At 36.7% G+C, this 72,089-nt stretch overlaps 1 pseudogene; it reads right to left on the reverse strand.

The window, feature by feature from the left end:
* Positions 1–33,665: 33,665 nt before the first annotated feature.
* Positions 33,666–52,315, reverse strand: LOC128868918 (signal recognition particle receptor subunit alpha homolog; annotated as a pseudogene).
* Positions 52,316–72,089: the final 19,774 nt, after the last annotated feature.

Genomic DNA, 72,089 nt, shown 5'->3' on the forward strand with positions numbered 1-72,089 from the left:
TCATTCCGCAAACAAAATTTGATGGCACTTCTTTGCTCAATCCAATCAGACTTTGTAAAAATCGAAAAATGCACTCTTGGTCGTTTGGTAAACACAAGCGTTAGTATATTACTGATAATGACATTCTCATGAAATTTGGCCCAGATGTTATTAACAGTGCTGCCAACTCATGAAAAAAATAACTAGAGCGAAATTTTAATCCCGCAAAGTTTGACAAATAAATTCACCTTATTTATAATATATTTAATACTTCGTGGCGGCAGCCGTAGCCGAATGGGTTGGGGCGTGACTACCATTCGAAATTCAGAGAGAACTGAGGTACGAATCTCGGTGAAACACCAAAATTAAGAAAAATTATATATTATATATAATTTATTTTTAATGGTGAAACACTACTCATCAGTTAAAATAATTAGTCTATTAGACTTCTTCTTTTAATCGAAACGCCGCGGCGTTCCAATGCCAGACTGGTAATTCCAACACTTCACCTACTGCACTCATCGACAGGCAAAGCGATTCGCCTTATTGAAAGCCACATGGGGCTCATTTCCAATGTGTTTTACAATTTATTAGTCATCGAATGATCACGCAAATAGACAAAGCATTTGAGACATATTATTTCCTTGCTTTTATTACACAAAAATCTTGTACAAAAACATCAGCTAGTAACAGCTGAGCCTACATAATCACAATGATATGGGTGGTATCCTTATTAAGGAACTGTTTCGCTTTTTCAGACGCATAGCTTTCCGTAAATGATTCTTTCGACCCAATTTGTTTCTTATTAGCTACAAACCGAAGGCATTTTTGTAATTATACTCGTAACGCAATTCAGTTGGTTTCTCTGGATAATGTCATAAAGCTATTGAAGTTATTATATAACAAAATGTTTCACCAGATGGCGAGTGGCATTCAAAGTAAAATACAGTTGCTGAATGCTATGAGTGAGTAATACACTAAGTAAGACAGTAAGGTTTCAATTTCAAAGGAGTAAGCCGTAGGTTAACTACAAAATACTATCTAAATCCCATTGAATTCGGAAATTTCCTTTCTCATGCAATTCCAAGATGACACAGAATAATAAAAATACAGGGTTGGGGAATAAGTTCGCAGCGTTTTTAGCGAAGCCAAAATACAATACTTGTGGAAGAAATTATAATCGGTCGGTGTAAAGTCCGGAGACGGATGCTGAAGGACCTCCTATTCGAGCTCCTAGAGTGTAACTTTGGCGGCATGTGCAACATGGGGCCAGGCGCTGTCGTGAAGGAGTGTAGTCGGACTATGTCGATCAGGTATTTTCAGTCGAATAGTCTCATTCACGCGGTGGGGCTGGTCAATGTAGAGCTTTTCCCAGTGCACCATGCCCTCTTATATTTCCATGTTTGGAGTCCTCTTCAATAAGTTCTACTTTTTGCTTTGCTTTGATTCTCTTCTTTGTTCTTAAGATTTCCCTCGTCTGTCTTCTCTCTTCTTGGTACTCACATTAATTTTTCCTGCTAGGTCTTCTGAGCCAAACGAGCCAGTGTTTCGTTTTTCTTTTTGCGGCGGTATATCGTTAATAACAGCTCGCTATCCTATCTAAGTTTCGTTAAGCTTTTTTTGTTACTAACTTTGTGCCGATAGCACCACATCACAAACGTCTCTAATTTATTCATAATCGTAATCCTCAGTGTCCATGCCTCCGCACCGTACAGCAAAACATTCTGAACGTAACATTTAAGGTACCGAAGACGTATTCAAGACTTTATTGGAAAGAACTTTCCTGTAATTGATGAAAACCTCCATCGCTGCTTCAATCCTATAGTGAATTGTTCTGTAATTTGTCCACATTTCACCAAGCCAACATCTTAGGTAATAGGACTATCAATAAGTTCGTGCGGTTTTACAACAGATGGCGTAACTTGATTATTATTCCATCGATCCACATTTCCAAACATTCATTGGAGAGCTACTGTCGTAAGGCACAAACGTCAGTATAAGTTTTTTATTTGAAGCGTAAACAACAATATTTTTACCACACTAGAAAATGTCGAATTTCGTGCCAAATAATGTGTTTTTGCGGGGAATTCTTCTTCATTATTTTAATATGAAGAAAAAAGCAGCCGAAAGTCATCGTATCTTGGTGGAAGTTTATGGTGAGCATGCTCTATCTGAGCGAACGTGCCAGAAGTCGTTTGCACGCTTTAAAAGTGGTGATTTTGGCTTGGAAGACGAAGAACGCGAGGGTGCGCCGCCAAAGTTCATGGATACCGAATTGGAGGAATTGCTCGATCAAGATCCGGCTCAAACTCAAGAAGAGGTTGCAAAAACTTTGGGAGTTGATCAATCAACCATTTCCAAACGTTTAAAAGCCATGGGAATGATCCGAAAGGTAGGCCATTGGGTGCCGTATGAATTGAAGCCAAGAGACGTTGAACGCCGTTTTATGGCATGCGAACAACTGCTTCAACGGCACAAAAGAAAGGGTTTTTTGCATCGAATTGTGACTGGCGATGAAAAGTGGGTCCATTACGACAATCCAAAACGTCGGGCAACGTATGGATACCCTGGCCATGCTTCAACATCGACGTCGGCGCAGAATATTCATGGCCTGAAGGTTATGCTGTGTATCTGGTGGGACCAGCTGGGTGTTGTGTATTATGAGCTACTGAAACCGAATGAAACGATTACGGGGGATGTCTACCGACGACAATTGATGCGTTTGAGCCGAGCACTGCGAGAAAAACGGCCGCAATACGCCGATAGACACGACAAAGTTATTTTGCAACATGACAATGCTCGGCCACATGTTGCACAAGTGGTCAAAACATACTTAGAAACGCTCAAATGGGATGTCCTACCCCACCCGCCGTATAGTCCAGACCTTGCGCCATCCGATTACTATCTCTTCCGATCGATGCAACATGGCCTGGCTGACCAGCACTTCCGTAATTACGATGAAGTCAAAAAATGGATCGATTCGTGGATTGCGGCAAAACCGACCGAATTTTTCACAAAGGGAATCCGTGAATTGCCAGAAAGATGGGAAAAAGTAGTAGTAAGCGATGGACAATATTTTGAATATTAAATTTGTAACCATTTTACGTCAATAAAGTTTCAAATTTCGAAAAAAAACCGCACGAACTTATTGATAGTCCTATTACTTAAATCGAGATACTTTTGGATCTCCTTAAATTTTTTGTAAAAGCGGTTCAATAACTCGTTCTTCCTTTTTCTAAAAATCCATCACGATGACACCGCATCCCAAAAAATCGTAGCCATGACCCTTCCGGCCCTGGCAGAAATCTATTGTTTTGATTGTTGCTTAGTTGTTAGTTGTCTGGTGTGTAATGATGAATCCAGGTTTCATCAATGGTGACAACTCGACGCAAAAATTCTTTCGGATCTGGCTTAAATTGCTCCAGACACTGCTTCGAACTTAACAGTCGCATCCGCTTGTTGTCGCTTTTGAGCAATCGCGTCACCCATCGAGCCGACAATTTTTTCATCGTCCACTTATCATGTAAAATATTAATAGCCGTTCCGGTCGACACCCCTATGACCTTTGTTACTTCGCGCACTTTCGGTCGCCGATCAGCGAGAATCATATCATGGACTTTTTGAATAATTTCCTCTGTAACCACGTCTGCTGGACGTCCTGGTGAAGAGCACCTCCCCAAAAACGCAAGTTCGCACACTTTTAAATTCGTTGAACCAATATCGAACTGAGGGCATAGATGGAGAAGCGTCACCATAGACAGTATCCAACTTTGCATTTATCTCCTCGTATTTTTTTCCATCCAAAAACAAAAAGCGAATTACCGAACGATGCACACTGTGACTTTTTATCGTTTTAGGATGCCAAAATTAAAAAAAAAAGTTCTGCGAAAATGATTTTCTTTCGGTATATTGTGTAAAAATTACCTTTTACGACAGTGTACTCAAGATTTATCAAAACAATAGTTTTAAGAAAGATAACCGTTTACAAACACAAGCCGGTGCGTCAATTGAATAATTTTTATTTATTATCCGAACATCGCTGTGAAGTTTGTCAAAAGATATAATACAAATAAGTATCAATTTCATAAAATTGAGTATTTGCTGATTAAATTTCAACAATTTTGTACTTCAGGGGTAAGTAAGAGGATTATAAAGTTCTTACTATCGATACAAATCCGCTCAGTAAAATATCACTAAAACAGCCATAGCTTAATATTATTTTTGATATTTTACTGAGAAAAACTTATATTGGCCCATCGAGTTCCGTCCATTCTTTAACAGCGAAACAACCTTTAGGATTCTGTGTTTCAGATACTGGAATAAAATTTTGCTACAATTTGCTACCACAGCTTTAAAAGAAGTTTGCATGGCGATTCCTCGGAAAGAACTTTTTGAAATTTGGCTGACGAGCTCAAAAGAAACGCGTCGTGATGGGGAGTTAGAGAAAGGGTTTGCGGTGATCGGAAGAGACGTGGATACTAAAAAGCTAGGAGAGCGTATAAAAAAACTGTGTTACCAATTTTCTTCAAAGTGGGAGGGGTCTTGCCGAGTTAAGGCCCGTGTTCTAGCCCGTAATTATAGTTGGTTTTCCAAGAGTGAAGTCTTTGGAAAATACCGTCTTGATGTTGGGCCATCAACTTCATCCTCTATTAGATGCAATGTAGGTAGACCACATGTGGCGTTTTCCGATTCTTCTCTTCGCACAAAGAAAAGAAAAACAAAGAGTCTTTTAGCAGTATCAAATAGCGAACAAGTGTTAATGGCGGCAGAAATGGGACTTAGATCAAACGGTAAGAGAAATTCCGCAATATTATTTAAAGAGCTGTGTTTGTCTTCACCGTCAAGAGGTACTGTGTTGAAAAAATCTCGACTTTCGAAAGAGCGCAACACAAGGTTATCGCCAGACCAAGCACTTGCGCAGATAATAGATGCAAATGATTCAACACATGACTATAATATGCATAGACAGCATACAACAGAAATAAATCCCAAATTATATCCGTCGTATAACTGCATAAAAAAGTCCAAAGCTTTATGTTACCCAGAAAAAAATAACAGTAGCCGAAACGTATGCCGAAATTGAGTTGCAAGCGCTTATTGATCATAGTATAAAAAGGTTGTGTAACGCACAAAAAGAAGTACTGCTGTCGATTCCCAGTATTCAAGAAGTTTTCGTGACTTTCAAATGGGGTTGCTATGGCTCGGAGCAAAAACGGTATAAGCAAAACTTCAGCGAAGAAAATCAATCTGATAGCAGCATGTTTTTTGTTTCACTCGTACTTCTCCAAATGTATACTCTAGTTAATGAACGTAGAGTTGGTATATGGAGGAACCCTGTTCCATCATCAACCAGATATTGCCGTCCCATTAAATTTTTGTTTGAAAAAGAAACGCGAGATGCTATTGTGAGAGAAGTAAAGAGTGTGGAAGACCAAATTTCTAATCTTCTGCCTACAATAATTAAGATGGAAAATTTAAACTTTAAAGTTACTAGTACACTAATTTTGTGTATGATTGACGGTAAAGTATGTAATGCACTTTCAGCATATACCTCATCTCAAGTGTGTTATATATGTGGTGCTTCAGCGAAGGATATCAATAATTTTAGCGCTTTGTCGGAACGGAAAGTTGACGCAAACATGCTAAGATTCGGCATTTCACCACTTCACTCATGGATACGGTGCATGGAGTGTATGTTGCACATTGAATATCGGTTGGAACTAAGGACATGGTGTGTAAGAGGCGCCGAAAATAAGGAAAAACTGAAACAGAGGAAGGAAAACATTCAAAGCAGATTTAGAAACGAAACTGGGCTTTTAATTGATATGCCAAAAGAGAAATCTGGCAATACAAATGACGGAAACACAGCACGACGTTTTTTTAGTAATGCAGAAGTTACTGCAGACATTACAGGCATTAACTTATGTCTCTTAAAAAGGCTTTTCACCATATTGTCTTGCTTAGGGTGTGAATTTCAGATAAATGCTGAGGCCTTTGAGGTATACGTGAGAGACACACCCGATCTTTATTTGAGGGAATATGAGTGGTACAATATGCCAGTCAGTCTGCATAAAATACTGTTCCATTCAAGACATACATACCTATAATATCGTCATGCATGGTTCCTATTGGTCAGCTTTCCGAAGAAGCGCAAGAATCGAGAAATAAAGATGTCAGAAATTACCGCGAATGGTATACAATGAAAAGTTCACGAACTCAAACCAATGAGGGTTTATTGCACAGGCTTCTAATATCATCCGATCCCTACATTTGCAGCTTACGTAAGCCATCGAAAACCAAGCGCGGGACTTTGCCTCAAGATGTAATTGCATTGCTGGCCCAGGAAGAAGTATTATGAATAATTGCTTTCGAATAAGTGTTTATGTTTTGTTATGTTTAATCTTTCAAAACTGTTTATTGGCTTACTATTAATAAAATAAAGATTAGTGACATATTTATCATTGAAACAATTTGTGATTATCTCCTTCATTGAGCAGTATAATGTAGTATAAAAAGGTACCCAGAGGCTGAATGAAATCTTTTAAATATTAATCATAAGCCTCTCAGCTAAAGTTAAGAAATCTAAACAATTTGTATTTAAATTGGCACTGGAAAATGCTTTTAAAGTAGAAAATATAATTATGTGAAATTTTACCTTATATTATATGTGGGCAAGGAGAAAAAGTGGGCGTATCACGCCCATTTTTATTCTCAAATCAGATTTAGGTATTTGCAACCACACTGCAAAATTTGAAAATAATTGCTCTATTGGTTTGGCTGTTATTAATTTTGGCATCCTAAAAGTGAAAAAAGACACACTGTGCGATGCTGGCTTTTTCCATCTTAGCGAAAATCACGAAACACGTCTTCCTCGAATACCTGCCAAACCCAAACTAACCAATCAATCAGTCTAAAATTTGTTTTGTCATCGTTTGATAGATGTCAGCACACGATGCCAACACCAACTTCCCTCAGGAACGCTCTCTATCATCAAACGCGGGTACTTATTTTACTGCCCTCGTAAATGTTTAAATTGCTGATTTGTTGAGAGTTTTTTGAAACAATCATGAGTATAGTTTTTCGGGTGTTTTTTTTTTAGGGCCGTATTGCAAACTTTTTCCGCTGACTTCTTTAACGAGATACTGCAGGCCCAATCGTATATTACACAGGCCGACAAAATTTAACCAACATTCAGACCCAGAAACCAGACAATATATTTCCGAAGGTTTATGATGCGCTGAATCCAAATCTGGCCTCAGAATTGCTCTATTATTTGAGTTTTCGAGATATCCTAAACTAAAAGTGCAAAAACCCCCATTTTTGCCCATATTTGAGGTTATGTAGCCTTGCAGATGTTTTCTTTCACCAAAATTAAAGGATGGCATCTTTAAATACAATCCTTCTTTTTTCAAATGGCGTTTTGTTTGCTCAAATATCATTTTTTTTTCGCAGAGATATCGCATTTTGAAATTTTCATGTTTCGAAATTTTCCTACACCTGAAGATCGGTTAAGATAACATAGACATGATATATTCGATTACTAATTTTCTTGAATTGAGTCTTATTTTTCTTAAAATTTTGTCTCTCACCATAAGTGTGCTGACTCACCACATCCCTACACTATCTAACCTTTGGGTACCGAGTCACACACAGCCCTAACCCCTAGAAACCACCCCTATCATACCGCGAGCAGGCTAACCCACATAACCGCAAGCAGGCTTTCCCACAAACTCCAAATTTACATACTATTAATCCATATATTTCAGGCCCTCAAACCCAAGAAAATTAGTAAGCGACTATATCATGTCTATGTTATCTTAATCGATTTTCAGGTGTAGGAAAATTTCGAAACATGAAAATTTCAAAATGCGATATCTCTGCGAAAAAAAATGATATTTGAGCAAACAAAACGCCATTTGAAAAAAGAAGGATTGTATTTAAAGATGCCATCCTTTAATTTTGGTGAAAGAAAACATCTGCAAGGCTACATAACCTCAAATATGGGCAAAAATGGGGTTTTTTGCACTTTTAGGTTAGGATATCTCGAAAACTCAAACTAATAAATTAATTTTAGTTATCAATCCGAATTTTGCATGGACAGAGAAGCAGATATTAGTTTAAATTATTTCGGATACTTTTCCTTGTAGACTAGTGTTATTTATTATTTCATAGTGAAATTGTATTCCTAAGCTGACTGATGCCAATGCTTCTCCTAAGGAGACATGGGCCGAAAAGTCCCGGGCCTAGCAAAGAAAACTCTTTCTTTTGTTTGTTTCAAAATTAGCTTCATCCATCAACGTAGATTCCATCAAGAACAATGCAATCATTCCAACGCCACTCTAACAGTTAAATACCACTTTTGTTGAACGATTTACCGTTTTTTTTTTGTTTTTTTTTGGTGGGTAAGGTAGGGTTCAAAATGCCTTCGCACTTACAGCGACCGCCTATCTATTGTGTCGTGTGGGGTGGCCACTGAGACGATCCCTCCTCTCCTTCTGGGGAGACACCCTTCCTGGAACTGCTTTCTATATTACTTCGAGAGTGCCCAGAATGGCATCACAAAGAACCAATTCTAATCACCCACGTCTGATTCAACTCATATTTGTAACCAGCTTTCATGCTACAGGCTCTTCTTCTTGTGTCTGTGCGGCTTCGCTTTGTTGCACTGTGTCGAGGTCAATCTTTTTTTTTGCGCAGTACGTTCTCGATGTATTTCTTTACCGCGTTCCAGCTCTGCTCGCGTTCGAGCATTTTGCTGATTATATTGCTCGGCGCCATGTCGCCAATTTGCTCCTTCAGAGCATTTCTTTCCGTGAGCCATCTGCCGGAACTAAAAAACGTGTGTTCAGCGTCATCGCTCAACGCTTCGCAGTATATGCACTTGGTATCGGTTACCTTGCCCATACGGTATAGGTATCTCCGGAAGCATGCGTGGCCCGAGGGGAACTGAGTTAAGTTCCTTTGGACCCATTTGTCAATTGATGGAATAAGTTTCGTCATCCATTTGCCACTTGGTTCAGTGTCCCATCGGCTTTGCCACCGCAGCATGGTTTGGCACCTGCGTTCTGAGAAGCTAATGATGACGTGTTTCTTCTTGGAGTCCCACGCATCCATTCGTTCCCAGAACATGAGGCCGACGGGAATCTTCCTGCTGATCACAAAAATTGCTGCGCCTGAGACAGTGCAGTAAGCTGAAGCAACTCTGAGTGCCGCTGTTCGTTACACAGCCTGCAGTGCTTTGCGCTGGTCTTGGCAGTTTTGCACGATTCCCCATACTTTGCTGCTGTACAGGAGAATTGAGTTTGTGGCTGTCATAATTAGCTTTCTGTTTTTGCTCTGTGTTGGCCCACCCGTGACCTTTGGTGCTTTGGTAGCCGCATGCCGTATCTGGGCCCAGAAAGAAGAACGATTTATCGTTTGCCTCAAAATAGACCTCAGTTCTGGTGATAAGTCTTCAATCGAGCTGAATTTCTTACCGGCGAGCATTTTTTAGGTCTGCTTACAGTCAATAGGCGCTGAGAGCCGAACCTGGGGAATACGGTGGATATGGGAGCAATTCGAAGAATATCGTTGCTTACGCTTATTCTCCGCTACGAACTTGTTCCCCAACTCAATATTTTCCTAGACTTCTTTACAGTTTTATACCAGAACTTGAAGGCCGAACAACGCTTTGCGCGTTTCTATAGCTTTTTTGCATCCAAATTAGAATAAAAAACATTTCTGGCTGCCAAATTTTCAGTGGTGATGTTAGTAAGAAGTGCTTCACAATTTGTTTGCTTTTCGCACAGCTACTTTCCGAATTCAAACTGTGAATTTATCTCTGCGGAATTTCGATTATTTCTTTCATTCAACATTTATCTTTCTTAATGTACTAATTTTTAATTGAAATTATTTTCTTTTTGTGCCTGGGCGTTCTTGCCATTCAATTGAAATATATGTAATAATACGAAAAAGCGCGTGTGTGCAAATAAATAGTAGATATGGCTGTGTGCGTGCGAGGAAGCCTGCATATATATGTACATATCTTGATTTCCCTAGCAATTGCGTGGCAATAAGCAAAAACCGAAACAAAAACAAATCCAATGCCACATAACTCAGTCAACACATTGGCTGTTTGGGTTTGAATGCCCAAATACATTCACATCCTATTCATACACACGCTAACTAGTCGCACAAAGTAATCAACTCATTAAAACACATGAGGCGCATTCACACTCATACATTCACACATTCATACATACATACATACATACAGTCATAACAGGCTGTTAGTAGTTGCTTTGGAAAGCCGCACAAATTTCTATTTCTGTTTTGTTGCTGCTTTTGCCTATTTGCTATTTGGTCGCCCTTTTACTTATGTACCCATGTATGTGTAAACTTGTATATTTATGTATGTATATATACAGTTTTTGTTTTTTTTGCTTGAATATTCTATTCTTCTTTACTTCCTTTGCGTGTATGCTCAGCTGTTAATGTTTTGATTGTTTCATTTAACAGATGTTTTTCTGTGTTTTCACTAACAACAAAGTGGCACGTGCAATAACTGTGCCGGGATCATGGCGCATGCGTTGCACTGGAAATTCCAGTGGTTCGCACACAAATTAGGTGGCAACGCTGGTGTGTCCGAAAAGTTCGGTAAGAACTAAACAAAAATGTGTGCCTATGTGCGTGTGGATGAGCATTTGTAGCAGAGGAGTGCCGTTGTAAACAGTAGCTTTAAGATATGCAACGCAAGTGCCAGTGGAAACAGTTAGCAAATTCAATTCGCTAAGAGCAGAACGCGAACAACTCGAAACTTTTGAAACAAGCGAGAGGCGTAAAATTTAAGAACGTAAACTTAAGTTTATGAGTTGTAAAAAAAAATTTGGAAAAAAAAAAAAATTTTAATAATTTTATATTAAAAAAATAAATTAAAAATAGTTCAGTTACAACGAAAAGCAGTGAGAAAATTTAGTGCATTCACTTCTAAATATAGTCGGGTGTAAGTGCAATAAAAAAGCCAACGAAAGTTCGCCGCACAAAAATGTTATTTGAAAATTAAAGTTCCACAAACCGCAAAAAATGCAAATATAACTCCTACTTTTTTCGTTTTCTTACCAATGTGACCGTGAATTTCCGGTGCTCCAGACCAAACGCATCAGTTCAAACGATTTCTGTTTGCCTACGCCGTGTGTGTGCACTACTTTTTTTCGTTTTTGGTTAAACCGCATTCCAAAATTCTCCGCTTGTGTCTGCCAAAATACATACATACATACATACAAATATATGAATCCTACCCCTTCTCTTTGGAATCATTAGGAAGAACAGTGTTTTAATAAAAATTTTCCGTTTTCTGTGTGTGAACTCGCTCAGCGTATTTTTTTCTTTTTGTGAGTTTCCGGGCGCGGAAAGTGCGGGGCTCAAAGGAATTTCATAAATTTTGGATTTTATTAAAAATTCTTATTTCCATTCCCCGCATCGTTTGGCGTACACAGCCACTCGTACATATGAAAATAAATAAGTTCGCCGCGAGTGCCGGAAAATCTAAAGCTGTATTCTACGTTGTTGTTAGCTTGTTGCTGTGCAAAATTCATATGTAAATGTGTGCAGGGGTGAGTGCAAACATATTTCTTAGTTGTTAGTGTTTACAATTAAGTGTGAAATACCAAATGAATGTGTGGGCAACACAATTAAATGGGCTGCTCATTGTACAGTGAGTCTTAGCGAAAATCGAGGAACAAACCAAAGAGAAAACAAAAAAAAAAAGAAACAACAAAAAAAAAACTCAATAAAATAAATGAAAAATAAAGAATTAAATAAAGAAAAAAAATTATTGTAAGAAAAAATTAAAAAAACTAATTAAATAAATGCAATAAATTACACAAATTTTAAATAAAACAAAAAGAAAAAGGAAAATATAAAAAACAAAACTAAATTTTTCAGTAAAAAATTAAATATAGAATACAAAAAATAAAAAATATCCAAATTAAAAAATTAATAAATAAATGAAATAAATTAAAAAAAAAAATTAAAAAAAAACAAAAAAAAAACACAAAAATAAAAATGAAAATGAAAACGTAACAAAATTATCAGCAAAAAATTATACTATATTAAATAAATAAAAAATAAAGAATTAAATAAAGAAAAAATTAAAAAAAAACCGTTGAAATAAATAAACACAAAAAATTAAAAAAAATTTAAAAATAAAACAAAAAAAGGGATAAAATGCAACTAAACTAAATTTCTCAGTAAAAAACTATACTAAACAAATAAAAAACAAAAAGTTAAGTATAGAATATAAAAAACTAAAAAAAAAGTAAAATAATAAAATAAAAAAAAAGTCATAAGAAAATAAAATAAATTAAAAAAAAATTAAAAAAAACAAAACAAAAAGCAAAAGAAAAACTAAAAATGAAAATTTAAGTAAAATTATCAGTAAAAACTTATCCTAAGCAAATAAAAATTTTAATATAGAATATAAAAAAAAGGAAAAATTAAAAAATAAAACATAAAATTATACTAAATAAAAAAAAATTAAATATTGAATATAAAAAACAAATAAAGAAAAAATAATAAAATAAATTTAAAAACATTCAAAAAATAAAACTAAAAATAAAAAATTTAACTTAACTAAAATGATAACTAAACAAATAAAACAATAATAAAATAAATAAATAAAATAAATTAAAAAAAAAAAATTAAAAAATAAACAACATAATTTAAGTAAAATGGTCAGTAAAAATTATACTTAATAAATAAAAATAAGAAAATAAATATAGAATGTAAAACAAAATAAAGAAATATTAGAAAAATAATAAAGTAAATAAATAAAAAAATTAAAAAATAATAAAAAATGAAATCAAAAAGAAAAAATTTAAATAAAATTAACGGTGAAAATTAAATATAGGATATAAAAAACTAAAAAATAACAAAAAAATAGCAAATAAAAATAAAAAAAATTAAGAAACTTTTAGAAATAAAATATAAAGAAAAAATAATAAAAGAAATACATAAAAAAATTATAAAACTAAAACAAAAAGAAAAAAATAAAACACAAACTCAACTAAAGTTCTAGGTAAAAGATTATACTAAATAAAAAAAAATTAAATATAGAACATAAAAAAATTAAGAAAAACTGAAAAAACAATAAAATAACTATATAAAATAAATTATAAAAATAAAAACAAAAAACTCAACTAAAACTATCAGTAAAAATTATACTATAGAATAAAAAAAAAAGTAGAGGAAAACAAAAATAAAAAATAATAAAATAAATAAATTAAATAAATTTAAAAAAATATATTATAAAAATATGACAAAAAGAAAAAAATAAAACATAAAACTTAAGTAAAATTATCAATAATAAATTATACTAAGCAATTGAAAAATAAAAAGTTAAACAAAAAAATAATAAAATAAATACATAATAAATAAATAAAATAAATTAAGAAAATAAAACAAAAACAAAAATAATATTGAAAACTTAACTAAAATTCTCAGTAAAAAATTATACTAAATAAATACGAAATAAAAAGTTAAATATTATAAATATAAAAACATTAAAGAATACAAAAAAAAAATAAAACAATAATAAATAAATAAAATAAATTAAATCAAAAAAACAAAAAGGAAAAAATAAATAAATAAATAATAATAAATAAATAATAATAACTAAAATTATCAGTAAAAACTTTTAATAAACAAATGAAAAATAAAAATATAGAATATAAAAAATTAAATAAAATAAAAAAAATTGTAAATGTAAAACAAAAAAAAATAAAAAATTGAACATAAAAACTAACTAAAATTAAAAGTAAAAAATTATACTAGATTGCTTTAAGCAAATATAACTACGCATAAATCATTGGCAATATATCGCAAAAAACCGCAAAATTAGACACAATCCGCACTCGCATTACAAAGTGATTGCACAGGCCAACGATGTAAACGATTTTCCAATCATTTTAACCAATTCCTATCTTACTTGGTGTGCTCAGTCCGAAAATAATAATGAAAACGACTTATTTCCCACAAATTTCTCAAGTTTTAATATACTATTACATAAAATATTTTTTTTTTTCACAACAAATTAATTATATTGTAGAACATCAAAATATTAGTTTGGGGAAAAAGAAATGCATTACTTTCTCGTTGGATGGCTGTAGTGATCGATATCTCGTAAAGCATGAATCAAACGATTTAAAGTTTCTACTCGTTGTCAAGGTGACATTTCACATTAAAAAAACTTTTTTTTCTGTTTTTTGTTTATTCCATTCAGTTGTGTTACAGGATGTTAACAATGGAAGTCAACAAAGCGGAAATTCGGAACATTTTACAGTTTTTCTTTGATAAAGACGAATATGCAAGCCTCTATCATTTTTATTTTTTAAAATGTAAACTATTCTTAAGGCCAACTGTTGTGAAAATAACCTATGGTTGTATGCTTGGCTTAAATAACATTAATAAATAAATAACTATGAATATCTTAATAAAATTGCATCTATATGCAGTCTAGACCAGACATCCACTTAAAATGGACATAATCCGCATTCGGTCTCAGTAAAACGAGTCTGGGGCAATTGTGAGTGTCGTCGATTATGGCCTATGTTTAATATTAATTTGGCCTTAGTCAACTCTACTGCACTATTCTTGATTAGGAATAGCGGGCATGACTGAGAATATGTTGTATTTTTTTTCTAATATTTGCAAAGTGTGTATGTGCGAAGTAAAGCCCTTTGAATTTTGGTAAGTTTTTGGTAAGCGGCTAAAAACCGTCTTGGTTAAAAAAGTTTGTTTTGGTGACTCAATGGCGTTTTGGTGACTCTAAGTGCAGTTTTTAAGTGACTCAAATATGGCGTTGATTTTTGAAGTTTTTTTAATAGACGGCGTTGGGTATTTCATCTATATAAAAGAATGTCAAGCATTAATTTTTAGGAGAAAATGCACAATACCGCCAAACTTTGTCAAAAACTCATTTTTGGGGCATATGAAATTTGCAATTTATTATAATAAAATTCAATGGGATATAACCCGGCATACTCGACATTTTGCTAGGGTGATTAAAGGGTGTGAAATTTTGAAATCAGAAGCAAATTATCCAAACTTGCCAATATATCCTGTGGCTAAAGTTTCTTAACGTAGCGTATACATAAGTGCAAGATGGCGCAAAATTAATCACCCTATCGGAATATTTATAATTTTTGCAAATGGCGTGGCACGTCAATCATGTTTGGCACTTGTGAAGTCAGCACTTGTGTAGTCAGCTGCTGTGTACAAACAACGAAGCACTGGTGCGTGTAAAGCTCAAAATAAGGATTTCCATCACTCAAAATCATCTTTTAATTTTTTTATTTAATAAAAAAGATATTCGAAAACAAAATTTTTATGATTAATTTGGCGCAACTTTGTGCATATAAATTTAACTATTGATACCATTTCCTTACCAAATACCAAAGATACCTTACCTGATACCAAATTTCCTTATCCTTATCCTAAAATCGGCAAGTTTCTTTGGGATATTTGAACTTTTACTGCGAAAATTTTGACGGCTTGACGAAGGCGGTAGCGGAAATGATTCATTCAGAATTACTTTTGGTATATACGCATATGTGAGAAAGAAATTATGCCTTAAAAAAAATTTTTTTTTTTCATTTTATCTTGCCAATTTCTTTAAAAGTTCTCAAATAGCTTCAGCAAGAAATTATTGCCTCAATCGACAGATGCATCTGTTTATGTGAAGCATTGGCTTAAAAGCTTTTCCCAATAGGAAGAAATAAACTGGACGGTAATAAGTACAAATTTATATCCTGCATACTTTAGCAGCACTTAAAGTTTTCACAGTTTTGCAGTTCTCGTGAATTTTAGCTACGAATCAAGTTTTTTCATTCATTTTGAACCCGTTTTTAAACTTATTTCCTTTACCCTTTATTCATTATTTAAATTCTACAAAGAAGCCGACAACATAGCATAGCAACAAAACTAATTTCCGTTGCAAAGAATTTCAAAATACAAACCGCCTTTTCGCTGCAGTCTGTAATTGAATTCGTTGGAAATTTTAAGCATTTGCTTTTATTCTCCTTTGCATACTTTTCACTCATTTCGCGCCTGCATGCGTGGAAATTGTCAATCGAAATAAGTTGAAATATAAGCTATTTTCAGCTTTACGCAGCCTCGCGGGTCTTATCAAAAAACAAAAAAAAAAATACAAAATGTCTAACAAATTTCAGCTTTCCCCATAACTTGCGCTCTAAGTACCATCAATTCGTACCTTCACGATTTCTTATATACCTATACACTGCAATACATAAAATTATAAACACATCATTATTTCTTTATAAAAATGGGGCTCATACTATAACAAAAACCATATAAAGCAAAGATTGAAACTTTCTACTAAATATTTTCAAATTTAATCAAAACTTTAAACTGTTTTTTTTTTACTTCTCAAACCATCGAAGCGAATGTTAATAGTTTTTTAAAATGAAATGACATGCGAAATCACGAGGTATATTGCTAATATAAATAAAGAGATTCTGCAATGATAATTTCTTTATAACATAACAACTCTCTGTTTCTCTCACACGTTGGCGATTTTTTTCCTTTCATGGGCATATAAAAATAAAAAAATTAAATGGCTTTAAAAAGAATACAAAAATGTGAACCATAGAATTTCGGTACATGCCTCTGTATAGATTTACCCTTTGATTTCGTAACTAATTGGAAATCGTGTCTAGTTTTATATACGAAAAAAATCAAGGCTTACTTCAAATAAAGGGTGTTTCAAAAGTGACGCCTAGATGTCAGTAGTGAATAGTTCCTAGATGGTCCCTTTCTCATGTCATCTCTGACATGTGTCAAGTAGGCAGATGTACAATTTTATGCAATAGAACAACGCGTTAAAGTTTGAAACTTATTATGATCATAGTCGATCTTTAAGAAAAACATAACGAAAAGTTCGTGATTTTTTAATTTTTTTGGTGGAAATGAACATCTCATCCAAATGAGTCAAGAATTCAAAGCTTGGTGAAAAAATTTCATGAAACTGGTTCTATCGAGGATAGAAAAAGAATTGACAGAAAAAAAACTGGTCACTCTGTTGAAAATATTGCTGCTGTGGCGCAAAGTGTTGCTGAACAACTTTCAACGTCGATATCTCGACGTTCTCAACAATTAGGCATTCATGAATTTCAAAGAGTCAAGTATTTTGCCTAAAGATTTACATTTTTATCCTCATAAAATTCAACTAGCACAATAATTGAAGTCAAACAGATCATTATCAACGCAGAAATTTCGTGAATTGGTCCTTTGAACTTGACGCAGGTTTTTCACGCAAAATCATCCTTCGTGATGCAGCTCATTTTACACTGCAAGTATTTGCCAACAAAGAAAATTGCTGTATCTGCGGAGAAGAGTACTATGTGAAAAATCATTATTATTCTTGATTGGCGCGATGGCCGCTTACCCGATTTTGGCAGAGTTTAACAAAGCGCGCCAGTTGTTTCTTTCTCATGCTTGTTACGACGCTAGTTGGACACACCAAGTGAGGCAAAGTCCTTTTAAAACGCAGGGAACGCCTTCCTCTTCCTCTACTATCCGCAACTGGTACCGCATCGAATACTTTCAGGGCCGGACGACATGACTCAGTCAACGTAACCGCTGAACCTTCTTTCGTTGCGCTATGAAAAATGTCGTCTTAAAACTCATAAAGCTCATTGTTCCATCGCCTGCAATACTCGACGTCGCCAACGTGCAGAATCTTTCTCTCAAACATTCTAAGGGACGTGTCATCGGATGTTGTCAACGTACAAACGGTACGTTAGAACGGGCATGATGAAAGCCTTGTAGAGTTAGTTGTGTTCGTCGAACGACGGAAGGACTTTATTCCCAACTGCCTACTTAGTCGAAAGAAAAATCATTACATCCCCCAAAATGTACGGTTTGGTGATTATTATTTTTTTATTTAATTTGAAAATTTTCTTATAAAAATAAATTTCCGTTTCCTGCAAAAATCATATAAATAAAAGTTTCAAACTTTAAGCAAATAAAGAAAAAATTCTACAAATTTTCCTTAAAATTTTAAACCAAACAATTTAAAAAAAATTTCAGCTATGCAGTTTTACAGTCAACTAGAGTAGGACTGGGGGTTAACGAGAGCAAGACGAAGTATAAGCTGACCACTTTACACGGCGTTTCGGATCCAGTATTTAAGCGGGAAACTATATTTTTGATATTGTTAAGGCATTTATATACTCGTATCTTTAAATCGCTGTCACGACAATAAATGATGCCAGCTGGGAGATAAACCGACAAATCACGCTTGCTAATAGGTGCTACTATGGTGTCGGTAAGCAAATGCGTAGCAGAGACCTCTTTCACTCGATAAAAGTAGCACTCTACAAAACGCTCATCTTACCGTGCTACTCTATGGTGCTGAAGCTTGTGTTGTGTCGCTCTTGGGGTATTAGAGAGAAAGGTACTTCGGAAATTCTTCGGTACTCTTCGTGTTGGCGATAACTACTACCGCCGAATAAACCACGAGCTGTATGAGCTCTACGATGATGTAGCCAGAGTTAAGGGCACCAATATTCAGCGCTTGGCTGGCTGGGCCACGTCGAGCGTCTGGATGCAGAAGCCCCAGTTAAGAAAGTGTTCAGATGGCAAGTAACGGGTAACGGGTTGTGATCCTTGATCAGGTAGTATAACTAAGTAAGTAAGTAAGTAAGTTTTATAGCCCATGGGTTTCTGCTAAGAAGCTTAGAGGGACAACAAAATCAAAATTGTCCAAAATAAAAGGTATTTGAAGTCGCCTAAAATTTAATGGGCTATCAAAATGCATACCAGAATTCTAAGAACTCTGCTCAAAATGTTAACAGCTTGGACGAAATTTTGAAACATTTTAAACTTTTTTTTTTACAACTTTGAAACTTTGCGTAACAAGGTTATGAATCATATTTGAAAAAAATAGTCGCGGGTTTATAATTTATGTTTATAAGACGAAATCGTAGGTCAAATTAATGGAGGTTAGGACTTGTACTTCAACTACTGATATATGTAGATGAAAAAAGTTACTTTTTACTAATTGCATGTATTTTTTGTGAGAGAAGGCCTATGATGATATTTTCTAAAAAACGTATTTGTAAAAGTTTAACCTTGTAACTCATAGTTATACTAAGATGAAGGGTTGCTCAGGAATGCTTTTCAGCTCTAAATGGTATTAGTACCGTCCTCAAGGTCAGCCCTATATGAGTTCCGGGGCACAGAGATGTTGAAGGATCTCGCAGGGCCTATGAGTCAGCCAAAAGGGGTCTAATCTTCTACTGCTTGCAAACAGAGGCAATATTGGAAATCCTGTGGCAATTTGCAGCTAAGGATAAAAAATAATATTCTCCAGGAGGCTAATAGAAGAGAAGGAAATACATGGACAGAAGGAAATACTTGTGTTACAACCAGGCTAATTTGGTCGCAAATTGATAAGAAAAAGTCAAGTCCTCTCAAGAGAGAAAATAGATACGAAAAGGTCAGGGTCAAGATCTCTCAAGAGAGAACATCTCGAAGGTCATGGCTTGTGTCACCGCTCATTGGCTGGTAGGTAGGCACTTTTCTAGGTTGGGAGTATTTTCTCATGAATACTGCGGAAGCTGTAGAGCCGAGGAAGAAGAAGAAGATAGTTGATAGTTGAACACTTCCTCTGTTGTTAGGAAAACACTCTTTTGACTTTCTCACGGAATTATCCGGTGCTGCGTTAAAACCTATCCTACGACCACCAGAAAAAATCTTTGCTACCAATTGGTTGTTGTTGTAGCAATAATACAAGCTCCGTCTGTGTAGGGAATATCACCGGACGTCTTCGTCTTATTCATCTAAAAGAAGACTCAGGAAACATGCTTTTTCGATATGTTGGGTCCAGAGGGAGAGTGGTATTAGATGAGTATGTTTTAATGGGCATGTGGAAAGGTGGTTAGTGTCATGCGGGATGCCTTCACATGCCCTATCAATTGGTATTTCGTGCCCGTGATTTCGAACCTATTTACTTCCGAATGGTAGTCACGCACCAACCAATGCCGCTAATAGAGAAAATAGAGGGTTAAAATATTTTACGAAAAAATAAGCTGTCGAAATTTTATTTCAAGTACTTGAGCTTTATATTTAAATTTAAGTGCTAGTTTTGAAAAAATTTCGTTCACAAATATGAAAACGTGAGCACCACAAAAAGTTGTTGAGTCGAACTCTTTACAGGTTTTGTTATACAGACCAGTTGACATCGTTCTGCATACTGAATTTCTCACTCCCTCAAAAACTGTAGTTGTACAGTGTAACCTGAAGCACACTCTCAAATATCCCAGTGTGCGCAACATGGCTTTCTGCCGCTCACGCAGCTCAACGTCAGCTATTTATCACAAGAAATGCAGCAACAAGATGAGCCCTGCGCGCTAAAGTGGCAGTAGTCAAGTTAAATCCATGTCAAGTCATTACGGTTATCGCTGCACAGCTGTCGTTGCACTTAAGTTTGCAAATTAATGTGGGTTATTACGCAGTGGATGCAGTGCGTCGCTTCCGTTATTCGCCATTTTGCAACCACAATATTTTTCATTTTCACAGGGTGGTTCAAACGCAAGGATTTTTTTATGCAATTTTATTTATTTTATCTGAATTAAACTTTGCACAAAATAACAACCTCACGACAAAGCGCCACGGCTCAGTATCTGCATATCACGGCTCTTTTGCATAAATGTTTGTGTGTATGATTGCATAAATAATATTACAGTTTATCTTCTGTCCTTGCGAGAATTTATTTGTGTCTACATGCAAACGTTTGTATGTATTAATGAGCGTAAGCGCTGCGTATTTGTAGTTGATCACGTTTTCGGTTGCCGCACGTGTTAAATTTGCCCTTCCAAGCGAGGAATCACTCACTCTGCGACCACAACGAGAAAGTATTGCATGGTTGTTTCGTCGACGTTGACGAGCAACACAATCCACGTAGGTATAAGCAGACGCAATAATGCATTTTAAATTGCAGTCATATATCCACGTACATGCGCAGGTATGTGTATGTGGTCAGAAGTCATCATTATATTAAAATTATTATTCAGTTATGCGCCTGATGTTGTTTTCCCAATAAAGTCAAAAAGAAGGCAACTTAAAACAATTTTCCCGCCGTCCAGTCGGTGTAATTTTATCCAACACTAATGAAGTTCAAATAGCACAAGTGCGGATAAAAAGCACGCGTATCACTTATACATACATGCGTACTAGGTTGTTTGATAAGTTTTGCGGTTCGATAAGAAAAACACAATTTTTTGGTTCCAAATAACTATTAATTTCGGTGGCCGCCTTAGCCGAATGGATTGGTGCGTGACTACTATTCGGAATTCAGAGAGAATAAAGGTTTGAATCTCGGTGAAACACAAAAATGATGAAAAAGTTTTTTCTAATAGCGGTCGCCCCTCGACAGGCAATGGTAAACATCCGAGTGTATTTCTGCCATGAAAAAGCTCCTCATAAAAATATCTGCCTTTCGGAGTCGGCTTGAAACAGTAGGTCTCTCCATTTGTGGAACAACATCAAGACGCACACCACAAATAGGAGGAGGAGCTCGGCCAAACACCCAAAAAGGGTGTACGCGCCTATTATAAAGGGTGGTTAAATTTCAAGGGCTGATGTTGAATGTGAACCACGCCTAAACGTCAACGACCCCGTTGGACTTCTTTCGTTGGGGTTATTTGAAAAAAAAGGTGTACGCCGATAAGCCAGCAACAATTCAAGAGCTAAAGGATGAGATAATTCAGCACATTAACGGCATAGAACCTCAATTATGCGTAGCCTCATCGAAAATTTGGACCATCGGATGGAGGTGTGACGCCGAGGCTGCGGCGGCGATTTGACCAATATTTTATTCCGTACGTAATTGAACTATACCAATATTATCACAATGAAGAGAAATGATAAGAAACCTTAAAAATATTCTACTTTATTTAAAATCAACACCGGCCCTTAAAACTTAACCACCCGATTAGATAAGGAACTATTTGCAATTGGTGGTCTTTGGAGGTGTGCCGCCGAGACTGCGGCGGCTATTTGGCCGATATTTTATGCTACACGTAATTGAGCCATACCAGTATTATCAAAATTAAAAGAATTGTATTTTATTCAAAATCAACACCGGCCCTTGAAACTTAACCACCCCTTATATACATATATAAAGAGCCTGTCTGAACATCAATATACTTCTCCCAACTAGATTCCAATCTATGAACTCTATCTCTGAAGTTATAGGGCGGCAAAATACTCTTCCACAGCTGTTATGACCTCATCATTTGACGAAAAATGCTTCCACTGCATGAATTTCTTCAGGTTTGGAAACAGATGGAAGTCGCTAGGAACTAAATCGGGTAAATACGGTGAATGCTCCAACAATTTATACTTTAATTCATGGATTTTAGCCATTGTAAAACTGCTCTTGTGACAATTTAATGATGGAAAATAACTTTTTTCTTTTGCCAACTGGGTTTTTTTTACAAATTTTTTCTTTCAGCTGGTCTAAAAAGTTACAATAGTATTCAGAATTTATTGTTTTACTCGTTTGCAAGTAGTCCACCAACCAACAACAAAAAAATTGATGATAACACCTTCTTGGCTGATTTCAGGACACGAAGTCGTTTCGGAGCCGCGAAACCACGTTCACACCATTCTTTAGTCTCCTGTTTTGATTTGGGATCATGGTGATAGACCCACGTCTCCTCCATAGTGATGAATCAATGCGCAAAATCCACTTTATCCTTTCGAAAATACGAGTACGCTAAATGTTGTTCAGAAAATCGCAATCGAATGAGAATTTGTTCCATTGTTAGCGAATGCAGCACCCTACTTTCTGAAACCCCATACTTCAGTCAAATTACTACAATACTTAGCAATGTGTTTAGCTTAATGTGGAATACTCACCACTCACGCCAGGTAGCATGGTGAAAAGATTTTTCGAGGTGTACTACCTAGCAGACCGTTTTTCGGCTGTGAGCGAATTTGACAGATATGCCGACTTAGCACTAAGCTAAAGCTAAATTTTGTGAAACACAAAACGAATGACGTAGAATGCAAAGTTCTCCTCAAAACTTTTTTTGGACCATACCTAACAAGCAAACCTGGTATCTATCATCCTTGGCCAGGTAGGCTTGTAACTGGTAGCCAACAGGACAACGGGACACTCCCTCTTGCGCGCTGTTAGGCCTCAGCAGTGATTCAAATCTTAAGCATTGTTTTGAAGATTATTCATTGTATTTATTGTAATTAAAAGATGAATAAAAAAAATTAAATAAAATGGCATAAAACGAAAGAAACTAAAATGGTTTAAAAACACGAAAATTGGGTTTCTACCAAACCTCTTTCAGTCACTCGACGATTTTCCAATACGATTTCCTGTATTTTTTACAATTTCTGATTTTCTTGCTGTTCTGAATGTTCTTGACGTGGCTCATTTTCAAGGCTTGTACGACCACCTTTAAATTCATTAAACCATATTTCTACTATATTAACTCATGGTGAAGAGTTCTTATATACTTTGAACATTCGTTCATAAATTTCATTCGCTTTTAAATCTTCCAAAAATAAAAATTCATTCACTGCACGATACTTGATTATTTCCATTGTAGAAAATATTGTGACACGTCGATACTAAATGCCTTTTAAACAAAGAATGACTTGACAGATTGAAGTGAAACTTAACATACGTTTCAGGCTAGTAGCCACACCCTCTCTTATCGAACCGCAAAACTTATTGAACAACCTAGTACATAAATTCGTATTTCTGCCCGTTCGGCAGCCCCTGCATGAAATAATTCAAGTAAATTTTAGATATCTCAATCAAATTATTTTTTTGTAAAGGATATGTGGAAGCTTGAAGTGGGTGTAGGTGATTCACTTTTGGAATACCTTTAAGCGCAACCCTCATGCTTTTTCATTTGATTTGTATCCATTTCATTCACTAGTATCACATTTTGATACGCTTCTTACAGCATTAATGCCTATTGCACTTGACGGGCGAGTTTATTTTTGTTTGTTCATTGCGCGTCAGTTTCTCACATAGGATACGAGCCCAGCGACAGTTGAAATTTAAGATGAAATGAAAAAATAAAAATAAATAAAAATAAAAATCGAAAAAAAAATATTTTTCGTAAAACGCATTGCAATGAGTGTATCGTATCCAAATTAATAAACTCGATAGCGAGAACTAGGCCAGTAGGATAATCCATATGAAGGACGCACGATTTTTGGCACGTTCTCCAAGAGCAGCGCCCGTCTGATGCGACGGCAATTGACAAGCTGAAATGGGAAATCATCCACCGAAAAGCGTTGACTATGATAAATTTATGCGTAAACTCAACAGAACTTCTTCGTCCAGATAAATGCAAAACAGCAAAGGCAGAGTGGAACGTGCACCGACCGACTAGCACGGAAAAGTAATATTTTCATTCGTAAAATTGAAGTTCGCCATGTCTGAAAAATTCTCAGTACAGCTTAATGAAAATTCTTGAATCCATGACAGCTTAAATGAAATCGATGTACCTGTACCACGGACGACTTGTTAAGCTTTTTGCTGTTGTGTAGTTTGTCAGAGGAGCTGGCAAGTTTCGTCGTCACAATTCAACGAAGAGACGAATTGCCGAAACTGCATAGCTTGAAAATTAAAATTCTGGAAGAGAAGCAGCCACAAAATGGGCAATATGATAACAAAAAAGTGTTTATGGCGAAAATGTATTCGAAGAAAGCTCAAAGTCCAGCAGCAGGTAGTCAAAGCAAGAGCAGTGATACAAAGAATGGCAGCAGCAGCGACCGCAAGTAATCCAAGCGAGATCTGAATGACATTAAGTCCGATAAATGCTGGCATATGAAATCGAAGTGCAATTCTGGGAATCAATCAGCAGCCGCTCTGAGTTTATTGTGGGCGATTGACAAGAGAAATGAAAACATGTGGATCTTGAATAACAGGGCTTGGTCCCATATGTGTAATGATATGAGTTTCTTATGCTCTATTACACATTATTCGCAAAACATTTTTGCCTGTTTAAATGGCATCAGATATTTGGTCATGTGGTCGCAGCAGTTTTGGACGTGTTAATAAAAACGAATATGGCTCGCGGTTTGGTTATTAATAAATCTGCTGAGTTTTTAGTCTGAAACCTGTGCGTTTTGCAAGATCACAAAGAAACCATTTCCACGGTATGCAAATGTAGCAACAAAAGACATTTTAGAGATGGTTTTGTTTTTGCCAGGAGTATACCCGTGAAGCGCAAACTCTCCTAAATACTGCTACACCCGCATAGCTATACGCACGATTTGTAACCTATCAGCTACAACTGCGATCTAAACACCTCTCCACCATCAACCACTCTCCACGTGGAACTGCCAAAAAAGTATTACCTCACGGGAGTGGTTAGCTCAAAGGCTGCTGATTACTGTTGATTTCTACGCAGCTCCGCGGGCCTTAAATCATTATTAGCTTTACCTGTGCGCAGATTCCTTTGAAGTCATCAGCTGTTTTCCACATCACTTCTACAACATTTCCTCTGTTTCAGATTTTAACCGTTTCGCGCATATAGCGTGAGAATCGGAACAAGACGTGGTCCGTATTTTCTTCCCTCTCCGTGACTCTCAGACTGGGTTGTTAGGGGAACTATTCTAGCCAAATCTGTGGATGTATTTTGAAAATATCCCGAGATTAGTTGGTGGTAGATTATTTCTCCATGATTCTTTCCTAACCACTTCGCAACTCGTGCGTCCCTCTACTCTTCGGTAATCTGTTCGGTCTTGTCAGTGGGCTACCGAACGACGTTTTTCATCTGCTGCTATTATCTTAACATCTGACTCCACCAACGTGTTCAGCCGTGTATTTAATCTCTGCATTTCTTTTGGCAAAATTTCTACCGGGCTTAGTCGTGCAATGAGGAAGGAAGCGTCCGCCAATCTCTTAGCCCATAGACGGTTATCAGTTCTCTTGCGTAGGTATTTATGTTCAATGTGTCAGCCGAAACCGGTGTGGCGCACAAAATGACCGAGCTGTATAGGTTTATGTTTTTACTACTACTTCTACTACGAGTACTATAGGCAGGCCCGACGAGAGAGGGGGGGATCGGGGAGTTTTTACCCCGGGCCCGAAGTTCTCAGAGGGGCCCGGACTCGAGAGTATTTCGAATTATATGAATTAGACATAATTGGAAAGGGCCCGCATTTGCAATTTTCCCCCGGGGCCCGGATATGCTCTCTAGGGCCCTGACTATAGGTTTAATTGGCTATGGCTAGGACCATAGTAGTGTTCGTGACAGACACGGCTGCCCAGTCAATGTCTTCTTCACAGCTTATTCTACAATATTATCAATGATTACTCCTTGCTATTTAACTGTGGGTGTTGTACTGATATGGTCAGTCCTAATATTTATATTCAGAGATTCTAATGCCATCCTACTGCCACATCAGTTTTGTGCTCAGCAAATTCCAAATTTATGGACGTCCACCAAGCCTTGATCCTGCTTCCGTAAAGGTAAAGTTGGCAGGTTTCGTAAGGTATACACCGAGGCCTTTAAATGTGGCTTCTGAAAATCCTTCATCGGTCTCCGCGGCAATGAATGCGGTTGATAGTGCACAATGGAAAAATTCTGTGAAGACGGAATACGACTCTTTGAAGAAAAGCAACGCATGAACGCTTGTAGACCAACTAGCAAACGAAAATGTTATTGGAAGCAAATGAGTGTTTACTAGAAAATATGACGCAGATGGTTCTGTAGACAAGTATATGTCGTGGATGGTGGCGTTGCAAAGTTGTTCCCAGCGATACGGAGTGATTGTTGTCGACACGTACGCGCCTGTTTTCAGATTTTCAACGATTCGTCTTTTACTTGCCCTACTTTTTGTGAACAATTGTACTTTTGTACTTAGCAACTATATCGATGCCAGACATTGCTTATAGCGCTTCGAAGCTGTTATAATTTCACAGCCTCACCTAGCGAACACTTTCAAGCAGCAAAGCGCGTGCTTAGATATTTGAAGGCAAATCCGATGGCTGTTATAAACCACAAATCGAGCGCGGAAAATGCATCCTGTTTTGCAGATTCTGAGTGGGCAACAGGTTCTGTACACAGGAAATTTGAGTGCTATTTCTGTGGATTACGATTCAATCACTATGGAGCCTAAAAATCAGCAGCAGTTTCATTCTAATTACTGCATTAACGATTATTGAACTTGACGGTCGTATTTCTTTTTGCTTGTTCACTGCGCCTAAATCTCTCACATAAATAAATGCATGTTAATAAACACACCTATTTTCCGTATAGCTGTAGCAGAAATGTTACGCTAACGGTGGTAGTCAACAGAGCAGAAAACTTTGATTAAGTTCGGCGTGGTTGAAATTTTCTAAAGAAAATTACGTTTCCCCTAATTTTGTAACGAATTTTCAATTTTGTATTTCGAATCTAAGTTTGGAACTTTGAATTTTTAAACATTTAATATCAAATTTTCAATCCTGAATTTTTAATATAAAATTTAGAATTATTGAATTTTGAATGTAAAATTTTGAATATTTTACTTTAAATGTTTTATTTTAATTTTGAGTTTCGAGTTTTGCATTTTGAATTTCATATTTTGAAGATAAAACTTTGAATTTCGAATTCGAAATTTTATACCTACTTTGAATCTGAATTTGGAATTCGGAATTTTTGATCTTTTATTATAAAAATTTGAAACTTGAACTTTTAATATAAAATACCGAATTTTTGAATTTGAATGGAAAATTTTGAACTTTCAATTTTTAATTTGAAATTTTGAATTTTGAAACTTTGACATTTTTAGTCTTGAACTTTAAGTTCTGAATTGCGAAAATTGAATTTTTAATATAAAGTTCAGAATTTTAGAATTTGAATACAAAATTTTGGAGATAAAATTTTGAACTTTGAAGTTTTTAAAATTTGAAATTTTGAAAATAAAATTTTGAATTTTGAAACTTTGAGTATAAAACTTTTAATCTTGAGCTTTGACTTCTGAATTATGAAACTTGAATTTTTATTATAAAATTTAGAATTTTCGAACTTTAAATGTAAAATTTTGAATTATTTACTTTAAATTTTTATTTTGAATTTTGAGTTTCGAGTTTTAAAGTAAACATTTTGATCTTAAACTCTGAATTCTGAATTCCGAATTTTGAAACTTGAATTTTTAATATACCTAAAATTTAGAATTATAAAATTTTGAATGTAAAATTTTGAATTTCTTACTTTGTCTTTTAATTTGAGTTTTGAGTTTTGAATTTTAAATTTAAAATTTTGAAGATAAATCTTATAAATTTCGAATTTGAAATTTTGTTTTTTGAATCTGAATTTTGAATTCGGAATTTTTGATCTTTTAATAAAAAAGTTTGAACCTTGAACTCTAAATACCGAATTTTGAAACTTGAATTTTTGATATAAAATTCGAAGTTTTAGAATTTGAATACAAAATTTTGAAGATAAAATTTTGAACTTTGAATTTTTAATTTGAAATTTTGAATTTTGAAACTTTGAATATAACATTTTTAATCTTGAACTTTGAGTTCTGAATTGTGAAACTTGAATTTTTATTATAAAATTTAGAATTTTCGAACTTTAAATGTAAAATTTTGAATTTTTTACTTTTAATTTTTATTTTGAATTTTGAGTTTTGAATTTTGAACTTGAAGGTTTGAAGATAAAAATTCGAATTTTCAAGCTTGAATGTGGAATTTTAAATTTTCAACTTCGCGTCATGAGTTTTTAATTTTTAATTTTCTAATTCCAGCCGAAAGCCTCCGATGCTAGCGCTGCACTACATTCAGTTTGTATAATAATTTTATTGTTATGTAAACCTTTATAAAATAAAATAAAAATAAAAATTTTCTAATTTTTACTTTGTAAAGTTGAATTATTAAATTTTAATTTGTAATATTTAATTTGGAATTTCTAATTTATAATTTTTAATTTGTCAGTTTTAATAATTAATTTCTAATTTTTAATAATTAATTTCTAATTTTCAATTTCTAATTTTCAATTTGTAATTTTTAATTTTTAATATTTCATTTCTGATTTTTTTCATATTTCATTTCTGATTTGATATTTTTAACTTCTTTTCTTCTTCTTCTTTTCAATTTTTAATTTGTAATTTGTATTTCTAATTTAAAATTTTTAATTTTTAACTTTTAATTTTTAATTTTCTAATTTTTCATTTCTGATTTGTAATTTTTAACTTCTATTCTTCTTCTTCTTTTCAATTTTTAATATCTAATTTACAATTTCTAATTTTTAATCTTTAACCTTTCACTTTTAATTTGTAATTTATGATTTGAAATTTGTAAGTTGTACTTTTTAATTTTCAGTTTCTAATTTGTCAATTCTGATTTGTAGTTTTTAACTTTTTTTTTAATTTTAAACTTTAAATTTTTAATTTTTAATTTTAAATCTTTAATTTTGAATTAAAATTATGGAAACACAAGGAACACTGAATTTATGTGTTAGTTATTAAAAGTTAGTAAAAATGCTAACGCATTTGCTATGTTAATCGTTTTTGCTCTCTAACAAAAACAAACAACGCAATTACCGGCGGAAGCAGCGGCACTAATTGCTGCTTACTTAAGTGGGAGAAACAAAATTTGGATATGCATTTCACTGCTGCTCAACAAACGCATTCTAATATTGTAGGTTGGGTTGCAGTGCGAGTAGAACCCAAATATATACACATAACAAGAATGTTTCTTCAATCCATTAAATTTTATATCAGTGTTGCTGATAACATTTGTGCAGATCTTGGCAACGCTGCCGAATGCTTCCAGTGCAAAACTCTTATCTTTTTGTCAGAAAATTCACGCGAAATAAAGTCGCAAACAAAGCAATGAGCCGTTGAGCAATGCATTGCACGAAGTGCTTGCTCCCTCTTCAGCTTTGTCGCTGCCATTAGAGCTCCTGTTCTCATTTACTTTATTTTTTGTTAGCGTTGAATGCATTTCTTAATGACTTTCGCATGCTGTTTAAGGTTTGTTGAACTTTTCCATGACTGCGCATTAAAGTTTGCGCCGAGACAAGCAAAGTTTGTAATCTCTTTCACTTTAAGTTGATGGAAAACTTTGTGCTCCGTCATTTTTAAAGCTTTGCTATCTATTTTGACTACTTTATTATGCACATCTTTCATTTTGATTGCAATGCATTTGACGGTAATGGTTTTCCTAGAATACTTAATTGACTACTGGGACGCTTAGATGGAAGGAAAGTTTGACGCTCTTAACAGAGAATCACGGTGGAAGCATTTAAGTACAAATTTCTGCCGGGTTTGTTCAACTGCAGTCTTTTAAAAAAATTGTAAAATTTTACCAGCTTAAGATTTGTCAAAAAATTCATGTTTCATTAATATATTTAGGTGGTAAACTTTGCGATCAATGATAATACATTTCTGAGCTTTACCGTAGGTAGGTGAAATGACTGAAGTACCACTGTGACACTCCCCAAGTAGCACTAAAACGGCGTTTTAATACCATTATGAGACCTCCAATGGGCAGATATCCACTGCCAGCCAGAGCTGTTGATGCAATGAAGAAGATTGGTGGGATTTAGGTTGGCGCACTGCCCCAGACTGTCGAAGAAACGAGCACCCAATAACCTTAACCGTCTAGCTGCCAAACCCGTATATTTACACAGAAAGTGCGCAACAATCTCCTTCTCTAAAAGGACCCCACAGCTTCTGCAATGAGGGTTAAATGGTAAACCTAGCTTTACCGTGTTTGAGCTGATCGTCCAATGACCGGTTAGCACACCTACGAGTGTAGAAATTGAATGGCGTGGGGTTTCCAGAACTCTTTAAATTGACCGCATATTGTACTGAGACCAAAGGGTTTTTGAAATAGCATTTGAATAAATGGAGCTCCTTCTTTTCTGCGCCTTCCTAAGTTGTGTATTTTCCCTTTAAAAACAGTCAGGGAGATGCCCATGACCGCTTGGAAAAATTCGGAAACCAATTCAGTCGACCACTTCCTGGCAAGTTAATCACCAATTTCATTTCCCTCTTTGCTCCTATGTCCTAGAATCCTGATTAGAGAAATATTAGCTGCAGACCCAAGTTTGGATCTGCACCATGGAGAGAGCCTTGAACACGGCTTGACTAGCGGAAAAAATCGTAATACCTCCTTCGCTCTCGCATTCCCTAAGCATTTTGCATGCCTGCAGGATCGCACAGTCTTCTGTTTGAAAAACACTAACAGTGTTCGGCAGTTTAAAGGAAACAGATAAATTGGCTTATTTAAAGAAAACCTCTGCTCCGAGCATATTCCTGATTCCATCTTGAAACCGACAGTGAAGACAGAGGTGCAAGCTTCGATGCAGGATTTCCCCTCGATCCAATCCTGCCTATTTGGAAAGATTGCCCTAGCACGACTCCCAAACTTCAGTTTGCGGATAAATAGATCCGTCCGAAGTTCAGAGAAATGCGGTGTTAACTGCCCAAAAACGCTACCATGGCCCCTGAAAAATTGTCTCCAACGGCCAATCTCCTTTAACCTGATTGCACTTTGAGTAGTGGTGGAAATAACGTGAAAGTCTGTGGAAAGTAAATGCAAAACGTTAATGACATTAAGGCCGTTCCGAAGAGTTTTTTATTTCTAATTTTTTTCGAAATTAGAACGCAAAAAATTACTAATATTTGAGGGCGAAAATAGAGACTTCGAAAACTTAGTTTTATTTTTAATCAAAAATTAATTAAAAGTGGAAAACTGAGTTTTAATAATATTCTTCACATCTCTTTAAAGTTCTGAAGTACAACCCAGTGATGTTCCGCAGAAAAGCTTTGCGCCAGACAAACGTTTTAAGACCCCACGCTTCGTAATATCGTAAGCCGTCTGGTTGTCTTCATACACAACATACGAGCGCCAGGGCATGTATGTTATGATGGATACTCAAATTGATAGGAATCGATATTGACTTGTGTGATCCTGGACTTTAAAGTAGCGCGACTGTCTGACATAATTGAATTTTGGTCCCATTTTGATCATCTACAAAGACATTCGCATTGTTTTCACAGAACTCTCATCTTGCAACTTCCATCTAATATATCAGTTGTCTCACGTACAACAAGCGAAAACTTTAAATGAAAACAACGAACTCGATTCTTTATACGGATGCCAAATATGGACAGATTTGCTAAGAATGCAATGCCGGCGGAAAACTCTGTAATCTGTGCAACGCACCTGCTTTCTTAGAATGGCCTCTTCATACAGAACAGTATCTGAAGCAGCGGTTTTAGTTATTAGCGGAACCATCCCTATAGATCTTCTTGCCAAGAGCGCAAATGGAGATGGGAGGCAAAAATCACAGGAATCCCAGAATCACGCTTCTCCGATATTAGAATCCAAACGCTCACACTTTGACAGGCAAGATGGAGTTCTGAACGGTACGGTAGATGGATAGCGAGTCTAATACCCGGTCTAAAAACGTGGGTAGAAAGAAAGCACGGTGAGGTTAACTATTACCTCACACAGTTTTTGTCCGGCCATGGGTCCTTTCGCAAGTATTTGTGGCGAATGAGAAAAGTGAGCTATCGAAACTGCATATATGGAGATACTGAGTATGATGATGCAGAGCACACCTTCTTTAAAAGCGGGAGGTGGAGCATAGGGAGAACAGGTCTGCAACGAGCTATTGACACCTGAAGAAATTATCTGGAAAATGATGATAGACGAAGGAAAATAGAATGCCGTCGCATATTTTGTGGATATTATTAGGATATTATCCAAAAACAAAGCGTGAAATGGTTTCTCAAAAGGGTGAGTAAGTAAGTGTCCTTCTTAGGGCGCCATCTTGGCCCTCTTCCTCGAAGCAATGCGGAAGCAGTCCCGGGGTGGAGGGAACAATCCGAGAGAAGTGGAGGAATCACCACACACGTAGGAGCGACGGTTACTATATGGTGCGAAGGCATTTTTAACCCAACCTCACCGCCAAAAAAATTGTATCTATATATGAGTTTAACAATTTTCGCTAAGAGATGTTATTATTGCTTTGTAGTGATCTCTATCGCATGAGTTATGATTTTTTAGAGTAGATGATAAATTACCAGACACGTCCCGAGATCGCGCCAGCCGAATTCTGCCTGCTAATTTATTTACACAAGGATGATAGCTTTGGCTCTTTAACGATGGTGGCAAAGAAAATTTCGAGGGAAGCTCTGGGGAATTGTGCACGATCGTTGCACACGCATTCACACACTCGTCCAATCAGTCGTTACGTTCAAATAGCAGCGCAGCGATCTGAGCGAAAATTGTTTTGATTTTTTTTCGTATATCACTAACACAGTCTTATCGCCAGCCGAAATTTGCACAATCATTTCACACATATTCAGAGACGCGTCCAATCAGCTGTTATTCAAAGGCAAAGAGGCAACACGAAGGAGAACTCCATTGATTTTTTTACGTATATCACCAACACAATCTCAGTTTTTTCGTAAATAAACCGCTCTCATGAACCCGCTGACGTCAGCCAATTAGATTAGATTAGATTCATTTAAATTCGCGGAGAGCTGGTTAGCGGTCTGATCTTGGGTCACCTACTGAATTATTTTCCTTTATTCTTGCACAAACTAACTTTATAATTTATTCTCATCTAACATTTCAACACAAATGTCGATAAAAACAAAAAAATATTGATTTAGCTTAAGTATATGGGAGTTCAGCTAATCATTTATTTCATTAATGCGCTTACTACAGCATTAACGTTTAAGGCTTTCAGATTTGAATAGGTTTGTCCCGAGGCAACGAACACAATAGGCTGCCCAGTGATGTGGGGCATAGGTATAGCTGCTCCCACTTTATCATCGATTGTATCGAATTTTGTCAGAACAATACTATCTATTATATGAGGATTTTCATTGGCGGAGTAGTCAGCAAGAGATTGATTGAAATTAACAAGCTGATCAATAGCTTCAATTCCGACGAGTGCTTCACCTACAAATAAAACTAAATCTGGATCGTTTACTTTAATTAATTTAGATAATGATCTCATAAGAGGAGAGCACAATATCAATACAAGTGTCATAAGCATATTTCCATTGCAATTCCAGCAGCATACTTTCCATATCCTTTTTCATATTTCCATTGCAATTCCTGCAGCATACTTTCCATATCCTTTTTCATAAAGCTGAAACCATGCTTCGATTATTATGTCTTTCTGGAGGATGCAAAGGTATGTGTTCTAAGCTGTTCTACAGCAAAAGTTCAAAATGTATCACATGCCGCAATCAGTACGCTAAAATCATTTTCAATTAACCAAAAACAAATTTTCGCCAAGTTCGTAGATTTTCCCACTCCTTTAACTCCACAAAATATTATTGAGTATGGTTTGCCATTACTTTCAGCCTCTAGTGCATCGCGAATGATATCAATTCTCCACTTAGGCGAGCACACTCCATAAGCACACTAATGATGTTGTTAAAGAATTTTTTGCTAATGATGCGATCGAATCAAATGTGCCCAATGATTTTCCTTCTAAATTAGTAGAAACAGAGTCGCATAATTTATTAGCAATGTCTGCAGCTATATTTTTAGATATCAAATGATTGCGCATTTTTTCCAGCACCACTTGCAGTTCTATATTACTTTGGTCAGCGTTTTGGAACCTACAATTCCTTTAAAATATGACAAAATACCACTAGATTTTGCAGTATTGGGCAGTGTTGCCAATTTAGCGACTTTGTCGCTAGAACTGACGACTTTTGCTTGAGTCTTGGCGACAAAAAAAAAGTTTTGACGACAAAAATAATTTAGCGACTTATCTAGCGACTTTTGGGAATAGATATTTTTTTTAGGCAATAGATACTTTTCTGTCAACTTGGTTACCCGTGAATGCCCTCTACCTTCCATACTCTAGAGTAACAATTTACTGACTATAGATAAAATAAAGCACTACCTATTGGTGTGTTATCGTTGATAAATTATCGATCTATAATTGAAATTTTAAATTTATTTTTACCTTGAATTTTTTTATGAAATTAACAAAAATCATGCGTTGTCTTAAGAAATAATAAAATATATTCCAATTCAATTACACCTTGTTTCACACAATAGTAATGAGTAACCAAATTATTTTTACCTCTGATCACATAAGAGCAATGCGGTCGGGGAATACCCGGATTTTATTATGTTCTGTACGTGAATCAATTGAATTGATATCGGCTCAGTTGATTGTTTACTATCCTCTAGCTTACTTACTCTTTAATTCATTTTAAGTAAATATAAAATATTTAAATCTATCTCGAGGTTGCTTAAATAATGGATTTACCTCTGAAAAAAAGCAGTATTTTAGGAGATTGAAACTAACTTCCGTTGATCTCAAAATATCAGTAGAGTTGGTATTACTGGTTTAATTATTATTCATCTAAAAATTTTAAGTCCGCAGCTGGCCTATTGTGCATCTCTCAGAATGAAATTTAGGATCCGCCCCTGAGGGAGTTAGCGACTTTCTAGCGACTTTTGATATTGGCCCTAGCGACTCAGATTTATTGGCGTTGGCAACACTGGTACTGGGACCTTTTTCTCTTCGATTTCCATAGTTTCATCATCTCTTTCAACTTCTAGATCTCGAATCCGACCCTGCATTGTGCCAACAATATTATTTTGCACGCTTTGATATTGTACGTCTTGTGGTTCATCCTTTGATCAATCAAAAACATACAGCATCTTTTGTGCTACCACCTAAGTCCCATACCTTCGGTTTTTTACAGCTTTTTCCGATGTAGGCGTTTTAGATTTAGGCTCCTTCCACGCCATCTTCTCCTTCAATTTTTTGCGGTTTTCCAAAATAAGATTATCGTTTGTTAACTGGGGCTCTTGCTGTTTGAACGTTTCTTGTATAACAACTCTTTATGCGTTTTCACTGTAAACACAAGATCTAATTCATTATCAAGCTTGAATTGTACAACTGAATTATTTTCTTCAAAATATTTTGATTTAACCACGATTTTTTGTTGATAGATAATTTTTGTTGCACGAATACGAATTATTAGCGGAAATTTTAATGGTCTTAAAAAAGGTTGAGACAATGTTTTCAAACAAATTCCTCCTTCACTGATTTTACTTCTATGAAGTCGTAATGAGCCCTTGCTAAGTAAATACTGCTTTCTCTTAAGCAAAACAATCCATCATTCACGCGAATAAGCAAGTTTGCCAAAAAAATAAGAAAAAATTGTATGTACTCGTATATGTAAGTACTTACTCGTATATGCATGTGACGCTTAATAATTATCTGCTGCAAATTCACGCGAACAAATTAAAGAAGATTTGAAAGTACAGATTTGTATGTATGCATTTTGTATAAATTGCTGAGTAAGGAATACAAAACATAACAAAACATGACCTCAGTTGCCAGTCAACTGAGAGCTTATAAATTTTAGCTTAACGCAAAACATTCAACCCGACTGAAATTGAATAAAAGGGAGAGTAATTATGATACATAGTTTAGAATGAGAAGAAAAAGTTAAAAAACATTAAAATGAAACTAAGAGCGAAAGCGTCTGAGCAAAGCTTGTAAAATTCACTCATTAAAGTTCGCGAAATAGACATAAAACGCAAATAAGCAAAAGGCAGTTCTTAAGGCAAAAGCAGCTGTAAGTAGCTGCCACTTGCCAACGCTTCCTCGCGTTCACAGTCAGTTACTTCAATGCGCCGTTATTATGCCATAAATCATTGACGGTACATTGCCTGCAAAATGCGAACGCACGAAACTGTGCGTTAAACCAAACAAAAGAAGCCAAAGCAAAACACAAAAAAAAAAGGCTCAAGCAAAAGGGGGAAAATCACAAAAATTTAGGAACAATCTCTTATAAATAACAAAACAAAAAACAACAAAAGAAAAGAAAATTTCATAAAGCCAAAGAGCACGCACCAATCAAAATAATAAAGGATATGCAAAAACAACTACATTTATTATACGCGAATATAGCAGCGTCTAAGAAGAATAAAAAACCTTCACACAAAATGCTTACTTCATAATAAAACAACAAGCGAATTATAGAATTGTTAGCCAAATATCAAAGCTTTTTTTTATCCCTTATCCAAGACGCGTTTTGCCACAACAAATGTCTTTATAAATTCACTCGAAATATGCACGTATGCATTGAATGGGGCTTCCGAAAGCATTGAAAACCACAGCAACTTTTTCTTCGTCTGACATCTAAAGGTCAGATAGGGAGTTTAAGTCGTGTACAAAGGCGCAGCAAGATTCATGATTGCCCTAAATGCGAGACTGAGCTGGGCGGACTACATTGATGAAATGGTGGCATGAGCGCCATAGAGCGTGAATGGAGGTAGATGGCTATGGCTTCCACTATGGATAGCAGTTCTGTAGTCAAAACTGTCAGTTCTGAACGACTTCGCAACTAGTTTACCCATATTCTTTTTTTTTATACTGGCAACTGGTTTTTATTATATGCCGAACTCCCAATTTGCCACCTCTGCATCACTTTATCCCTACAAATTCTAGTCTAATTTGAGGTGAAAATAACTATAGGACGAGAAAAATATATAAAAATTGATTAGAAGCTCAAGTTCAAAATAAACAGGACTGAGCCAAAATAGAAACGACAGGAGCTTTGTTCCGTTAACTTCGAGTTTATTTATTCAAAATAGTCCCCTCTAGCCTCGAAACATTGTTTTGCGCGATCTAAAAGCTTTTAGAAAGAGTTTCAGGTCGTTGACCGGAATCCTGAATGTCCTTCAGTATGTCGGTACAAGCCTTTTGGATGGCCTCTACGTACGCAAAACGTTTCCTTTTCATGGGGAAATACAATTTTCTGAATAGGTAGAAGCAATACCAGGCGAATATGGTGAGTGATTGATGGTTAAAATGCGATTTCTAGTCAAAAAATCAGTCACAGGAGTGGATCGATGAGATGGTGCATTATCATGCAATAAGCGCCAATTTCCTCATTGGCGGCATGCAGGACGGATTCGACAAATGCGATGCAACAAATGCTTCATAACACCAAGCATTGACGGTTTGGCCCATTGGAACGAGCTCCTTGTGAACAATCCCCTTGGAATCGTAAAAACAAATGAGCATCGACTTGATTTTTGACTTTTCCAAACGCGATTTTTTGGGTAGTGGCTCATCTGGGGCCTTCCTTCTATTCTAGCCTTCTGAATGAGGTCTTTCGAATGTTGGATTCCAAGCAATTTTTGATCCTCAGTTAAGTTGTGCGGAATGAAACGTGCACAGACTTTTTGCAAGCCCAAATGATCAGTTAAAATGCGACGAATCGATGTTTTGGAGATATCGAATCCCTATTCCATGAATTTTAACGATGATTTCGGTTTATTTTTGATAAATCTACAACAAATTTCGATAGAGTTTTCGGTGATTACTGATTTTGACCGCGCCTTTGTTCATTATCATTTATGTCCTCACAACCACCTCTGAAACGTGTAAACCACTCATGAACTCTAGCACGAGATAGATAGTCATTGCCATCATTATAAAAGAAAATTTGATATTAGCTCTTTGTTCGAAACTCACTCTTGCACCGATGATACAAAGATACTGACACTGAAGTCAGCTAGGGATATAACTTCCAACGCACTAACTCATTAAAAAAATGGCACCATCAAAAACACTTGTATGACACCAATCTTGTTTATTTTGGACTTCACCTTGTATGCATGAATGTTTCAAAAATTTTATTTATCTATTAGCTGACCCGGCGAACTTTGTTCCACCTTAGAGGCAATAAATAAGTAGTTTTAAAATTTTATTAAGTTCAATTTTTTATTAGGAAATGTAAATAAAAAAAAGCAAGTATTTTAGTGATTCTTTATTGCCCATGTATTTTGGTGTATAGGTTGCACTCTTCAGTTAAGCACCTTGTGATACACGACGTTGGATTTTCCAGATTCAGACCACAAACTTTCAGCGATTGGCCTTGTGATTTGTTAATTGTCATGGCGAATGCAAGACGGATCGGAAATTGAAGTCTTTTAAACCCAAACGGGATGTCGATTGGGATACTCGGAATGTGGAATTGTGTTATGAATAGCTGCCGCGCCCCCAGTATTCACCTCCCTGTGAGCATTTCTTGTTTTCTAACATGAAGAAATGGCTCGCGGGGAAAAAATTTAGCTCAAACAAGGAAGTGATCGAGGCGTATTTTAGACATTTCGACAATTCCTATTTTTTGGAGGGCTTAAAAAATGTCTGAAGCTTTGGAAGAAGTGTATCGTCTAAAGAGAACTATGTTGAAAAATAAAAAAAAAATTTGAAAAAAATTGAGTCTTCATTTCTAACACGGGTGCTTTTTGAACCCCCCTCGTAAATTAGAGAATAATAGCTCTGACATTTGCTATATAGCTGGTTGCTTTAATAGAAGCATTGCGCAAAATTAAGACGATATTCTGTATCATAATTCGGATTTGCCATATAATATTAATAAAAAATTTAGCCTGCATTGGTTTCCACTCAGACTTCTTAAGTTGGATCTCGCAGAAGCTCTATTGCTTGGTTGTCGTCGACAACGTTAGGTCTCTTCCTTTTGTGGCTTGCTCTAGGGTTCCGCAAGGTAGTATTCTGGGCCCGCTTCTTTTTGTTCTGTTTATCAACGATATTTTCTCTTGCTTTTCGTCAGCAAGATTCCTGCTTTATGCAGACGAAGTTAAGATTTATTCGACGATTTCTAGCTCCCTCGACTATGAATTGATGCAAATTGATTTAGATAATCTCAGCAACTGGTGTATCAATAATAGTCTATCGCTCAACATAAATAAGTGCTTCCAAATTATCTTTTTCATGTGTGCCACTGTTATTGGCTCCTCTTATTCATCACATGTCGAGAAAACCCCTGTCACGTGTAAGTGAATTTAAAGACTTGGGTGTAATATTTGATTTGAAGTTTACTTTTACTTATCATATAAATTTAATTATTGCCAAATCTTATGTCATGCTTTCTTTTGTGCTCCGATTTCTCCGACCCTTATACGCTGAAGCTTTTGTCCGTTCCAAACTGGAGTATGCATCTTTCATTTGGTATCCGTATTATTCGTGCCATGCTGCTAGAATTGAACGAATCCAGAAAGTATTCTAACATTTCGCGTTGCGTAATTTGCGCTTTTCGGATCCTAATCCCTACATATGAAGCGCGATACTTATTAATCAACTTAAATTATTGCATATCAGGAGAATAATCCTATCTTTATCTTTCATTTCCAACTTAATCCGTAGGGCTGTTAACTGTCCGATGCTTCTTGAGAGGATTTTCTTTAATATTCCGGCCAGAGCTCGGCGTAGGTCGAAGTTCTTCTATGTTGGTCTTTCAAAATCCCTTTATGCTCAGAATGCTTCTATTTCTAGAACCTTAATTGAGTTAAATAAAATCTCTAAATTTGTTGAAATAGATTTTTCATTTTCAAACGATTACCTTTTAAAATCTTTGAATATTTGTAATAAATAGTTTAATTGTAATTTCCTTTTTTATTGCCTAAATATGTCCACTTAGCCTATAAGAATCTATTATATTCATTTAATAAATAAATAAATAAATAATTGCAATACAAGTATAACACACACACATTCACATGCACATACATATGCTTTAAAGAGTTAAGCAAAATTTTAATATGAAAAGTATATATTTCAGATTCTCTTACTACCATTTTGTGGTACATTTACTTTTGCGAACGGATGCACGACTCCACATTTGAAATTAGTATCACCAAAACAGACGTCAAACGATTGCCAGAAAATGTGAGTAGGCTTGAGATACCTTAATTTGAAAATATGTATATTATGTTGCATGTAACAAATGATAATTTCACTTGGCTATGTAGGTGTGCACTAATTTGTGTGGGCTGAGAGTAATCAAGAAAACCAAATAACTCATTTTCGTGTCAAGTTGAGAAGCAGATAATCATAAATATAATCATAAATTATGATCATAAATATAAAGTACATTTGTGCATAAGTGTACGTGTGTCGATAGATGTATACATATCACATGCACGGATATGAAGTCATACAAAATCCTGAGTGAATTATCAGCATGAATGTTGAATTTTTTACTTTCTCTGTAATCGACTGTAAAATTAATTTAAAGGTTTTGTGGCTCCTGCGTTTGCTGGCGAATGCAAATGAAAAAAAAAATATAAGTCGCGTGTTGTTCAAAGTTGTCCTGAGCTTGGATGATTGACAGTGTTAAACTTTTTGAAAGTTTTATTTTTCATTTTATTTTGCATCCTTGCGATTATTTAAATGCCAAATTGCGGCTCATAACCAATGTATAACATTTTCTTCAAAACAAATTGTTTATTATATCTTTTATTATATCGATTATTATATCTTTTATCGCCTTTTGATATTTTAGCGAGTAATTTTTTATTCACGATTTTGTAATTGGTTATCATTGATTATCGATATATTTAATTATTTTATGTCGATATATTTTATTATTTTATATCGATAATTTTCGTTGACCAATATATATCGATTAATTATTTTTATCGATGGTTCATTCTTCTTCATTTTCTTACTCGCTTATGTAATGTTTTATATCGATAATTTTCGATGACCCATATTTATCGAATATTTATTTTTATCGAAATATTTCATATCGATAATTTTCGTAGGCCAATATTTATTATTATCGATGGTTCATTCTTCTTTATTTGCTTACACGCTTACGAAATATTTTATATCGACAATTTTCGATAACCAATATTTATCGATTATTTATTTATTGTATATTATTATATTATTTATCGATGGTTGCCTACAAACATAAAAGTGACCATTCGAATAAAGTATGTATGGACTCAATGAATGCACAAACAATTTCGGTAGTTCACCTATGTACGAGAGTGCTCCATTTTGCTCCACTGCTACTTGTAGTGTACCTGTGGTGCCACTCTTGCCATCTATGCTCACTTTTAGTAATAACCTCTGTGCGCAACGCAATCGGCGGTTAAAAACTTTTTGATATTTTCCATTTTTCTGTAAAGAGGTGTATAATAACAATTTGTAAATATTTATGTGTATAACTGACAAATATGTGATATGTGCATGCGAGCACAAAAGTTTCATATGAATCTATTAACTGAATTCAAATATTTATGTTCATGGAAACAAAGGAAGAGTTCCAAATGATAAAAAACAATTTACAAGCCATACCCAGCGCGCGGTGTCACTATTAAACTTTGTTATTGTAGCATTTTTCATACAAAGTTTTTTCCCACTTCTACTAAAACGGAAACAGTGCAGCTTCGCTTCACTTTTTTGTGCACAAATGCAATAAACCAAAGTGTAATAATACAAAGTGTGCAAACAAATTTCATTTACGCACATTCAAAGTTCTTTTATTTTCATTTATGAAATAAGATAAGAGTTTATTAAGTAGAAAAACGTTACAATATTTATGTTATCGCACAATTTACAGAATATGATATAAATCTTAATTCTACATCATTGTATTTGTATATTTATCACAGGTTTGGTTTTTTAAACGATTTTTTCTTTTTTTCGAAGGAAAAAACTACTATGAAAAACCTCCGCTATACATCTTACAAGCTAGGGTTAATCTATACGCATTTAAGTACCAGGGCCTAATTGAACATTAAGAAAGTTCAGTTATTAGCAGATTGTCCGAAAAACTGGAACGAATTTTGAATCTTTTAGTCAAATTTTGTATTTGATCTGACAAAATCTTAGTTTTTGATTCATCATGAAGCTTTCTGGTGGAGAAATGCCATGGGCATTTATGAAATATTTTTGGAAAAACCGGATAGAATCAGAGTGAGTCAAGGAAATCAAGATTGCTATTTAGCTGCCAAGTCTGCGTACTGAAAACGAATGTCATGGCTGCGGATCGCACTTCTGTGGCATACAACTATTTTAAATTCATTTACCATCTTAATTAAGTACCATCTGGCTCCATAATATATTTCATTGTTGGACCTATCAGTTAAAGAAAATATCCGTCAAACTCCTTTGAATGCTCTCTGGATTAATGATTTGACGCGAAATTTCCTTCCAAATGAAACTATGGGTATAAGGCCGTCTTTAGGTGCCAAAAAAAGTTGAACAGTGCTCTAAAGTTTAAAACCATATATATGGAGTCTACACATTACTTTTATTGCTTCCTGTTGTATCTTAAAATCCCATGGGGAGCAAATCAATGATAGCCTTTAGAGCATAACCGTACTCATGGCACCCGTAGTGTATAAACATACAACTTCTTTGCAGCCTGCATAGTTTGCAAAGTGTGGAGCAGCATGTTTCACAGCCCAGGTTTCGCCAAAGGCTCTACGGCGTTGTTGACAAATCGTTAATGGGCGATCCGACCCACCTTTAGCGAAAGTCAGTTTCTCCCAAGTCAGTTTCTTATCCAAGATTATATATATAACTGGAGCGTACACTCTTTTTCGGTGTTTGGCCGAGCTCATCCTCCTATTTGTGACGTGTCAAACAAATGGAAGGACCTACAGTTTCAAGCCGACTCCGAACGGCAGATATTTTTTATGAGGAGCTTTTTCATGGCAGAAATACAGTCGGAGGTTTGCCATTGCCTGCGAGGGGCGACCGCTATTAGAAAAATGTTTTTCTTAATTTTGGTGTTTCACCGAGATTCGAACCTACGTTCTCTCTGAATTCCGAATGGTAGTCACGCACCCGGCTACGGCGACCAAGATTACTCCTAGATATTAAACTTTCACAAAGAGACTAAGGCCCTTATTATGAGCAACATTCGATCTTCGACTGTAGTCGAAAGTGCTGATCGAACGAATTTTCATTTGGTATTATGGTGCTCATTCGTTGAAGAATAGGACTATTGTGAATTTCGATCGCTCGACGCATTTACAATAGATAATTTTTTCTCAGCTGATACAGCAAATCAAAATAAAAGAAAAACCGATTGTATTGAAATTCTTTGCTAACAACATTTTTAAAAGTTAAAAAAAGTATTTTTTATGAAAATGAGTACAACGGAGTTGTGGTTCGACGATTTATCGGACGATAAAAGATTAGCGGAACTAGCTAGAAGTAGAAAACAGTTGAGGGGCGCATTCAACCCCCTTCATATTACAGAAACTTCCTTACAGATTTTTAAAGAACTTTAGATCATCTAAAGAGGCGTTTATGAACCTACTGTCCAGTACAGAAAACCAGTTGCAGCAGTGCACCCGAGCCAAATCCATTCCAAATATTTTAAAGCTAGCCACAGTTCTGCGATTTTATGCTCAGGGATCGTACCAATTGAGTATTGGTAATGAAGGTATGCTAGGACTTGCTCAAATCACTGTGTCTGTTGTGCTATCATATATTTGCCAAAGATGGAAACCTTTACGCCACAGTTTCTGTTATATTTTTGTTATAAAATTTCTTTATTCAATTATTCGTCATTCGAAAAAAATATGTATTTCAGTTCTTCTACGTATTTCAGCCCACACCTGCCAAGGGAAAATAAAAATGTATTTCTATAAACATCACAAAAAAAACCATTATTAACCTTAATCCATTTTGCTGATTTCGCTTCGATCTGCTTCGACAACCAACGAATATCGAAGTTCGAATCTAACTCATAATAGGGGCATAAGTGTCACAGCTTTCAGTGCTGGAAGACTAAGTCCATCCAATTTCCGTCTTCTCGTTCTGCTCGGCTCTAATTTCCATTTAGCTGCTTATCTGTGGAAGATATATAAATCCTCTTTTTTATTATTATTGATTAGCTGTTTGTGCACTGCGACCTGAATAGATCTATTATGCAGCCATGTAGCCTCCTCAAACAGTTTTAGGCTGTTAATAAATCCTAAAACTGCTATAGGCTTAATTTCTACCAGGATGTTTGGATCTATAACCGCGTTGCCCAGGCTATTTAGTCTGCCTCGTGCCACTGCTGAACAGTCGCATAGAACTTGTTCTGCCGTTTCTTGTGCCTCTTTGCAGAGTCTACAGGAATCGTTTTCTTGCGCACCTATCTTTTTCATGTGATAATTAAGTTGACAGTGTCCTGTTAGTAGTTCAGTGTAAAGTTTCATGTCCTTTCTGCTGAGGTTAAGGATTGCTTCTGCCTTTATCCGGTCTGGGTCTATGAGTCTTTTCATTTGTCGCATACCCGATTGGGCTCCCCAGTAATCGATTAGGTCTCGTTGTTCCTACTCACGCACAAAGGCACTTTTGAAGCTGTTATTTACCCCGCAGAAAAGTGCAGCACCTATTAAGGGAGTGTTTGCCGCCTTTAGCGCTAAAGTGTCCGCAATTTCATTCCCTTCGTAGCTCTCATATCCCGGAACCCACATCAAGGTAACAAAGTTTCTTGATGCTAGGGTGTTGGGGATTTAAAACATTCTCAAACCAACACTGATTGAAATAAGAAGCTACCCAGCGGTTTTAGAGCTGCTTGGCTGTCAGAGAGAATGTTAATATTGGCATCGCGCGTGCCTCTCCGTAGACATTCGCTGGCACTCAGCTCTAATGCGTGAACCTCCGCCTGCAAAATGGAAGTGGGTTTTCCCATTGCAAGTGCTTTTTTAAAAATGTGGTCCGACAATTTCAGCCCCGCCACTACCGTCTTCCATTTTGGACCGATCAGTAAACCTCACCTATGCGCCCTGTTTTAAGGATATTTCATTGTTTCTCCATGCTCCATGAGCGGTCATGACCACTAATGACTACTTTGAGTTTCTTGGAGAACCCGAGTTTCCTTTCCATCTTGTCTTGAACTATCACGCAGGGGAGTTCAGGATTTAACCCAGAATCCTTTCATGCCCTGTAAGATTGCCTTCTTTTTTGGGATGGAATAAATTAGGGAGCCTTAGAGCTGCACTGATTGCCATCACTTTGACTACAAGATATAGTATAATGAGTCCAGTGACCATTCCTAAAGCTGCTGTGGGGTATGTTCGCATTGCTTCCGTTACGCTCAGACAGGCTATTCTATATAGTTTGTTAAGTGTTATCTGAGTCTTAGTTTGGCCTACTTTTGGACATCATACCAGAGAGGCATAGATGATCATTGGCACTATTATCGTCTTATAAGACCATCTCATCATCTTTGGCCGAAGACCCCATGTTTTACCGTAAAGCCTTTCGCATACGTATATTGCTCTCAAGGCTTTATTTGTGATGCACGATAAGTGATTTTTCCAGGTCAAGGTTTTATCAAGGATTACTCCCAGATATTTCATGTCCCCTGATAGAGTTAAGTCGGCGTCGCTTAGTTTAAGGGGGCGTCTCCTAGACTTAATTTCCTGCTTCGGGTGCAGGGTACCCCACACATGTTTTGCTCGAATTTAAGGAAAGTTCTTTCTCCCGACGCCAGTTTTGTGTATTGTCGAGTGCTAGTTGCATGCGATCAGGTATAGTAGAGTCAACCTTGCCTTAAACAATGATGACTAAATCATCAGCTCAGCTGTGAACTTCGTCTCCAATTTTAAATCGAGATCGTCGAGAGTCTGTAGGAGCTCGTCAAATCGGGGAATGAGGATTGGGTGTGAACTTGCTTTTAAATCCTCTTTAAGTTTGCCTGAAGAGTCCATAAGTTTTTGCACTCCCAAACTCTGATCGAACTTCCGCACAAATAAGTGCTACTTATCTATCACTGATACAGTTATTTGCCGCCTAATTTTTTCTTTCCCATTACAAAATCAAAAAATTTCTCTCCACTTCTGCATTTTTGCAAAATTATTTGCGCACAATTTTCCTCATTTAATTGCCTCCTTGATACTTAATTCTTTTCCAAAGCATGGAGAATTTTTTTTGATAAATACAGCTGCTTGCTTTCTCTTTTCTGTTAATTTGTTTTTCTAATCTCGTTATTTGACATATTTTGCCCTCTCTTTCCTAGACTTTCTGCTAACAGGGAAATGCGTTGAATGGAATTCAGCTGCTTCTCACTTATTTGGTATGCAACTTTTCAGCAACGGATATTTATTACTGATTTTTGTGTAAACACTCATTTCTTGTATCTTCGTTAGCACTGCTTCCGAAGAAGGTTGGGTGTATTAAGTGACATTTTTGTTGAGTAGAAAATTGCGCCTTAAAAAATTAGCAGCAACAATTCACATGCGTCAGTTGGTTTGCACGTTTATGTATTTGCATAACAACTTTTCTAATTCTTGGAAGTTTAAAATATCAATGATAAGTTACTGAGGGGAGCGCTAGGTCGCTCAAGCGCAATAATTTGGAAGAATTAGAAATACAAATAGCAAATGCCAGTTGATAAGAATCATTCGGCGTAAAGAGAGCAAAATGAATTAATGAGCCTTCATGAATTTAAATACCAATTTTAAGCTTCGGCTTTTATCTTAAGGGATTTTACTTTTAATAGCGGGTTGCCTGAACAGCAAAACAAAAAAGTAACAAAAAAAAAAATAAAATTATAATTTTATGTTTTTCAAAAGCAGTATACATTTTATTGAAATCCACTAAGCGGTGATCACCAGTTCAGAAAACCTAGTTTTGAGAGAAACGCATTTAAAGTTTTGCGAACGCTTCGGAGAGCCCGAGCGCCCTTTGTTAATTGTTGAAGAACTCGAAAAGTATTTGTCGGATTCACTTCAAATTTTTACACAATATTTTTAAGATATTATACTTTAAAAAAATGTAAAAACAAAAAATTCAATGTTTTGAAAATTCTGACTACCCCTATCCCCTTTTTTCAGGATCGGAAATCCTTTTATGATATGTACAATACCAGGTCGGGCAGACTCGATTAAGTTTTAATTGAAACTAATAAATAAATAATAAATACAAATAAAATATATAAATAAAAATAAATAATTAATAAAGAAATAATAAACAAAAAAATAATAAATAAATAAAACTATTAAATAAAAGCATGATTTAATTTTTTTTTTCGAGTTAATCCAGCCTTGATCTCACAAATAAAAGGCATGGAAATTACCCAATAATATCTGGTTCTTCCACTTCTATTGTATGAAATTATACGCCAGAAAAATACTCAACTTGTAGCGAGAAACCTTTTCCTCTCATTCTATCTCACACTTTTCCTGACTTCTGGGTGTACTACCAAAACCCACTCGGAGACACTAAAAGAACATGAATCGCTGCGCTAACTGCAGGCCGCTTCGGAAATCAACAATTGGAAAATAGGTTGGTGCGTTTGGATTTTGGAGTAGAAAAAATACTTTCAGGGGCAAAATATAGTATATTAGGAAAAACGTAAACTTCATGCCAGAAAAAAATGACTAACATTTTCGGACTCAGCGACCAATTTTACATTGAAATTGGATTGTATGATTCGTGGGTAGTAGAACTCTCTCTGAAGTAGAGAGTGGCATGAACAATGACGGTAGCAACGGTGGAACCTCTAGGTACAGCTGGTATATTGCTAGTCGGATAGTGACAAAACAATCGATTAGGTTTTCCTTGTCTTCCTTTGAGAACTTTAAGTCCCCTGGACCTGACGGAATATACAGCAATGCTTAAAAAAGGAGGAGACAGGCTGATTGAGGCCCTGAAAAGGATCTTCACAGCCTGTCTTGCATTCGGTTATATACCATCCCAATGGCAACGCGTAAGAGTAGTATTTATTCCGAAACCAGAAAAAGATGACTATTCCCTAGCAAAAAGTTTTATTGCCGAAGGTATTGCCGAGAAGTCCACTTAGTAGAAATCAACACGCTTACCAGAGTGGAAAATCATGTGAATCAGCCAGAGCCTATTATCGGAATCAGTTCCGCTGGCATCATGAATTGGATCAGCGATTATATAGGCATTCTACATAAAAAGCGATTTTCCGGTCTAGAACGCTGCAAAACTGCAAAGCGTTTTGTGACAAGTCCGAACAGAAAGCTGTCAAACTTTCTACTAAAACTTAGAAGGAAAGACGTTCGGTTGATGGTTGGTATTATTACAGGACACAACCCATGGAGTCAGCATATGACCACCATTGGAATCATTGAGGACCCAATGTGCCTGCCATGCTTGGAGGAGGAGGATAGCACTGAGTACTTTGCCTTTGCTAGAGCAAGGTTACGAGTTTTGGATTCCGATGTCATGAAAATGAGAAATATTCGTTCTCTAAAATTGCAGGATATTTACAAATTTACTAAAGAGTCTGAAAACCTCTCACAGGACTAACTAACTCTGTCTCTGGCTCTAGTCTTTCCTATCTCTTTCTCTGATACTTTTCTCTTTCCCTCCTTGACTATCTACCCCCTTTCCATAGCTTTAAATACAATGGGCTTTTTAGCCTGAATATTTTAAGAGCCACCAAATCTCCTGGTGCTCTTTGGCTCGACCTTTTCAAATTTGGAAAATTTCATGCTTCGTATGTTTTATACAGGGTCCGGCACTCGAAGTGTAACAAACTAAAAACCAACTAACGGACGCTGATGCACGGGCATCAACCGCGCGAGCGTTCTGAAGTTGGTTACACCTTGACTGCCGGACCCTGTAGGCTGTAAACTGATGAGTATGAGTGGCATGATTTCGTTCATTTCAACGGAGTTTCGCTGATGAATATTGGGTTCCATAATAAGTTCACTGTCAATTAATTTGGTGACACCCACGCAACAAGCTTCTTTTGTTGTCCAACCTTTTGAATATAGAAATTGTTCTTACATTCATATCCTCTAAACAGCTTTTGAGCTCACAACCATTTAATGGCGAATGAAGGCTTTTAAATAGCAAACAATTTTCGCAAGCAACACATCACCATTTCCGAAAATTTGTTTACAATACTCTCAATAATACTTATTCCGTTACTCCTGCTCGCAGCATGTGAAGCAGCTGGCCTTCAACCCTTCGTCGTACTTAACTTTTAATCACTCATCCGCTATGTATTACACAAGTCACGCTTTGACGTGTATTTCTTAACGTCGTAATGTCGCTTCGCATGAGAAACATTTCGGAAATTGAAACTCACACCTCAATTACTCATGCACACTTTCTGCCGTGCTATTTCCAATCAACTCTAATCGCTCGTACGTCCAGTATGAATTTTTAAGTCACTCGATGTTGGTGTGCACGTTCTGCAATTGGCTGCTTCTTCGTCCATAGAAACGTAGAGTATGGATGTGTGTTTGTATGTCTATTGCTAACTGATGTGGAAAGTATAGTACATCGCACTTGCATTCGTCATATGCCAAGGCATTTACTTGATTTATTGCTTCTGCTGAATTCAACCGTAAGACAGGTTAAAGGTCAAATATGTTGACTATTTTTCTATGAAAAATCCTTATGCCGAAATTTTGTACAATAAATTTAATTTTTTATTTGTATATCTTCTTGGCTGCCGTCACTTTTCCAACACAACAGTTTGAACTTTAGTCAATAAGCCAGTGTAGGCGTAGGTGTTGAACCAAACTTTTGTGGCTACTTCGAAATTAATAAATAATAAACGTAAAAGCCTTTGATAATTATCAAATCGTTTGAATGAGCAACTTGCATTGTGTTTATGATATACGCCTACTGTATTTATTAAACCAAAGTCTCAATCTGTGTTGAGTTTCTAAATTAAATAATCAAACGAGAAGCAGCTTTTATCCTGAGGGATATCTAAGAAAAAATTTAGCAATTAAAGTGCATATTCTCGTATATTGAATCATCACCCGTTTTAGTAGGCAATACAGCTCAAGGCAGGCTATTGCCAAAGCACTTATTACCTTTGATGCAGCATGAGGTTTTTGGAGTTTTTAATTAAATTTTTCAGATTATATCTTCTATGAGTGGTTTTTAGTTTTTTCTATGTGGAAATTAAGCTGTGCGTGCGTGTGAGTGCTCTACAGTATTACTTATGAATTCGCACACACGAGCATCCTTTTTTGAGAAGAATTAGGTTAAAAAATGTTGTATCATATATGCTGTTTTTCACCGCAGTGACTCGGCAGTAAAATGGAAAATATTAATAGAAGTACAACTTGGTTTCCGCCGTTTTATCACAGAAGTCTGCAAGAGTAAGCGCTAATCGAAGTAAGCAGATCTAAAATATTATGAAGTAAGCCTGGACGTATTGTGAAGTTTCGGTTAGGTTAGATTAGGTTAGGTTAGGTTAGGTTAGGTTAGGTTAGGTTAGGTTAGGTTAGGTTAGGTTAGGTTTTTTTTTTTTTTTCCTTGGGCTCTACGCGCTTACTGCGTTTCGAGTAATTTATTATTTCAATTAGTTTGTTTTCTAGAGCAAATATTTTCATACATATGTGCAGTATAACATTCAGATAGATTACAAGTATTTTCAATTACATAAATATTTTATAGTTTAACAAAACTAACTGAAATAAAATGCCTGCGATTGGATACAAGCAGTTAGATGGTTATTCTACTATATTACTATTATGATTAAGACATTAGGTAGGAATGTTTGAAGCATTGAAGTTTTTTAAATTATCAATTATTTTTTTGACAAATTCATTAAATGATGTTATCAAACTAGGATATTTTGAAATTTGTTTTATGTTGAATGCTGGAATATCATATTGTGCACAGAATGTTTCGTGTCTCTGTCGTGCACTGTGAAAGCGTGGGCAGTCGTGCAAAAGATGATGCATACTCTGCACAGTGAGTTGGTCACACGGGCACCAGTCTTCGTCAATGATTTTGAATCGCTTTAAGTATGCCTTGTTGAAACCATGGCCAGTAAAGAGCTGTGTCAATTCAAATGATATCCCAAAGAGTTGTCGGTATAGTTGCGCATCTTCAAGAATTGGAAAGAAAATCTTTGTGATGGAGCCAGTGGTATCGTCGGCATACTCCTGCTGCCATGACTCGAATATTTGAGAACGTATTTGCCGTATAGCATAGCTTAAGGGAAATGCAGTATATACTGGATCGACTCCTTGATTTGCTGCTTCTTTTGCCTGTTCATCTGCACGCTCGTTTCCTTCAATACCGATGTGCGATTTGACCCAGTAAAAGTCAATTCTGTGTCGCTGGCGAAGAAGGTACAGGTGCTGATGAATTGATGCAATTAAAGGATTGGGGTTGCTCCGATTTTGGATAGCTTCCAAACAAGAGCGACTGTCGCTATATATGACTAGCTTTTCAGTTTTCAATTCATTCTGAGCCCATTTAAGTGCAGTGTCAATTGCTAGAGCTTCAGCCTGGAAGACAGTGCATGTGTCATGTAATTTAAATTTACGTGACGTCCAGTCGTCATCTTGTTTATGAACGACAAAAGCTGATCCACAAGCGCCTGTTTCTAACTTGCTTCCATCGGTATAGATGTGGGTCGCATTTGCATCCATAGTATTGTCAGCTTCCTGTTGTGATGCTATACTTTCAAAACGTATAGACTGACGCTCGGAAGGATGTAGTTGATTTTTTGGTGTAGTGCGTTGTTCAAGCATGACGTTTAGTGTTTCATCATATACTCCGGATAATTTGACACTTTCGATTTGCATAGTTTCTTTTATCTTCAGATGCAGCGGTGTGAATCCTGCAAGCGCCAGAGCCGAATTAGCCGAAACTGTGTGAAAGCCTCTGATTGCTCGTATAGCGAAAGGTTAGGTTAGGTTAGGTTAGGTTAGGTTAGGTTAGGTTAGGTTAGGTTAGGTTAGGTTAGGTTAGGTTAGGTTAGGTTAGGTTAGGTTAGGTTAGGTTAGATTAGGTTAGGTTAGGTCAGGTTAGGTTAGGTTAGGTTGAAGCGGTTGTCCACTATGGGACACACTCAGGCCCATAGCCCTTTATTATGCCGTGTGGGAAACTTGTCCTTTCTTATCTCTGCTAAAACGAGTGTGTACTTTTCAAAAGTTTCAGAAGATGCTTGATTCCGACAGAACTAAGACCTTCCAATTCATTAAATAATTGCTTACCTAAAATGGTGAGTCCACGTCTTGGTAAAGCAGAACAGTGACACAAAAGATGCGGGATCGTCTCTTCATCTTCCCCATCTAGACAACTCTGCAGAAGTCATGCGCTTGCACAACACTCAACCGCTGGGCGTGCCTTCGATTAGGAAATGCCTTGTTAAAACTGAAATCACTGTGCTAAGACTGCGCTTATCTGATCTTACCAGAAATTCTGTGCGTTTAGCATTAAGAACCGGTCACAATTATTCGGCGATTCTGCATGTAGTTTCATTGCGCCAAAGATAAGCAAGCAGCTTACATGTTTGCAAGGGTATGCCTATATCACTGTCTATGTACTCATCGGTCAATTTGGTGCTAGTTTGTCGGTTCTGCAGTTACCCTCAATCTCGCAATGGTTAGGAACCCATATTAGGTGAAATGTCGTAGACATCTCGTTAAGAGATGCGCGGCATTTCATGGCTGCGCAGTTCATATGCAGTAAATTATGTGAACATAGTTATGTAGTGAATTTGCGTTTCATCTTAATCTCTGCCAAAAGTGTTAGCTTTTGTGCCGAGTTCTCGCTTTAATTTTCTGAAGAAAAAAAAATAGAATTTTAAATACTTTTTTTTTATTTTTTCATTAAAAGAAAACTTTTTTTCATTAGCAGAAAACTATGGCTTAGGCCCAATGAATGCTTATAATAATTTACAGTGGGACCGTAATTGGAGGAAAGTCAAGCTATGCTTCGGGCTCTGTAATTATTTGGGGAAACCAACTCGGTGTGATATACTCATAAATACTACGAACTCTTAAAATGGATTCGATCAATCACAGAATACCAATATCGCGTGAAATTAATAGGCTTGGGCCGAGAACTGAATGCTAAATTTCAATTTTTGACACAATTCTCACATTAGATTGCATATATTTTTAATATTTGTATTCAAAATGGTTAAATGGTATCGTTCCTGTTTGTCAAAAGTTAACATAGTAGTCTATTGGACTTCATGCCTAGACAACGCCAAACAAAGCACATACCTTCTGCTCAAATATGAACGAGACGTTATCAATAAAACGGTCCGCGGATGACATATGGCAAAAATAAATTTGTTGTGTTTCGGTAGGACTGTTATAAGCTCACATGGCAAATTTCAGCGTGATATGTCACATAGTTTTTTTTCTGTGCTACTGTAAACAAGTCACGCTCGAGTGTGTTCTTCGAATTCCCTTTTATGACTTCAATTGTCTCAAAACGTTTGCATGGAGCGGCAACTTGAGCTTGGGAAACAGGAAAAAGTCACATGGAGCCATATCAGGCGAATACGGTGCTTGCGGAACGATATTAACATTATTTTTGTTCAAATAATCGCGAACAAGACGTGATGTGTGAGCTGGTGCATTATCGTGATGCAAGAACCATGACTTGTTGTCCCACAATTCTTTTCTTTTAAGACGAATGTTCTCGCGCAAACGCTTTAAAACGTCTAAATAATATTCAGCGTTAACCGATTTTGCGATTTGTGCGATTTCCAAGTACAATTTCCTTTACTTTTCCGATGTTTTCGCCGTTTACTGATGTTGCTGGACGACGTTCATGAGGCAAGTTTTCAACCGATGCACGGCCCTCTTTGAACGATTTGTACCACTAGAAAACACGTGCACGCGATAGAGCAGAGTCCCCATAGGTTGTGCGCAACATTTTTAAGGCGTCTGAAGCCGAAATTTTGTTGGAATAACAAAATTTCAAACAAATTCTTTGTTCAACTTGAATTTCCATCGTTAAATTCGAAGAACACACTCGAGCTTGACTTGTTTACAGTAGCACAGAAAACAAACTATGTGACGTATCACGCTGAAATTTGCCATGTAAGCTTATAACAGTCCTACCAAAAAACAAAAAAAATTATTTTTGCCATATGTCATCCGCGGACCGTTTTATTGATAACGTCTCGTTCATATTTGAGCAGAAGGTATGAGCACGAAGGGTGGGGATTAATAATAGTAGCGTTTTTGTTTCTTTCTGAATTATATATTCAGCAAGGTGGGATGGTAAAAAAACAATATTTTTTATAAAAAAATACGGAAGTTGTGCGTCTGTCTCATATTTAACTATAGCCCACACTTGAGCCTCATAAAACGTTATAGTAGGTCTTGAAGCAGCATTGAAGATTTTCATTTCAGTGGAAATACTAATACGAGGGAGGGCCATATATTTTTACCATGTTGTATTAAGTGCTTTTTTTTGATTCTTCAATAAACTACGACTTTTAATTTGGTTAGATTAACTTTCAAACACGATTTTAAACTGTAATCCCGCATTGCGAATTCACTGTTTGAAAGCGCGTCGGTGACTCGACGAAGACCGTCAGCATACTTCAATAATTTAATTATTGGATTTCATACTTTGAACCCTTCTGGGAGTACATCATTTAGATCATTTAGACGTTAAAACGAGAAAAGTATAGGACTTAGTTGGGAACCCTGTCTTATCCCTTGACTATTGGTTGAGGGCATGAATATACGTCTTCTCCTTTATGCCGATGATATTGTTCTCCTGGCGGGTAACCCTAAAGTCATGCAATCCACGATTAATAACCTGGAGAAATACTGCGCTGAATGGAATATGGAAATAAACCCAAATAAATCGGAGATGATGGACATTGAAAGTGGAAAGTGGACGACTTTCCCAGGTAAAAAATGGTGATACCAAGGTGAAGAAATTAAATTGGTGGCAGAATAAAATGTATTGGTGTCATTCTCACACCCAAAATAGCATTCAGCAAGCACTTAGAAGCCAGAAATACCTCTGCAAAAGCTGGTATTAATAGCACATGGAACGATTTTTTAGCGAAGCCATTCATTTCATTAAAATCAAAATGGGAGCTGTTCCAAGCGGTATGCAAAGCGATACAAATTTATTTGCGATACAAATTTGGGGACATGCCTTAATCGATGAAGTAAATAAACTTCAACGCTACTTCATTAAAAGAATCCTCAAACTACCCGAGCTCACTCCGAATTATGCAATAACACTAGAAACTAATTTAGAAGATAACCACATTTATTCTTTAGAGCTATAAATGAAGTACGAATATCTGGAAAACTATTTATAAATACAATTGCAACAGACTCCCACACAAACTAATATAACACAAGGAATCTTAAGTTAAAATGTGTTTGGCTTAAGCATCTGAACGATATGGGTATGGAGTTCGGTCTGAAGTTTGAAGAAAACGTCACCGCTATAGACTGGCAAGATCGCTGTGTTCAACTTCTTACTAAAATGAAAATAAAAAATCTGAGCATGGCAAGGCAAAAAGCACAGTCAAGTGCGACGCGAATTTATAAACATTTAGACTACTCAAAAGGGGAATCATATATTAAAGAAGATATGCGACTAGCTGACATTACCTGTCATGTCCGACCGACTGTTGCAGTTCCTCCTGTCCCTAAGCAAAGGGGACTGTAGGAGGCTGGTTGGACTGATGACGGGCCACTTTCTATGGGCAAAGCACATGGAAAAGGTGGGCATGCACTTTGCCCAGCGTGTGGAGGATGAGACGACGGCCCACTTTCTGTGCGTCTGCCCCGCCTACGTTCGAATCAGGCTTGAGGTCTTTGGTACTGATGCGTTAAAAAGCGACCACCTTGACTCCTTGCCGCCACAAGATCTACTCAGATTTCTTCGGAGATCGGGTAGATTTAAAGAAAATTTAAAATGGAATCCGAGTGCAGTACAATGGATTTAGTTGTGCCTGGCATTACAAGAATTTTCAAAGCAAGATGTAGTTTCCTAAAGCTAAATGCAACCACGTATGGAAATGCTCAGAAAATATGCACCCTCTGCAATTTAAACGAGGAAGAAGATATGCAGCACTTCTTAGGAAGATGTCCGGTATTGAAGGAGATCAGAACAAGATACGTAAACGCAGCGAAGCCAAATGAAGCAGAAGTAATAGATATATGATACTTGATGGCCACAATTAGAAAATACTAACTTGCTTTATACGAGTATACTCAACCTTACGCTATAGAGAATTTCTTATTGGAGGGTCAAATTGTTGATTAATTTTTGAGCTGTGACAGACAGCATTGTTATTGCCATAAACTTATTATTTCTTTCTTTATGTATTTATATATTTAAAAGAATTATTGTGTAAATTATTGAAATGTAAGATGTAAATAAATAAAGAATTACTACCACTACCACGACCGATTCTGAAAGCTTTCCATTATGCAGCATCTTGCATACGAGTACACACAAACTTTACCAGTATTGCAATAATGCGACATTAGCCGTCTATATTTACCACTAAGTTGAGGTGTGTGTTGAAAATAAGGAATTAGAGTTGCTTCACTCTTAAAGTGAAGAATATTTACGAATACTGCATAACTTAGATTATTTTTTCACTTATCACATTCTCCTCTCCATATTCGTATAACCTGCTATGTAAATGTGGTGGTGTCGAATTGCGTCAATAACGTCGAGTCTAACGAATTCCGAAAAGCGCTTAATGCAAGTCAAACATGAGAAATCACGCAAATGTCCCTACAAGGCGAACCACTTTCACCTTCAGGGTTATGCACACATTTTTGCACATATTTACACATGTAAGTATAATATATATATTTGTGAATTTGTCTTTAATAAATGTGAGTTGATTGAATTATAGTTGTGCACCCATATATACAAACTAGTCCTTTATGATTGGATGTGTAGTCCATTGGCTACCGAAGCGAGGAATGTCAATCACTTTTGCTCGTTACTCACCCTTCTAGACTGGCCATTACGACAAGAAAGCAACGCAATAGAGAAACTGTGTTGCCCTAGGCCGTTCAGCTTATATTTGTGTTAAGTTATTTATATGTATTGGCAAGTGTGTATTTCTATGTGCCTATGTAAACATACACTGGTGACTTTCGTGCCCCTTTTAGGACGCACTTGCTTAGCTTGCCGGCTACACATTATTAATTGAGGTTATTGAATTTACATGAGGTGTGCGTTCACACTTTATATAATTTTAGGCCTGAACAAACACATATGCAGCCGTGTTCATTGTGCTCACTTCCATTTACAGCAGTTTGATTAATTGAGGGAGCACCGAGCACGCCAATTCTTAGATTTCTATAGGTTACTTTTGCCTAAATATTCCATTAGGCTATGTCACCCGCAATGCTGATAAATGATAACGAAAACGGCAAGGTAGTACTGGAATAGAAAGGAACAGAAAGCAGGAATGTGAGTATGTTTTTGACATTTTCCTGAAACTATGCAATTTAGTTTTGTGTGACAAAATGTATACTTAGAATTGAAAATGTTCAGCGCTTACATTAATTTAGAGAGTTATAATCACTCTTTTCCTAAACTTTTCCTTGTTTCTTTGATTGATGCTAAATACAGACCTCAAAAAATGCATAGCACCTTAACATTTGGGCCAGTTTAAACTATCTTTTTTTTTTGTTCTTGGAATATTAATAACTTGATTAATAAATAATTAATAAACAGAATAATAAATAATATTGATAAAACGATAGTAAATTATAATACCTTTTTTAATGAAGTAAGTTTTATTTAATAATAAATATTAAGGGAAAAAACTCCAATTTTCATTCGCAACTGTCGCTTTTCCACAAGCCGTCAAACGATTAGGCCATTCAGTTCTTTCAGCACACACGTTTTACGTGAATATTGACGTCACTGCTCGAACTAAAGATTGTTTGAGACTCTCCAAATTTTTGTGAGGTCTTCGACAGGTCAGGTTCTCCAATTCTGACCAGCAACTGTAGTCCAATGGATTCAGATCTGGACTTCCAGTCGGTCAATCTTCTGCCGCTATGAACTCAGGAATATTGTTTTCTGGCCACCGCTGGGTGGTTTTTACCTAATGGGCTGGAGCGCAATCTTGCTGGAAGATCCAATGCTCTCCATTGAAGAGAGTACAACTGCTTCACCACCTTCTAAGACATACTCCGGCTACACTTTTGCCACGGTCTTAACCACTTTTTTTCCCGACGTGGAACCTCCCGAAGCTAGGCAACAACGAACTACTTCTCAAAGATCATGCAAGATACCTCGGAGTAATACTGGGCAGTAAATTGCTGTGGAAGCGCAATGTTGATGAAAGGGTGAAAAAGGCCAGTGACGCATTGTACGCATGAAAAGAATGTTGGGCGTTACTTGGGGTCTATCACCCTCTCTGATGCATTGGTGCTACACGGCAGTAGTTAGACCGATGTTGCTGTATGGGGCCTTAGTATGGTGGACTGACAGCGAAATCCGCGGGGAGATTAGTGGCTGCTGGAGTATTCACCTGTAGAACCTTCGGAGATATCTCAATAGGAAAGAGGAGTGCAGGGATTTTAAGGCCGGCGGGCCAATTAAAAGGTCAAAAAAATCGATTTTTTTTTTTCCTGAAATCTATAGCTTAGATATTCAAGAACATGAGACACAAATTTTCAGAGTTAAATTCCAAGTATTTGCAGAGCTACAGAGCCGAGCGTAGTGCGGCGTCGAGCAACCGTGCGCGTATTGTTGTAGTGCTCCGCCCATTGACCAATGACTTTGAAGCGCGTTTTCTCGGCTTTTCATTTTCACGATTTTACCTAATTTATGTACACGATTGCAAAAAAACTAAACGAGCTATCCATTTCATTCAAAATGCGTTATCTTCAGTATTGTTTTCTCTTCTATGTGAACTAAAAAAAACATCCAAAAACTTTTTTGAAGCGACTTTTTTACCCAGTTGAAGAGTTTTTTTTTTTCCTTGAAAAACCACTTTTTTTCTACCTTCCCCAAAAATTCGAATTTTACGTGTTTCTCCCAATTTTCTTAGTTCACATCGAAGATAATTACATCAAAATTAATAATCTTTTTTTTTTTTGTTTTCAGATGAAAATTGCAAGTTGTATCTTGTACAGAAGTTGGATACTTCAGTGGCAAGGCGCTCTGGGAATCTATTGATAACTCGGCTTAGAATATATTGTTGGAGATTGTACACATTTTTTTTTTAGTTCAAATATATATTAAACTATCCCCAAAACTTCATTTGGCTAATTGTTTTTTTTCTCATCCTACAACGCTTCGCGAAAACTACTGAATTTAGGACATCTAATTGGCCCGCCGGCCTTAATTGGGAAAGGAGGTTTCGTACTACAATTGAAGAGAAGGGATGGCGCAAAGGCATGAAGCCTGGCCATAGGACTTTTCACATCTACACAGACGGCTATAAAACTTTAGACGGAGTGGGAGCCGGCATTTATTAGTCAAAACTAGCGATTAGGCAGCCTATCAAGCTGCCAAACCAGAGCAGTATTTTCCAATTTCGGAAGTTTTTGCTGTGGGGAAAGCCGCGGAGCTAGCCTACACTAGAACAAGAAAGAGCTCAACAATTAATAAATACGTGGACAGTCAAGCAGCAACAAAAGCAATAAGCTCATATTGTATTAAATCCAAAAATGTTCGACGCAGCAGAGAGGCCATAGAAAGGCTAGCCGCATACAGTAGGCTGCATAACTATTGGGTACCTGGTCACAAAGGCATTATGGGGAACGAAATAGTAGATGAGATAGCAAGAAGTGCTGTTGGACTACCATTTGAACAAGAGAACGACATACCAAAACCGCTAAGTACAAGATACAATGAAATGGACGGCTACATGAATAGTCAAGTGGAAGCCTGGTGGACTAATCTGACCACATGTAAAACAGCAAACGTTGTGCGTAGAACTAACGACAAAAAACTGAGTCAATTCGTGCTTACGCTCTCGCGAAAGGTCTGCAGAACGATCATGGGTATGATGACTATTGGCTGCATATACGTACAAGATAGGGACTGCTAACACGGGCAAATGCAGGAAATGGAGAGAGGATGTTGAGGAAACTTTAGAACACCTGTGCGTTGTCCGGCATTATCAAAAACGCCTGGGAGCCCCAGACATCCTACGTGATGTCTACTTTAGGTATTCATAGAAGTCGGTCTCCATCTGGTATCGCTAGGGACCAACCAAAAGGTCTATGCGTGGCTTGTTGCCAACCAGGCAAACCTAACCTAACCTAACCACTTTTTCGCAAAAATGAAGAGATGTAACGCCCTTACAAAACACTCCCCACCAACCCATTACGGAGGCTGGTTGGTGGCCACGATGCATCCTTGGAACAACATTTTTTGCGTCTCTAGATGGCAAGACTGAGTACAAAAAATAGAAAACTTCCAGAAACTTTTCATACTAATTAGAATCAGTTTTAATTAGAATTTCAGGAAATTTTTTTTGGTGTGCACTTTTACATAGTTTTATTGTAATGTAGGACCGAATAACTTTAGGCTTTTCTTTTGTAATGGAAAAACTGAATCACGATGCACGGACGAAAGTAAAATTACATCCTTTTCTTTAGCTGGGACACCGGAAATGACTCTTGCACGTGGCCCAAATCCAAATTCCCTGGATTTACTCGGTTTTTGGAGGTTTTGAACTCTTCGGACACATAACATTTGTGCACCTTCAAAGAAGGTGTAAAGGATCCTGTGTAAATTGCTCCGTCTAGGAGAAAAGAAGTTACTGTATCGCTGGCCCACCAAATCTTTTCGCCGTATTTTGGTGGCTTCGAAGGTCTATATTGAGTAAACTTGGAACGACATCGATATCCAAATAGTCGCTCTACTACAGGGAGAACGATATGAAGTGTTACCTATTCAAAACACCATAACTTTTTTGTGTGAAATTAGTTTTTATTGATTTCAAAGACAAAATTGTTCAGAAATGATTACAATTTTAACATATATTCACTTTATCATTGACTATAACTTTCAAACGGTCAGTTGCATGCTGAACGAATGTGATCCTGAGGTATTTTGGCCCATTCTCGTATAATCGCATATTTTTTAGTCCTCACCTTGCTCTCCACAATGGGACAGATAGAATAGTCCATCGGATTTAAGTCTGGCGAATTCGAAAGCCATTGTGTGGACGAAATGAAGTGTGGAGCATGATTTTTTATCCATTCTGGGTTCACACGAGCTTAATGAGACGGTGCCGAGTCCTGTTGGAACGTCCATGGTCTACGACCGAAATGTTTGCGTATCCACGGCTCTAAAACAGCCGATAATAAGTCGCATTGTCACGCAAGTCACTTTGACACCAGGCTCGATAAAAACGATTGGAGAGCGTCCATCAGCGGTCACTGCGGCCCAAACCATTACTTGCGATGGGAAATTGCTTCGAGTGGCCATACGTAGGCTCAAATTCTCCTATGAGCATTCGGTCAAGTAAATACGATCGTTTTGAGTGTTTATAAACTGCTCAATTGGGAAATTTTTTTCATCAGAAAACACAATGTTAGGAAATTCGCCACATTCGTGCAAGCGCAACAACTCCTTTGCTCTTTAGCACCGATCTTTTTTTTCTGGGGTGAAAGATCGTGTGATTTTTGGAACTTGTAAGCCTTGACCTTGAGCTCACTTTTCAATATGCGTCGAATGCTGTCTTGCGATATTTTCAGTTCTTTGGCAATTTTTCTTCCACTTTGACGCGGATTTCGTTCAAGTCGAGCCTTCACTTTCCGAACCATTTCTGGCGTTATTGCGGTTTTTTGGTCCACCTCCATAGCGTTTTGCAATGCTACCAGTATCATTGTAACGTTTTATAGTGCGATACACAAACAATTTATTCACTTTGAGGTGACTGAGCTCACGAACAATGGCTGGTTGTTATTTTCCAGCCAAATATAAGGCAATCTCACTATTACGTTTGAATTCCATCACAGAAAAAAAAAATTCAACAAAACTGAGACGCAATTGTTTTTGATTGCTTCTAAACAATATATAGAACTGTCATTAGAACAATTTTGACGTTGATGTCAGAGCCGTTTTACAGATACAAGCAGTGTGAAGTTGGTAACACTTCATATCGTTCACCCTGTACATTTATGCATTCATACAGCATAAAATAAGTATTTAATCATTGTGTCTTTTGTATTGATAATTTTAAATGCATAGACAGAGCTGTTCGATAAAGATCATTGGCGATAAAAATCTTCGGCTTTCGTTTTGCAAAAAATACAAATTTGGTCTCCGGTGAGTTCATAATGCAAAAAAATGTGTCAACTAGTGATAATTTTTTGTAATTGGGTGAGCCCCTATTGCAGAGGAGGCGCGAATGGCATTAGCGCTCGTTGACGAACAAAATTATTGGTTTTATTTTATTATTAATCTTCAACTTTTCTCCTTAAATAAATGCCATTGACGGCTTCTTCTATACTATCATTTTCCCACCAGAAGGAGGAAGCTTGATGAACCCGATCTGCCTAAGCTAAAAGGAATCACAATCCAGCTGTCCAAAGAAATCAAATACCTTGGATTAATTCTTGATAATACACTCCGTTGGAAGTCCGTTGGCAGCCTTCTGGCAGTGCAAAGGAGTCTTTGGGAAAACGTGGGGTCTTTCTCCTAGCAAAGTCATATATATCCACACAGCTATGATAAGACCTTTTATAACCTATACATCAGTGGTCTGAATGAGTAGACTCTCTACCGTTGGAGTCAAAAGGACCTTATCGAGACTATCGCACCGTTAGCTCCAAGACCGAGCACGATACCGACTTTGGTGTCTACATAGAGTCCATCAGGACAAAACTACACTTTGTTCTTGGAATGACGCATCTGTCATCAAATACAGTCATCAGCCATCAAAGTCACGATTAGCAAATGGGTTACTTTAACCCACACTGACCGATTGTCGCAGATTCTCTTGTCCCGATGACGGTCGCTTTCTATGGGCAAAGCACATGGAAACGGTAGGCATCTCACACAGTATGTAAAGAGGAGGATGAGACGGCGGGTCACATTCGGCCTTTGCTCGAAGAATCAAGCTTGAGGTCTTTGGCTCTGATGTATTAAGAATCGACCAACTTGGCTCAACTATTTAGTAGATTTACAGAAAACTTAAAAGGGAACCCGGTGCAGTACAATGGACTTAAGGGGGTATTCTAGTGTAGGAGCATGAATTTTGCACGGTTTTTGAAGCGCTGTACAAAGAAAACAAAAAAAAGATTTTTAATATCCATTTTTTATAATTTGTTTATTGATTATTAATTATTACATTAAAAACTAACCCAAAAAACAAAACAAATTTAAATTAACAAAATTATGCGCAGTCAAAGTAGGGGGTCCAAAAAAAGAGGGTGTCCTGGCGTGCATGATTCCAACCCTCCTGGTAATCTGAGGCATAAAGGCAAAACGGATTCTTAATTAATTTAAATGCCGCATCGAATGAGTCTTGGAGAATTAAAAAACAATTGCTTCACAATATGGGGGATGTTTTAAAAAAAATTATTTTTGCATAATTTTTTTAACAATTCCGATTTTTTTTAAATACTAAACCAAAGGTTATAGACTCGAGGGTCATCCAGTGAAGGAATATATAAAGAAACAAAAAAATGCGATTTTTTCAAAATTCTACACTAGAATACCCCTATAATATTATCTGAGTGCTGTTCTTGCTGGTTTCTCCCGAAAAAAGAAATCATTTTCTCTGCTTCCGAAACCATATTTGAGTCTCGAGACAAGTATTCTGCATCGCTATGCTGTTCTTCCGAGACACATTCAGAACCACTTTCATCCGAATTACATTCGGCCAACATATTTCGAAAACACTTTTTTTCTTGCTCATAAGAGAAACTGCTTCTACAGAAAGTTATTCAAAATTGCTGTAGCTATTTATTTAAAGCTTTCTTACACCACTGACGAATAGTTAATAATTAAAATAAATCACAGGTATTTCGCTTTCTTGTCATGAAACATTTAGCGGGGATATCCCGATTTTATTTGTCACTCAGCGCTTTAATGAAATGAGTCATTCGATATCTCTGATTGTTTATGACAAAGATTTCGATATTTTTGCTCGGAAATCGTAATCTCGCAGCTACGCTAATAGATTAAATCCTCATACAGATGGAAAGGAATCAGTTGTAATCTACCCAGGCATGTAGATACAGTCACCTTGTGTACAAAAAATCTTCATGAAATCGAAAGTTAATTCTACACCTTCCAGTGCACCAGATATTGTAGTTAGTTACGCTAATTGCAAAACTTTTCTGCAAGAAAAGTACGCAGTTGGTGACTAAAAAGTAAAAAAAAGTAGAAGTATACAATTTTTTTACAATTTTCAAACAAACCTTACAATTTTCTTTGTTCCATTTTGTTCTTTTCCACTTTTTGTTTGCCCACTGATTTTTCGTTTATCGACCAGAGCGAGCATCTTCAGCTATTATTGCCAAACAGCCGTTGCACAAAAAATCCAAATGAAAAAGGAGCGTCAACAAACTTCGGGCGCAAGATTGCACTGAGCGTGCAACGCATTATTGCATCGAATCGGGGAAAAGCAATATTTGTAACGAATTCTTTTTAAGTACTTTGCTGCTTTTTCCTTGCGTGGATTCGAAAACTTTTTACTTCTTCTTCTGCTATTGTAGCAACCTCGCAATGGCTCATGCCACACTTGAACAAAATCGCTAATATCACCAAAAATTCATACGAGTACTCTACTCTCTTTTTCTAAAAATAAACTTAATTAAACTTGAATTAGTCGTGATTGACATTATCACAGTATACAAATACAGTATAGTAAATTCAAAAATTTTATATAGCCTTTAAGTCTGTTTAAACACAAAATGTCACGAACTCTTTTAAGACACGCAGCAACACTAAACACACCCACTAGTGCCCTTCACAAATACAGTTGCGTACAAAAAACCCTTGCAGCTGTTTGGAAAATATATTCTTTTATCACAACTACATGAAATTTCTTCTTAAAAATGTCGTCTAGCAGTATATAAAGGGTGATCAATTTAAATGTATCGGATTTTTAATTGAACTAAGACCGCGAAAATTCAACTTGATTGGGAAATCTTTATAATTTTTGTATAGCACCATTCATGACATTTATTTTTTAAAGATAATCTCTTTCAAATGTTGGCCAAAACTGCGCCGTAGTTCAGCCATCCGTAAACATCAATTTAGAATGACTCGCTGGAGGACTTCGTTTGGTATCTCGTGAATAACTTTAGTATTGTTGGCTTCCAATGGCTCAATCCAAGCTGGTTTATTCAAAAAGCATTTAGACTTTACATAGCCCCACAAATAAAAGTCCGAAGTTGTGATATCACACGATCTTCGTGGTCAATCGACTGGTCCGAGACGAAAGATGAAACGGCGATGCAGTAAATCCATTGTTCCACGGGCTGTAAGTTAACGTATTCAACAATTCGAATTAACTTCACTTAAAATATTCATTTATTTATTCCCACAAAATATTATGCTGACGCTATGTCTGCGGCAGCGGATATTTTGGCAGAAACAGTGCCAAGTGTTTTGTGCTAATCTGACGCGCACGTGTTGCATCGTCAACAATAAATGCAGTTAAGCGAGGTTTCATTATGTTGTGCTTGCCTAATTAGAGTCAGTCTTTTAGAGTACTCAAGAAGAGCATGAAGCTCAAATAAAATGTATTGTAAAATAAAATAATAATAAAAATTCAAATAAATGTAAATTAAAATAATAATAAAAATACTAATAAAATTAATTTTTAGCTATTTAAATGAGGAGGTATTACGTCTAGCGACTACTACTTGTTGCAACCAAATGTTATAGAGATTAGAGGCTACACTTTTCGGCAGCATTCACCATTCAATGTTACATTGGCGCCAGCCTCGTCTTTAAAGACATATGGACCATAGACTCCCCAAACGGTTGAAAACAATGGATCTAATGACTATATTTGAATGGCTTTGGGTTGCACTTCGCCCGAAATACTATTGTATAATTTTGCTTATTGACTTAGCCACTAAATCAAAAATGGGCCTCATCGCTGAACAAAATTCAGGTCACAAAATGCTGATCTTCGGCGAGTTTTTCAAGAGCCCAACGACTGAAATTATGACGCTTTGGAGGATCGCCCAACTTCAAATTTTGGACTAGCTGTATTTTATGCACCTTCAAACTAAGATCTCTGCGTAAAATCGCCCAAGTAGTGTCATAAGATGGGCCCAGCCGGAATATTCCCTTCACTTCGGGCTGTACGTGGTCAAATCGGTCGAGTGTATTTCAATATTGCAAAAATTATTTTGAATTTTGCCAATGGTTTGCCGAATAGTGCGTTCGATAGGACGGTTATGTGCACCATAGTTGGCCTGAGCGCGCGATGAACATTTCTCACAGAGCGTCGATTTTCTTGATACAATTTCACGATTTGTAAACGTTGTTGAGGTGTAAGCCTTTCCAGGCAGGCTGAGAGAGGCTGCAGATGGACTAAACTGATGGTACCTGTCATGTCCGACCGACTGTCGCAAACCCTCATATCAATAAGCAGAAGGGACTGCAGACAGCTGGTTGGACTGATGACAGGCCACTTTCTGTGGGCGAAGCACATGGAAAAGGTAGGAATCTCAGATAGTGCACTCTGCTCAGCATGTGGAGAGGAGAATGAGTCGGCGGACAACTTCCTGTGCGTCGGCCCCGCCTTCTCTTTGGCACTGATGTGTTAAGAAGTGACCACCTTGCCTCGTTAGCTCCTTGGCGCCACAAGATCTACTCTGATTTCTTCGGAGATCGGGTAGATTTAAAGAAAATTAAAAGGGAATCCAAGTGCAGTACAATAGACTTAAGTGTGTCTGAGAGCTGTACTTGTTAGTTGTCCCGACAAAAAAAAGAAAAGAAAAAAAAGCCTTCCATGATGAAATTTCAATGAAAACTGAAAAAAATACGTATTTAGTTCGACAGTAGTCACGCAAAATCTGTCAAAAACGCTTTATTGGAAAAGTACCGCCAATCTGATTACCCTGTACTATCAACGAATAAAAAAAAAATTGGAAATAAGTTCTTAAAAAGATACTTTACTTTACTTCAAATTACAGTCCATATATTTTTAGTAGATGACAGAAAGATAGAAATTTGATAAGCTCTTGTTTGTTTGTTCTTCAGTCTCTTAATTTGTCCGACTCACTTCCACCGCTTGCCGCTCGTTGTCAGCTAATAAACCTACAGTCATTAAAAAGAAACAGAACTATTTAGTGGTTGATGTGACGCTTTCACCTGGTTTGGGTTTGTGGATACAGTGGCTCAATAAAGAACTCGGACACCCAAGTGATATAGTTTTAAATCCAAAAATATATATTAAAAGGCAAATCTAATGCGTTTATGTGTCACCTTTTTATCGATCTGCAAGCGTATTTTTTCAAAACCAAAAAAACGTATACAAACTTCACTCATTCCTACATGGAAAACACAAGCATAAAAACTTAACAAAATTCATGACAAAAAAAAAAAAAACGCAGACATTTATGTATATAAAGTAGAGTTAAGCGAATGTTATATAAGAAAAAATAATATAAATAGTATTTAGTCAGCAAGCCTTTATTTCTTCTCACAGCGTTCAGACACCTTGACAGGGATTCTTGCATATTGAAGGATCCCACTCTTCTTTAATAGCATCTTTTAGGTCTTTCTTGTTTCTTTTTCAGATGGTTTTTCCTATCAGCACACAGATGTTCAATTACATTGATGTCTGGAATTACATTGATGTCTGGTGCAGGTGTTTCAAGTACTTTAGGGTAATTGTTTATAAGCCATAGACGGGCGTCAGGTGCCTTATGCTTGGGATCATTCTCTTGATAGTACTGGAAATTGTCGTTAATTCCCAACTTTTCAGCACTTTGCACCAAATTTTCCTTTACAATTGTTAGGTATTGTTAGTGGTCCGTATTGCGGTTAATGAGGCAGAAATTTCCAGTACCAGCAGCGGGCATACAACCCCATACCATTATCGATCCACCCCATGTTTAACTGTTGGACGTAAGTTTTTTTCCAGCAACTCTTCATTAGGTCTTCTCCACACATGTGATTGCTCATCTGACCTAAATATGTTTAACTTGCTTCCATCTGCAAATACAACATGCTTCCAGCAGTCGAAAATCTTATCCCCATGACGCTTTGCAAATTTTATACTCTTGTTTCGGTTAATCTCGTTGATGAAAGGTTTTTTCGTGCTACTCTTCCATTATAATTATTCTTTCGCAACACTTAACGTATACTTTCCGGGTTGCAGTCGTATACTTTCGGTTGTCAAAAAAGTCTTGCGGTATTTCCGCAAGCTTGTCTTTGCAAGCGCGTAGTTCTAGTTGTATTCGTCGCATCGGTTCACGCTAGAGCTTTTTGGAAAGCTCTTTTCACGTGCTAACACGTGTTTGATTAATTGTTGTTTGCTTTTAGTCGCTCGTAAGTTATAGCGTCGCAAACATGGAGCAAAATAAAGAGAAAATATGGCATATTTTACAGTACTACTACGATAAAGGCAAAAATGCATCTCATGCTGCCAATAAAATTTGTGCAGTTTATGGACCCGATACAGTTTCCATTTCCACCGCACAACGATGGTTTCAACGTTTTCGTTCTGGTGCAGAGGTGATCGAAGATGCGCCACGGTCCGGAAGGCCTGTCGTCAAAAATTGCGATAAAATCGCTGAATGGATCGAAAGAGACCGGCATAGTAGCAGCCGTAGCATCGGCCAAGAGCTGGGCATGAGTCATCAAACCGTTATAAACCATTTGAAGAAGCTTGGATTCAAAAAGAAGCTCGATGTATGGGTGCCACACGACTTGATGCAAAAAAACATTTTTGCCCGTATGGATGCATGCGAATCGCTTCTTAATCGCAACAAAATCGACCCGTTTTTGAAGCGGATGGTGACTGGCGATGAAAAGTGGGTCACTTACGACAACGTGAAGCGCAAACGGTCGTGGTCGAAAAGCGGTGAAGCTGCCCAGACGATGGCCAAGCCTGGATTGACGGCCAGGGAGGTTCTTCTGTGTGTTTGGTGGGATTGGCAAGGAATCATCCACTATGAGCTGCTCCCCTATGGCCAAACGCTCAATTCGGGCCTGTACTGCCAACAACTGGACCGCTTGAATGCAGCACTCATGCAGAAGAGGCCATCTTTGATCAACAGAGGCCGAATTGTCTTCCATCAGGACAACGCCAGGCCACACACATCTTTGGTGACGCGCCAGAAGCTCCGGGAGCTCGGATGGGAGGTTCTTTTGCATCCACCGTATAGTCCGGATCTCGCACCAAGTGATTACCACCTATTTCTGTCCATGGCGAACGAGTTTCGTAGTCAGAAGTTGTCCACAAGAGAGTCCTGTGAAAATTGGGTCTCCGAGTTTTTTGACAATAGGGAAGCGAGCTTCTATAAGAGGGGCATTATGAAGTTCGCATCTCGTTGGGAACTCGTCATCAAACAAAACGGCGTATATTTGACTTAAATCGCATTATTATAACCAATTTTATGAACAATTGAAAATTCAATAAAAATACCGCAAGACTTTTTTGACAACCTATATTAAGGTGTTGGGCGACTTCTGTTACGAGCTCAGGAGTGCTCAAAATTGGATTTTTCTTAATTTGCTGCACTACCCACCGTTCATTTGTAGCCGAAAATGGTTTTAGTCGTCCCGATTTCTTCTTATTTTCCACTTATTTCGTTTCTTTGCAACATTTTATCACGTCGTATACAGTCGAACGCGATTTTTCACTATTTTTGCGATTTCCCTAACGATTTTACTTTTTTCATGATGACTAATAATTAAATTTCTGCCTAAATTGAGCTTTGTCCCTGCTGTCTATTCATGTTTATAATTTGAGCTTTTATTATAAAAAACACGACTGAAATTTTATTTTAATTTATTACGCTTGCTTCTTTCTTTGCACTGTTCTACCGGGACCAAATTAATTGTGGGATGCCCAGTTTAAAAGTGCCAACTAATCGCAATTGTGCCAGATGTCCGAATTCTTTTTTGACACCAATTTTGCGAATGCTGCATGATACTTTTTATTATAAAAAAGAGGTTTAATGGATTGGCAAATTAGTATAACTATTTTTAGTATCCTATTTGAATACTCAAAAGAAAAATATAAACAATATTTAACTTACATTTCCCACAAAAATTCTGAATTTGAAGCTGCAAGCTATGTATGTCCGAGTTCTTTATTGAGCCATTGTACATTGATTGTCCTGAATTACTCGAGCAGAACGTATCTAGTTTAATATTTGATAGATGCTGCCTGTCGTCTGCCGTCGTCAATGTATCTACAGGGTGAACGATATGAAGTGTTACCTATTCAAAACACCGTAACCTTTTGGTGTGAAATTAGTTTTTATTGATTTCAAAGGCAAAATTGTTCAAAAATAATTACAATTTTAACATATATTCACTTTAGCTCGATATGACTACCTTTTGCCTTGACTGTAACCTTCAAACGGTCAAAAAATGGGATCTTGAGGTCTTTTGGCCCATTCTCGCATAATCGCTTTTTTCAGCGCATTCATACTGTCATATTTTTTAGTCCTCAATTTGCTCTCCAAGATGGACCAGATGGAATAGTCCATCGGATTTAAGTCTGGCGAATTCGAGAGCCATTGTGTGGACGAAATGAAGTGCGGAACATGATTTTTTAACCATTCTTGGTTCACACGAGCTTTATGAGATGGTGTCGAGTCCTGTTGGAACGTCCATGGTCTTCGACCGAAATGTTTGCGTGTCCACGGCTCTAAAGCAGCTTCTAAAACATTTTCCTGATAATAAGTCGCATTCACTTTGACACCAGGCTCGATAAAAACGATTGGAGAGCGTCCATCAGCGGTCACTGCGGCCCAAACCATTACTTGCGATGGAAATTGCTTCGAGTGGCCGTAAGTAGGCTCAAATTCTCCTATGAGCGTTCGGTCAAGTAAACACGATCGTTTTCAGTGTTTATGAACTGCTCAATTTGGAAATTTTTTTCATCAGAAAACACAATGTTAGGAAACTCGCCACGTTCGTGCAAGCGCAACAACTCCTTTGCTCTTTCTCACCGAACTTTTTTTTGCTGGGGTGAAAGATCGTGTGCTTTTTGGAACTTGTAAGCCTTGACCTTGAGCTCATTTTTCAATATGCGTCGAATGCTGTCTTGCGATATTTTCAGTTCTTTGGCCATTTTTCTTCCACTTTGACGCGGATTTCGTTCAAGTCGAGCCTTCACTTTCCGAACCATTTCTGGCGTTGTGGCGGTTTTTTTTGGTCCACCTCCATAGCGTTTTGCAATGCTACCAGTATCATTGTAACGTTTTATAGTGCGATACACAAACAATTTATTCGCTTTGAGATGACTGAGCTCACGAACAATGGCTGGTTGTGATTTTCCAGCCAAATATAAGGCAATCACACTATTACGTTTGAATTCCATCACAGAAAAAAAAAATTCAACAAAACTGAGAAGCAAATGCCTCCGCCTTTGCCTGTTGCTCGTCTTCTCTCTCGCTTCCCAAATTGTACCAATTCCATGGCCAAGCGTATTTA

This window comes from Anastrepha ludens, chromosome 6, assembly GCF_028408465.1.
Source record: "Anastrepha ludens isolate Willacy chromosome 6, idAnaLude1.1, whole genome shotgun sequence".
NCBI lineage: Eukaryota > Metazoa > Arthropoda > Insecta > Diptera > Tephritidae > Anastrepha > Anastrepha ludens.